The 60,948-nt window shown below is 36.7% G+C and overlaps 3 protein-coding genes and 3 long non-coding RNA genes across 6 annotated transcripts; 2 read left to right on the top strand and 4 right to left on the bottom strand.

Moving 5' to 3' along the window:
- Positions 1-2,761: 2,761 nt before the first annotated feature.
- On the bottom strand, positions 2,762-7,370 carry LOC125590320. The gene is made up of 2 exons (XR_007326633.1): positions 3,802-7,370; positions 2,762-3,515 (listed from the first exon to the last, which is right to left on the bottom strand). It is a non-coding gene; the product is annotated as an uncharacterized LOC125590320 (long non-coding RNA).
- Positions 7,371-13,431: 6,061 nt separating this feature from the next.
- Positions 13,432-14,798, bottom strand: LOC106377763 (S-alkyl-thiohydroximate lyase SUR1-like). Its single transcript, XM_022706527.2, has 4 exons — positions 14,731-14,798; positions 14,022-14,270; positions 13,864-13,957; positions 13,432-13,800 (listed from the first exon to the last, which is right to left on the bottom strand). Exons 2-4 carry the CDS (start codon positions 14,226-14,228, stop codon positions 13,643-13,645), a joined length of 459 nt encoding a protein of 152 aa, XP_022562248.1. The 5' UTR covers positions 14,229-14,270; positions 14,731-14,798; the 3' UTR covers positions 13,432-13,642.
- Positions 14,799-15,914: 1,116 nt separating this feature from the next.
- Positions 15,915-18,675, top strand: LOC125589583. The gene is made up of 2 exons (XR_007325752.1): positions 15,915-18,410; positions 18,511-18,675. It is a non-coding gene; the product is annotated as an uncharacterized LOC125589583 (long non-coding RNA).
- Positions 18,676-34,081: 15,406 nt separating this feature from the next.
- Positions 34,082-34,894, bottom strand: LOC111207926 (S-alkyl-thiohydroximate lyase SUR1-like). Its single transcript, XM_022706528.2, has 3 exons — positions 34,639-34,894; positions 34,481-34,574; positions 34,082-34,417 (listed from the first exon to the last, which is right to left on the bottom strand). Exons 1-3 carry the CDS (start codon positions 34,843-34,845, stop codon positions 34,260-34,262), a joined length of 459 nt encoding a protein of 152 aa, XP_022562249.1. The 5' UTR covers positions 34,846-34,894; the 3' UTR covers positions 34,082-34,259.
- Positions 34,895-35,586: 692 nt separating this feature from the next.
- On the top strand, positions 35,587-43,294 carry LOC125589581. Its single transcript, XR_007325751.1, has 5 exons — positions 35,587-36,091; positions 36,431-36,488; positions 37,230-41,888; positions 42,239-42,296; positions 43,038-43,294. It is a non-coding gene; the product is annotated as an uncharacterized LOC125589581 (long non-coding RNA).
- Positions 43,295-56,933: 13,639 nt separating this feature from the next.
- On the bottom strand, positions 56,934-59,316 carry LOC106380686 (S-alkyl-thiohydroximate lyase SUR1-like). The gene is made up of 7 exons (XM_013820497.3): positions 58,842-59,316; positions 58,212-58,551; positions 57,924-58,142; positions 57,787-57,846; positions 57,524-57,679; positions 57,366-57,459; positions 56,934-57,302 (listed from the first exon to the last, which is right to left on the bottom strand). Exons 1-7 carry the CDS (start codon positions 59,183-59,185, stop codon positions 57,145-57,147), a joined length of 1,371 nt encoding a protein of 456 aa, XP_013675951.2. The 5' UTR covers positions 59,186-59,316; the 3' UTR covers positions 56,934-57,144.
- Positions 59,317-60,948: the final 1,632 nt, after the last annotated feature.

Genomic DNA, 60,948 nt, shown 5'->3' with positions numbered 1-60,948 from the left:
CTATTTACAACAACCGTTGATTTCTTCAAATATTATAAAACAATCATAAGATAAAGGAGAAAAGGTAGGAGGCAGTTTGATTTTGTAGCCTTGTAGGATCTAAAGAATGGCAAAATAAAATGCGCTAGTTTTAACTAGATTTTGACACGTTCTTTAAAAGAGCAGATATATTTTTTTGTTTTTAAATTTTATTTTGTAATCTTTAGGGTTTAATTGGTGACCATAAGCGGAATATTAGGAATGAGTAGGGAAAAAAGTGCAGAAGAATAAAATTATAAGAGTGGAAAGGAAAATTATTCCTCGTCAATTTTGGAGAGAAACAAATTTGTTCTATATTCCTCTAGAATAAAAAGAATGAGAAAGAATGAAAAGGAAAAACTATTCCTTATAAATGGTAAAATAAAAAAGGGAATAATAAGAAATGCATTATTCTTTTTCATTTCTTGGTCACCATTTAGACCCTTAATGTACTCCCAAAACTATACTATATAGATTTTGGTTAGGCTGAATTTTCTGTATCTTAACTAATTTTGTTAAATACTTAAATTTATTTATTTATAATGTGTTCAGATATAAAAAATTATGGCTCCGAATGGTGACTGCGGTTTGAGCGGTGCGGGACAAGCGGTTCAACTGCGGTGCAGTTTTAACAGTTATAAAAACGTATAAATATATGATATATGTAAAGATTTTTGTTACTGTTAACTGCGGTGTGGGACAGAGCGGTTATAAACATTCGAAGCCTATATAGCCGAGGCGAGGAGTAACATACCAATCATAAAGGTTAACTAATTACTTTTAGTATAATATGTTAACTATCCGCATTTGGTATATACACCAAAAGGAAATAATAATATTTAATTTTTGTAACTGTCGAGTTGAGCGAAATAGATCCGAAACATATGGAAAAATAGAGGTTATAACATTATTTTATTAGTAAAAAACAGTTATGGTTATAGAGTTTCTGTTGTACAATGAATATATAGATGTATGGTGGTGGGTGGTCATCGTATAACAGAAGCAACAAATATTGAATTCAATGTTTCCGAAAATGTTCTAAACATTGTGCAGTCACGATGGTAATTGTTTTGAACGTTGTAAAGTCAAATGTGCTCGCCCAAACCCTCCTCATGGTCCAGGAGGACCCTCCCCCTAGTTTTACACGGTACAAAATTTTCTATTCCTTTGGTCTATAATTCTAGTTTTATTTGTTATTTGTTTCACATGGGCTGGCATCTGTGTAAGTTCGCAAAAAGAAATAACGATAAGAAAAAAATTGACAGAAGATTTGTGATAATTTCTAGCATTTTAACCTTACTTTAAATTAAATAAAAATACTGATAAAACAAATATTTATAATCTCTGTTTATACATGTGTTATAAGTCCCAAAGGTTTTAAATTAAAATTAAGAAAATGAAACAATAATACAAAACTAGTGTTTATACTATGTAAATAATCCTGGTGAAAAAATATTATGATTCCTTAAAAATATGATGAACCAGCAAATGTTGGTTGACCTGAACTAACATGTAGATATAGTCTTTCATAAAAGCAAGGAAATAAATCTTTTTTATTGTTTTTTTTTTTGCTTAAAAAATCCTTTTTTTTTTATTGTTGAAGATTTAATACTGTAAAAGCATATCAAATATGGAACGTAGAAGGAATTGACTAAAGAAAAATCATTTTAATGCTGTGGAATGACCAAACAAAACTTTGGCAAAAATCTACTCAAACTTAGAATATTGCATATAGAAGTATTATAAATAGAGGTTGATTTCTTGAAAATTTATATAACAATCACAAGATAAATTTATAAATTTAGGGAAGTTTACTAAAGTGACACAAATTTATTGGGTTATTACTAGAATAACTCATATTTTTAAAAAATTATTAGAATATTTTTCTGGTCCAAATTACCCTTCTCCATAGTTATATCAAAAAAACAGAACTACAAAAGTGCCATTAATAATTGATCGCTGGCAGATTTATTTTCAAAAAAATAAATCTGCCGGATATTAAGTCTGCTAATTAAATCGGTTTAGAAAATAAAATTTGTCAAGAGAGTGATGTCAGATTTTCTTTAAAATGGTAGATTTGTTTATACGACAGAGTTGTTTGTTCGATTTAAGTTGAAAACAGATTTTTAAGGATAAGTCTACCAAACGAGGTAGCAGATTTTTTATAAATGATAGATTTTTTTGTTAGACTTAATTTTTATGACAGATTTGCGTATCCGATTTAAATGGGATAATAGATTTATTATAAATTGTAGAGTTTTGTGTTAGACTTAAATTTCTATGTCAGATTTTTTTTATTTATGAATGGGCAGATTTTTATAAGGAAATCCGGGTTTGAATAAACCAAACTTAATATAATTTTGAATTAAATTTGGTTTTCTTTAGTGTCAAATCCGGTTTATTTCTAGTGTAACTAAAATCAGAATTATGTTTAAATTTTTGAAATTGACGTTAACTTCTGACATGCACAAGTCAATAGAAAAAAATATTGCATGCACCATTTATATAAAATCATCTTGTTACGTTACACAGAGAATGATTTACATGTATAACTTTTATAAAAAAAATACATCTTGTTACGAAGGAATGATTTTGCTTGTTGAGGTACGGAGGAAATGATTTGTTTGGGTCGGTCAAACAATACTAATGGTCAAAAGGCCAAACCGCGTTAACGTTGAAACCTAATTGTACCTATAACGTTTTGTTCTCATTCTTCAACTTGTTTACAGGTTAAAGCTGCAAATAATATCATTGTTCATGAACAACTCAATCAAACGGTTGAGAAATTTGTTCTTTATCAATTTGTCTCAGGTTTACAATTTGTCGAGAATTTAATAACCGACGAAGTATTTAATAACCGACGAAGTATTTAATAACCGACTTCCACTTTCCACCCAATACCTTAACGGTATTTCCACTTCTAAATAAACACTATACAGACTAAAGAGTACAAACATGTAGATGTCTATTTACAGAGAACAAGAAGCAAAGTTAAAGAGTATTGGGTTGAACTCAGAGAGGCCTAAGATTGTTCTTAGGAGAACTTATCCCTGGAGTGTCTGCAATGGAAAATCTCCATAAGGCATTGACATGTTAATGAGGTAATGCGTAATCCATCCCGACTCAAGTACCAACCAATGCTTTCTCCACACCATCCAGAACCTCTAATCCTCCTGTTTTCACACGTATTATTGCACAACAGATATTCTTGAGAAAGAGCAAACTCAGAAACACAAGCAAATGATTTGGTGTATTTGTTCGTCTAACCAGGAGAATACAGAGGATGATGAGACCACTCTGTTGAAAATCCAAGCGCTTGCCCGACCATAAAGAGGCACATATGAATGCAGAGTAAGTGAATATCCGCATAGTGTACAGAGCTTGATGCAAGGTATAATTGTATAAATTGATAAAGATAAGACTAGCCTCTCCTGGTCAATTTAGAAGAACGGGTTTGTAGGTAAACTGGCCACAACGCTCATGTATGGTCTCCATCCCTGCAAAACTGTCACACCCTATGAAGCCAACCAAAGATCTATATAATCATTTTCTAATGCAAACATCGAACAAGCAAAGCAGACACGAAACAAGTAGTAACTTCAAGTTCAAGATCTAGAAGACACATATTGAACTATACCACACTTGTTACCGACCAATTCAAATATGTAGTTTTACTCATTCAAAGCACGATACTTTCATTAACAGAACACAATCCCTAAAAATCGATTGAGGGTTAAAGTTCTGAAAATCGACTGAGGGTTAAAGAAAGACACGGGATTTTACCTTGAAATCACTCTTGGTTGAAAACGAGCAATTGTTTCGTCTCTTCGATTTAAAGGCGGAGACAGAGGTGAAATCGGATTCAGGGTTCCTCTTGTCTTACAGAGACGACGGCGATCCAGGTGGAGGTGACGAAATGGAAGGAGGCTCTGGCAGAGAAGAAGTTGTCGGAGGCGGAAGTGAAAGAGAGGTGTCCGATTTGGTGTTGTCGCAAACGAAGGAGACGACTTTCTCCAGTCTCGATCAAAAGGTTTTGTTTTTCTTTATAAAAAAAATAAACATTTTCCTACTAATAATTTCCTATGGCAATCTCGTGAAAAATGAAAGAGAGACTGGTTTTTTGGTATTTTCGGTTGCTCTGTGCTTTAGTCTAATAATTACAAAAGTTTATGAGTTAGTCTAGTAATTACGTGTATGATTTGAGTCATTCTAGGTAATTTTTCATTTATATTTAGGATCTGAAATGGGAAAATGGAATGTGTTGGTAGTAATGATAATGATGGTGACGACTGTTATGGTAGTCACCGTAGAATCCGACAACGCAACTGATTGGATGCGTTGTTTCCGTAGCTGTTCTGTACCTTGTGAAGATCACAATGGTAATTGTTTTGAATGTTGTAAAATCAAATGTGGTGGTCCAAACCCTCCTCATGGTCCGGGAGGACCCCCTGCTCATAGTTTCCGACGGTACAAATCTTTCTATTCCTTTCATCTACACTTCTTAATGTATGTATTATTGTTTCACACAGTAAATTCTAAACTTATATATGGTTTGTTTGCACAAACAGAAATTCATATGGGATGGCATATGTGGACGTTTGCAAAAAGAAAAAATGATAAGGGATGTTTATGGACGAATTCTGATCATTTTCTTTGTATGATGTAACGTTGAAATAAATTGACCCTATTTCGTATTAATTCAAATTTATTTTAGTAATATTATTATAATATAAATAATTATTCAGGGGAAATTCTACTTTTTCTCAAAGTTGATACCAATTTTCAAATTTAATTTTAAATGATAACTATTTTCATAAATATCTTAAATTTTTTATGAAAAAGAAAAAAACTAACCTTTTAAAATCATTTATAAATGTTTAAAAATATTTAAATAAGTTTATAAACCCAATTCCATCCTAAATACTAAACGTAAACAATAATCAATAAACCTTAAATCCAAATGTTAAATATTTTTATTTAGTGTATTTTTTAAAAATGGTATCCAATTTAGTGTATTTCAAACATTTTTTCTTTAATTAACCAGTTCTTTTAATCTGTTTTACACATGATAAATTTATTATTTGATGTAGTAATTTAATTAATCATGATATATATACATATATATTATATAAATAAAAATTTACTTAATATTTATTTATAATAATATTTAATCCTGATATATATGCAACTTTAGAAAATATATGATTTTTTTAGTTATTTTGTGTCAAATTTAATATAATGGAAATAACGAGTTCTATGTATATTATAAAATTTGAGTAGTATTTTTTTATTATAAATATCACGTATGATTGAGGTTATTTTCAAAATTGTACTTATGTTTTAGTGGTATAGATGTCTATGTCAAGCATTATTATCATTTTTCAATTAGTCATAGTGATGCGGCCATCAGATCAACAACTGAACCAGAGGTCAACCCAAAGCCCTGCTCAACCAGCCTGGACATACGTTCACTAAAAACTCCATATCTTACAAACCAGGGGGGTTTAAATGACGAGACTAATTTTTTTGGATTCTACATTCAAGAAGAAGTCCAGGCCAATTGGAATCGGGCCAAAATATTCACCGAGTAAGAAGTTATGAATTTTACAAGTCAGAGGTTTCTCAACCCATCTATCTGCGAGTACCCGACTTTAGAAGATGATTCAAGCCCAATGAAGAATTGGCCTGAAGAAAATCCCATCATAGGAGTCAAGAGAAGTTTATCATATTTCCAGAAAGCCCAAGATCAGGAGAAATGGCCACGGAATTATGAAGTTATGATTCAATCTCCAAAACCGGCCAAACCAGTTCTGCACTTGCCTCAATTGGAAGCTAGCCGGTTCAATCAGCTTCAAACCAGAAATTGGCGACCAAGAGATCAATCTATACATTCAGGAAGTCTATCCAGAGATCCATAAGAGTTCTACAAGTTCGTACCATGCACCAGCAACCATTGGATCAGGAGGATCCTCATTTACTCAAACCTGCCTTATTTGGAGCAAACCGACATTAATGTCCAACAGCTCTTTTCTCTTCAGATCAGGCACGACATCAGTAACTATCAAGCACCCAGAAAGATCCCAAGGAATCTCTCTTATCCTCTTAAACCGTCCAGGTTCAAGAAGAATCAAGTTTCTCACTTGGAGCCAAAATCCCATAAAAGGCTCCAACGGCTAGTTTCCGATTTTGTTAGTTTGCTTGATTTGTTTCCTTTCTTTTCTTCTTATGAACGTTAGACTTAGTTTCCAGAGCATTATATAAGCTCTTAGATAGTCATTGTAAAGAACACCCTCAGTCACCAAGTTAATAAAAAGTTTATTCAGTTTTTTTATCAAAGATTGTTCTTTGTATAAAATATCGGTCTTTAGGATTCAAAGAGAGATTCTTTGTTGTTCTATTGATTTCGTGAGTCTAGTTTATTTGTGCAAATCAAATAACCTCAGTACACAGATTGAGAGAGTCAATCACATCGCCCCATCATTCCATCAGATTGAGAGATTCAATCAAACCCTCATCCGCAAATCCACTTCAATCCATCATCTGATCAAGCTGAGAGTGATACACATCCATCAGCTTGATTCCGCCAATTCTATCCTTTCTTTCAGTTTATTATTCTTGTTTTATTCATATCATAATCCTCATCTCATTCATTCTTCATTTGGTTTCAGGTTATCAAGTCAGATTCTATACATATCGACCAACAGATCACATCTTTGGTTGATCCGATTTGAACCTCCAACAACCATTTGGGCGACCCAGCTTCCAGCCTGTAACATTTGGTATCTGAGCCGAAAGGTTCTTGAGTCAGGTCCATTCTATCCTTGCACCATTCATCTTCCTTGCATTTGTTTCATCAGTAAACCAAAAAGCCATAAAAACAGTTTTTGCATTGTTATTGTTCTTAAGAAAAGAAAAAAAACAAAAGAGAAGAAGTTTCTTGCATTTGATTCACGAAAATTTGAAAAAGAAATCTCATATTGTGTTTGCATTCATTCTCCAGCTCCACTTGCCATTTTTAGATTTTGTACATTCATTTAAAAAAAAAAAATATGCATTCCATATTTGTTTCTTGTTTGACTCTTGCATAAAAATAAAAAGGCCTAGCATTTTATTTTCGTGCATACCGTATTTGTTTCATAATTTTGTTATTTACATTCAAAAAAAAAATCATTCATATTGCTTGCATTTGTTTTTCCATCTTATAAACCGAAAACCCATAAAAAATTGTCTTTTGTTTCAAGTATTATTTCTGCGTTTGTTCTTGTGTTCTTGCTGTTCATACTTTTCAAAAGCCACGAACAAGAAAAGAAAAAGTTGTGTTTTATTCATTAAAAAAAATAAAAAATCCCAAAAGAAAAGTGTTTGTTTCCCTTTTTGTTTTGTTTCCATAATCGAAAATCCCATAAAAATTGTCATTTTGAATTTGTTTCCTTTGTTTGCATATCCTTCAAAAAAAAATAATAATCCTAGTTATTTTATTAGACCATTTTTAGTTGAAGTAATTTTTGCATATCATATTGCTGCATTTAAAAAAAAAAAATCATTCATCATAAGTTTGAATCATTTGTTTCTTATTGTTAGGTTTATTGCATTTCTTAAACTAAAAACTCAAAAAAAATATCCTTGTTAGTTTGTTTCCATATTTTCTTTCCATTTATTTTTCATAGCATCCCATACTGATTTATTTCGTGCTTGCATCAAGAAAAAAAAAATGATATAGAGCATAGTTCATATCATTTGTATCTTGTTAGTTTAATTGTTGCATCTTAAGAAAATTCAAAAAAAAATATCAGTATTAGTTTGCTTTCCATATTTTATTTCCATTTGTATTTATTATCATCTCATATTGTTTCATTTCGAGATTTCATTGAGAAAACCAAAAGAAAAATCATTTTTTTTAGTATAGCTATTTCATTTCGGTTCATAGTTGCCTAATTTCTCGGTTTAGGTAAAATAGTTTGCATTATTCATTTGGTTTGACTAGAACTTCCCATATCTTCACTTGATCTTTAAGATTGATCTCAGGGATAAATGGGAGAGGAAGCACACGGCCAAGCTCTAATAGTTTCTCAAAAACAACTACTGATTGCTATGCGAGAAATAGAAGATCAAATGGCCCGGTTAGAAGAAAGAAGCAATATGTCTAGGAGAAAGACACAGGCCGAGGACCACCACATGAAGAAACAAGATTTGGAGATGCACCAGAGGATGGCTATGTTGAGCCTAAGCCACCATATCCTTCATGGATCACCCCACACCATACTTCTTCAACTCATAAATACTTAACTCATTCTTATCTTGATTTTAAATCTGTTAATGAAGTTAAGATTTATTCTTTTTCAGGAAGCAGTTGGCCAGATGACTATCTCTCATGGGAAAGAACCATGTATGATTGGTTTTCATACCATGGCGTGCCAAAGAAAGAAAAGCTGAGCCATGCCATCAAACAACTCACCGGAAGTGCATACAAATGGTGGAAAGGTGTAGATGGTGCAAGATGGAAGAGTCAAAGAGAGACTATCAAAACGTGGGAAGATCTTAAATATGCCATGATCAGGAAGTATGCATCCTCACTTCCAACACCAGATATTAGAGAAAGGTACCCAAGGAGGTTTTCAAGCCATGGGTCTAAAGGGGCAAAGAGGGTTGTACCACAACAAGGCCATAGAAGCTTAATCCATCAAGACCAGATTTGGCCAAACAAGAGGCCCACGGTTTTATATGATCAATACCAGCCTTATGAGGTCCCAAAGGCCATGGAGAAAAAGAAATTTGTCAGCCAAGACACATTGGCCAGACACAAAGAAAAACCAGACAAACCGATTTTTCAAAAAAGGCCAAGGTAAGTCCTATACTTGATAAATTTGTTTATAAATCATCTCCCACTGGTATGAGTCACTTGTCTTTGTCCAAGGATGTTAAGACAGGTCCTGAGGTCCAGGAAGACACGATCTCCACATCCTTGTTGAGATCAAAAGTTGTCCATTATTTAATTCCAAGAGACAAGGAGATTTTAAACCCAAAGAAAGAAGGGCCATCAAACCAATGTAAGTCTTCTAAATCTGAGGATTTAAAATATCAGACATGTTATAGATGTCATAAGAAAGGACACTATGCTGTAGTTTGTCCTACTAAGCAAGTATTGATAGAAACATCAATAGAAAAGAAAACAGATTTATCTATGAAGAGTGATAGTTTTATTCAATCTGATTTATTGGTTCCAAATTCTTGTGTAATGCACTTGTCTTTGTCAAAAGGTGTTGTAACAGGAATTAAAGAGCATGAATTCAAAGGACAGGAGCCACCAGGCGCCACACTAGTGATGAACCAGGAGAAGGTTCAAGACACCAAGCTGTCCAAATTGCTTAAAGAAGCAAAACCGGTCATAAAAGTATCCCACCAAGGTAAGTGTCTAACACCACCTAGAGATACTAGTACTGACATGTGTTTTCTTGGTACAGGGAGTAAAAATGAAAGCTATATGCTTACTGAAGTTCCAAGGAAAGAACCAGACCATAAGCTCAGCCATGAACCACCTCCCAATTGGAAGCCTAAAATTGAACTAAGTGTTGTTCAAAAACCAAGGCTTAAGGTAAGTTTCTCTGATCTTAAAACGTCCAAGACACTTGATTATCCAGGTATAATGCACTTGTCTTTGCCAAAAAATTTTGATCCAGGAATAAGACAAGAAGTAGTTCATAACAACCATGGTCAAAAGTTGCAAAGAAGGCAGCAAACAAAAACAAGTTGTCCAAAGAAGAAAATCATTCTTCAACTTGTGGAAGCAATCAAAGTAAGTCTGGAAATTTCAAATTATTTTTATCAGCGTCCAAACACAGATATAATACACTTGCTTTTTGTCCAAAAAGTTGAGAATTTTTCAGGTTGCAAAGAAGAAACCTTCAAAGAAATCCCACCGGATAATCTTTTGTTGCTAGGAGAATCAACTCAAATGGAGACCAGAAACGTGGCCACCAAGACTTTGAAGGACCATCCACACCAGAAGAGATGCAATGGCCATAAACATAGAAGAGGCGTGATCCTTTCATATCTGTCCAAAGAAGAGCCACCAGATGCATCATGCATCACCAAACTGAAATTATATCAAGGTAAGGGTCTAAACTCTCAAAAGAGAATGAAACCTGACTTGCTCTATCTTGGTACAGGTTATCCAGTTTCGATGACGAAACTTTGTCAAGGGGGAGGGTATGATGCAGCCATAAGATCAGCAACTGAACCAGAGGTCAACCCAAAGCCCTACTCAACCAGCCAAGGCGCCAGCCAGGACATACGTTCACTAAAAACGCCATATCTTACAAACCAGGAAGGTTTAAATGACGAGGATAATTTTTATGGATTCTATATTAAAGAAGGAGTCCAGGCCAATTATAATCGGGCCAAAGTATTCACGGAGCAAGAAGTTATGAATTTTACAAGTCACAGGTTTCTCAACCCGTCCATCTGCGAGTACCCGACTTTAGAAGAAGATTCAAGACCAATGAAGAATCGGCCTGAAGCAAAGCCCATAACAGGAGTCAAGAGAAGTTTATCATATTTCCAGAAAGCCCAAGATCAGGATAAATGGCCACAGAATTATGAAATTATGATTCAATCTCCAAAACCGGCCAAACCAGTTCTGCACTTGCCTCAATTGGAAGCTAGCCGGTTCAATCAGCTTCAAACCAGAAATTGGCGACCAGGAGATCAATCTATACATTCAGGAAGTCTATACAGAGATCCAGAAGAGTTCTACAAGTTCATACCATGCACCATCAACCATTGGATCAGGAGGATCCTCATTTACTCAAACCTGCCTTATTTGGAGCAAACCGACATTAATGTCCAACAGCTCTTTTCTCTTCAGATCAGGCACGACATCAGTACCTATCAAGCACCCAGGAATATCCCAAGGAAGCTCTCTTATCCTCTCAAACCGTCCAGGTTCAAGAAGAATCAAGTTTCTCACTTTGAGCCAAAATCCCATAAAAGGCTCCAACGGCTAGTTTCCGATTTTGTTAGTTTGCTTGATTTGTTTCCTTTCTTTTCTTCTTATGAACGTTAGACTTAGTTTCCAGAGCATTATATAAGCTCTTAGATAGTCATTGTAAAGAACACCCACAGTCACCAAGTTAATAAAAAGTTTATTCAGTTTTTTATCAAAGATTATTCTTTGTATAAAATATCGGTCTTTAGGATTCAAAGAGAGATTCTTTGCTGTTCTATTGATTTCGTGAGTCTAGTTTAATTGTACAAATCAAATAAGCTCAGTACACAGATTGAGAGAGTCAATCACATCGCCCCATCATTCCATCAGAATGAGAGATTCAATCAAACTCTCATCCGCAAATCCACTTCAATCCATCATCTGATCAAGCTGAGAGTGATACACATATCCAGCAGCTTGATTCCGCCAATTCTATCCTTTCTTTCAGCTTATTATTCTTGTTTTATTCATATCATAATCCTTATCTCATTCATTCTTCATTTGGTTTCAGGTTATCAAGTCAGATTCTATACATATCGACCAATAGATCACATCTTTGGTTGATCCGATTTGAACCTCCAACAACCATTTTGGCTACCCAGCTTCCAGCCTGTAACATTTGGTATCAGAGCCGAAAGGTTCTTGAGTCAGGTCCATTCTATCCTTGCATCATTCATCTTCCTTGCATTTGTTTCATCAGTAAATCAAAAAGCCATAAAAATAGTTTTTGCATTGTTATTGTTCTTAAGAAAAGAAAAAAAACAAAAGAGAAAAAGTTTCTTGCATTTGATTCACAAAAATTTGAAAAAGAAATCTCATATTGTGTTTGCATTCATTCCCCAGTTCCACTTGCCATTTTTAGATTTTGTGCATTCATTTAAAAAAAAATCTGCATTCCATATTTGTTTCTTGTTTGACTCTTGCATAAAAATAAAAAGGCCTAGCATTTTATTTTCGTGCATACCATATTTGTTTCATAAGTTTGTTATTTGCATTAAAAAAAAAACATTCATATTGCTTGCATTTGTTTTTCCATCTTATAAACCGAAAACCCATAAAAAACTGTATTTTGTTTCAAGTATTGTTTCTGCGTTTGTTCTTGTGTTCTTGCGGTTCATACTTTTCAAAAGCCACGAACAAGAAAAGAAAAAGTTGTGTTTGATTCATTAAAAAAAATCGAAAATCTCAAAAGAAAAGTGTTTGTTTCCTTTTTGTTTTGTTTCCATAATCGAAAATCCCATAAAAATTGTCATTTTGAATTTGTTTCCTTTGTTTGCATATCCTTCAAAAAAAAATAATAATCCTAGTTATTTTATTAGACCATTTTTAGTTGAAGTAATTTTTGCATATCATATTGCTGCATTTAAAAAAAAAAAATCATTCATCATAAGTTTGAATCATTTGTTTCATATTGTTAGGTTTATTGCATTTCTTAAACTAAAAACTCAAAAAAAAATATCCTTGTTAGTTTGTTTCCATATTTTCTTTCCATTTATTTTTCATAGCATCCCATACTGATTTATTTGGTGCTTGCATCAAGAAAATTAAAAAAAATGATATAGAGCATAGTTCATATCATTTGTATCTTGTTAGTTTAATTGTTGCATCTTAAGAAAATTCAAAAAAAATATCAGTATTAGTTTGCTTTCCATATTTTATTTCCATTTGTATTTATTATCATCTCATATTGTTTTATTTCGAGATTTCATTGAGAAAACTAAAAGAAAAATCATTTTTTTAGTATAGCTATTTCATTTCGGTCATAGTTTTTTGTCTTCATGGCATGACGTGTACAGAGACCCTTAAGTCTCTCAAGTGCATCCTCGATCATATAAGCTTCTGGGAGTTAGCATCGAATCCCATATCAAGATTCTTGTTTCTTGGTTTTCTTTTGCTTTACCTGGTTAGAAACACAAGGTTTTCGTCTCTGGCGAGTATCACGCAGAAATCAACGTCTTCGTTGATGTTCTACACCAATGACAACTCCAGTTTTGTCAACGGTAAGTGAAACTCTTAATATGGGTGTATTAAATATTCATCTTTCGAGTACTCGTGAATTACAAATAAGTACTTCGGAATATTTAAGAACTATTTATCGAATAATAATTTACTATAAGTTACAAAAAAAAAATTTTTACTATAAATGAACAAGAGGATTTATTTTGTTTACTCTGCTAAGAACATATGAGTTAATATAAACGAAATATTTGTGAATATTATAAAAAAAAGAATGAATAAGAACATGAATCTCTCGATATAGCAAATATTATTTATTTTTCACAACAACATTTTTTTTTGTCTCTGAGCAGATAACGGATAATTATTTCATACTTGTTATTTATTTTGCATTTGCAAGTATTTAAATTCTATAGATTGATGCCCAATTTGACAACTACTAGTACTCGAAAAATTGGGTAAAAAGCGAATAATAACGAGTAAACAATTGTGGCCCTAGACACTGGATCCTTGATGCTATTTGAAAAGTTTACAACAGTTTTTATTTGGTTTGAAATTTAGATTAGATAATAAAACAGAAGGGAATGGGAAAGGCATTGAAATATGACAAGAACATCCCCCTGGCACATTGTACGTACATTGGGGGCGTGTACAATCCATGTAATATCCACTATACCGACACTATCACTCATTTTCAACGCTTGAAGGTGACTCAGTTTCTGTATCTGTTTTCTTGGTATGGCGTGTACAGAAACCCTTGAGTCTCTCAAGTGCATCCTCAAGCATATGAGCTTCCACTCCGATAGTTATCCTCATCCAGTTCTTCACCCCCAGAGCCTCTCCTGCAAACGAAATCTATTATTAGTATCAAATCCCATATCGAGATTCATGTTATTTTGCTTTACCTGGAAGAAACACGAGGTTTTCCTCTCTGGCCAGCTTCACGCAAAAATCAATGTCATCCTTGATGCCATCCAACAATGACAGCTCAAGCTTTGTCTGCAGTAAGTAAAACTGTTAATATCGAGAATGCTTATCTGTTAATCAGGTTCTAAAGCCGTACCAATAGATAAGTGCAAGACTCGGGTTTCTTGGGACAGACGACGCAGCGAATATCCTTGAGCCTATCACACACCAAATCGACATTATGCCGGAGGGGAGGACGTTGGGCCTCGATACAGGTGCGGAAGCAAGGATAGACGGAAGGATCTTCATGGCCGAGGGGCAAGATAGTCTTTTTAACGTCCTTCCTGCAGTTGTCGAAGAGCATGTAAATAACGCCTCTCAGCGTTACGGTCGAGGCTTTCGCGGCCTGAAAGTTTATGTCATCTGATTTTCAAGCGTGTGATGAAGACTCTAAATGGTTTAGAGGTGTAGACTCAAGCTTAGTAAACATGTGAGAGGCACGTGTGGATATTACTTCTCTCAGCCAATCAGAAGAGAGTTCTTCTTTACATTGTATCTTCTTCGTGAGAGAGAGTTCGAGAATCTACTAGAGTTGTAACAGAAAGAAGAGAGAGGTGGAGAGAGATACGATTGAGAGAGAGAGAAAGCTTGAGAGAGTTAGGTGATTGTAAAGACTTTTATTCATCACACATATCTAGTGAATTTCCGGGAATCTCCGGTCCGGTGAGTATAGCGGCTTCTCTGAGTGCGGTGAACACCGGGTAAACAATCTTGTGTGTCTCTTTCGTTTTACTTTCGTTCTTGATTGATTGTGCTTAGATCGATCTCCAAATCCGAGTAGATTCTTGATAGGAATCGCACACGGCCTTATCAGCTCCACCGAACCGCCAAACAGTACCGTGGCCATTCTGCGTTTGCGTTTTGGGCACAAAATCATGCAAATTATACACATTTAATTATATCTTATCAACGACTAAATAGATTGTCAGTGATACCAATAATACATGAAGCAGTTAAAATATTTACTTATTCAAAATTGATGAATAATTTTGTTGAACAAAAGAAAAAAAAATTAATGACATTTCGTATTATTCTGACTGTATACTTAAATATACATAATAATTATATTTAATAGGAGTAGTTTTTTGATGCGTTTTAGACACCAGTTTCAATCTAGACCTACATTGCATGGAAGCCTGTTCTCAGTCATGGGTCCTGGTTCCGAAGCGAAAACGGAGTTGAAAGCGCACGAAACCGGTCAGAATCGCAATTCCAAAAAAAAAAACAAGTTTTAGAAGCATGATGGAACCTGTGATTTATATTTGTAAGTGTTAGAATCCAAATTTGGAATCGTAAATAAACAATAGAGAGGAAACATTAAAACTTCTCGTTTTATTTCATTAACCGATCACTACTTAAAAAATGGAGCCGAAGAGACACGATGATAAATGGTTGCTATTTTATTATTGGGTTCAGTCCTAGGTTTACCAACCAATAGAATTAGGTTTACTAACTAATAGAATTTTATTATTTCAAATTCGATATCTTTTAAAAAAGAAACAAAATATTGACAAATTATATTATGTTTTTTCAAAAAAAAAGTAAAAAAAAAAATAGTTACACAAAAAAAGAATTAAAAAAAAAAAGTTAACGTCGTGAGCAAAACAATATACTCTAAATCATAATCCCTAAGCCCTAAATCCTAAACCCTAAACCTTTGGGTAAACTCTAAACCCTTGGATAAACCTTAAACCCTTGGGTAAACCCTAAACCCTTGGATAAATCCTAAACTCTAAATAAAAACACTAAACCCTATAACTCTAAACCCTAAATCCTAAACCCTTGAGTGTTTTAGTGTTTAGTGATTTTGATTTAGAGTTTAAGATTTATCTTAGAGTTTAGGGTTTACCCAAGAGTTTAGGGTTAAGGATTTATGGTTGAATGTTTTGCTGACGACGTTAAATTTTTTTTTTTTGTAATTACTAATATTTTTATTTATTTGTTTTTACTTTTTAATTTTAAAAATATAATATAATTTGTCAATATTTTGTTTTCTTTTTTTAAAAGATATCGAATATGAAATAACACAATCTTATTGGTTAGTGAACCTAAAGGTTCACCCTAGGGTGTGAAGCCAATAATAAGTCTTCTTCCTACTGGGACCTGAAGATCTAACAAAGTAATTTCTCTTTAATTTTTATTTCTTTGTTCTATTTTTGTCTTTTACAAAACATGAACCTTTTTCTTTTTTATATGGTTCAATGATTGAACGGTTGGTGTAAATTTAATTTGGATCATGAAACTTAAGTTAATGTCTCTTGTAAATATTAGTTCAATTACTTATTATCAAGACTTTGTATTTTGATTTGTGTGTGGTTTACTTAAGACACTCTTACTTTTTCAGAAGTTTATTTTGTTTGATGATTTACATTATATATATATATATATATATGAATATATACACAAATATATATATGCCTCCAACACATACCTATTTCCTTTTTTTTTTTGAAAAAATCGCTTCTACGCTTCCGCTTCCACGTATCCGCTTTTGATTCCATGTAATATTATATCTAGACTAGCGTTGTATAATAATCACAATAACCATTAATTATTTAAATAATAAAAATTAGTAAGAAAACATTTTTTTTTAATATTCATGGGTAATCGCATCAATACTGTAAAATCATATCAAATTATGAACATGGAAGGAAATGAATAGAGAAAAACCATTTAATGTTGTTGAAAGACCAAACGCAGAGTTTAGTAAAATCTTCCCAAACTAAAAATATGCATATGAAAGTACAGTAGAACCTCTATAAATTAATAATATTGGAACTTTAAAATTTTATTAATTTATAGAGATATTAATTTACAAAAGTTTCATTTTTTAGTTTTTTTTTGTATTTTTAAATATTTTTATTAATAAAATAAGAAAATATTTGATTTTACCGTATATAAATTATTTAAATTTTAGAAAATTGACTTCATATTATTTTATTATCTTATTTGGTGTATATTGTTATGTTTCATAGAATTGTTATGTGGTTTTCGATATAATTTTACTAAATATTTTTTAAAAATATATTAAAATATTAAGAAAAAAAATATTTTGATTGTGAATATAAAACTAACAATCTAATTTTTAGTTAATATATATAAAGATATATTTTTAATTTATGATTTTAATGGGACTATATATTTACATGGGAGTTTTAAAAATATTATTATCTTATTATTTTATCGATTTGTGTCATATTTTACACTGATCCAAGTTGGAACCGATAAAATTTATTAATTTTTAGAGATTATTAATTTATCGAGTATTAATTTATAAATATTTTACTGTATTATAAATAGACGTCGATTTCCTCAAAAATTATAAAACAATCATAAGAGAAAATAGAAAAGATAGGACACAGTTTGATTTTGTAGCCTTGTAGGATCTAAAGAATGGCAAAATGAAATGCGCTAGTATTATTGATGATGATTGTGGTGAATGTTATGGTGGTCATCGTATGCCAAAGCAAACAAGTATTGGATTCAATGTTTCCGAAAATGTTCTAAACATTGTGCAGTCACGATGGTAATTGTTTTGAACGTTGCAAAGTCAAATGTGGTGGCTCAAACCCTCCTCATGGTCCAGGAGGACCCTCCCCCTAGTTTTACACGGTACAAATTTTTCTATTCCTTTGGTCTATAATTCTAGTTTTATTTTGTTGTTGTTTCACATTGGCTGGCATCTGTGTAAGTTCACAGAAAGAATTAATGATAATAAAAGATTTGACTGAAGATTTGTGATCATTTATAGCATTTTAACCTTCTTTTAAAATTAAATAAAAATACTAATAAAATAAATATTTGTAATCTCTGTTTATACATGTGTTATAAGTCCCAAAGGTTTTAAAATATATTAAAATTCAGGAAATGAAACAATAATACAAAACTAGTAATTTATACTATGTAAATAATCCTAGTAAAGATGACACCTTAAAAATAAGATGAGTTGGCAAATGTTGGTTGATCTGATCCAACATGTAGATATGGTCTTTCATAAAAGCAAGGAAATAAATCCATTTTATTGTTGAACATTTAATACTGTAAAAGCATATCAAAAATTGAACGCATAAGGAATTGAATAAAGAAAAAAAATTAATGTTGTGGAAAGACCAAAAAAACCTCGACAAAAATCTACTCAAACTTAGAATGATGCATGCAGAAGTATTATAAATAGAGGTTAATTTCTTGAGAATTTATATGACAATCAAAACATAAAAATAAGAGAGAGAAAATAGAACAAAGTTTATATTTAGGATCTAAAAATGGCAAAATGGAGTGCGGTGGTAGTAGTGATAATGATGTTGGTGACTGTTATGGTGGTCACCGTAGAATCAAACAAAGCAACCGGTTGGATGCGTTGTTTCCGCAGATGTTCTGTACCTTGTGAAGATCAGGATGGTAACTGTTTTGAATGTTGTAAAATCAAATGTGGTGGTCCAAACCCTCCTCATGGTCCAGGAGGACCGCCTTCTCATAGTTTCCGACGGTAAAGATCTTTCTATTCGTTTCATATACAATTCTAAATTTATGTATTATTGTTTCACACAGTAAATTCTAACTTATATATGGTTTGTTTGCACAAATAGAACTTCATATGGGATGGCATATGTGGACGTTTGCAAAAAGAAAGAATGATAAGGGATGTTTTCCGGAAGAATTGTGATCATTTTATTATTTTTTACTATAATATAAAAAAATTAATTAGGAGAATTCTACTTTATCTCATATTTGATACTCATTTTCAAATTTAATTTTAAATGATAGCAACTTTTATAAATATCTTAAGTTTATTATAAAAAAAAAAGACAAAACTGAATCATTTATAAAATTTTAAAAATATTTATATAAGTTTATAAATTCAGTCCCACCCCTTAAATATTAAACCTAAACAATAATCACTAAACCATAAACCCAGATGTTAAAATATTTTTTATTGAGTGTATTTTTGAAAACTGGTTTCAACTTAGTGTATTTCAAACAGTTTATCTTTCAAAAATATGTTCTTTTAATCTGTTTTACGCTTGATAAATTTATTATTTGATGTTATTAGTTTAATTAATCATGATATATATATATATATATTATCTCAATAAAAAAGTAAATTAATATTTATTTATAATAATATTTAATATCAATTACGTAATAATTCAAATTTAAAAGTTTATAAAAAACTATTACATTAAAAGTATATATTTATATTTAAAAGGATATTAGCTTTTATTGAAATGCAACTTTAGAAAATATATAAGAGTATCTTTTAGTTATTTTGTGACCAAATTTAAAATAATGGAAATAACCTTAACGAGATTCCATGCATATTATAAAATATCAGTTGCATTTTATAATATATCACGTATTCTTAAGATTATTTTCAAAATTGTGCTTATGTTTTAGTGGTATAAATGTCTATATTCAACATTATTATCATTTCTCAGTTAGTCATAGCCCATCATTTTACTTGGATCCAAAAACTTGAACCGGAACTAATCCGAAACCAAATCGAAAATTTACAAGTACCTAGTTAGGTCCACGATACCTTTACCCGAAAAAACCGGAACCGCAAAAACCGACATGGATAGAACCAACTCAAATAGACCCGATTTGAATATACCTGATTTATACCTGACCATAAAACATGATATCCAATACTATGACTCTTTGTGTTCTATTTTATATATTTTAATTTATGATTTGGTTGTAATATTTTTTATTTGCAATATTTATTATTATTTTGTAACATTTTTAGGTAATATAAAATTTTAAATTTCAAACATAGATTTTAAAAATGTAATTTCAATTATTAATAATTTATTGTGGTTATTTTAAAAAAATTAGATGAATATGATGGATTTCAACTAAATTTTGATAAATTTTGAGTATTTTGAGTCTTTTTGGTATTAAATATATGAACCTGATCCGTTATGGACCCAAAATTATAGGTATTTTACATGTATTAATTATAAACTCGAACTGATCTGAACCCGAACCGAAAATTTCTAAATAGTTAGTTGAGTCCTAATGTCTATGATCTGAAAGATCCAAACCCGAAAGAAACCAATCCAAATGCGATTCAAAGACCTGGATACCCATGCCTAGTTAGTCAGTTTATGTATCTGTCTTCGTGGGATGTCAGAAAAAAAAGTTTGTCTTCATGGCATGACGTTGTTAGAATTCTTACCGGTTTATAACTATTTATAAATCAACCTATGAATTTATATGCCTAAAATCTAATGTCAATACTGAAATAAACTTAGATCTTAGAGTTTCGAATATACCTGGTTATTCTGCAGCGGAAAAATGAATAAACCAAATCGAGATGTCTAGCACTCTAAACGTCGTGCCTCTACCGGTATCCACACACACACAAACTGGATCATAACGGAATGCTAGTGCCATCGAGATCAAAATCTCAGACAAACCTTTTGTCTCTTAGTTTTTAGGGTTTCACGTGAGATCGCTTCTCAAAACAATAGTCACGTCCTCTCTTTTTTTTTTTTTTATAATCATCATTATAAACATAATTAGGTTAATATGGGCTAAGTGTAGCATCCCCATCCCGCAGTCTGAACTGGATCAGTCCAAGGTCGGACTGATCAGACGGGACCGACATGTTGGACATGTCATCTGGATAGTACTGGTCAGGTTAAGACGATACGGTATGTCCGAACATTGCAGTTGAGCTTGTCGGACTAAGCTGGACGGATTCAGACAAGGCAGCTGGACTTGTCATCCGAGATCAGTGGTTAATGTGTGGACTGACGGGAACATATACTGAGCTGAACATGAACTGATTACCCAAGAAAAATTGCGGGAACAGTTATCTGACGGTTACTGAATTTATAAACTGCTTGGCGGTTACCGAGAGCAGTTACCAAGTGGTTACCGAGAGCAGTTACCGAGTGGTTACCGAGAGCAGTTACCGAGTGGTTACCGAGAGCAGTTACCGAGTGGTTACCGAACAGTTTGGCGGGGTGGTTATTAAGCCGGTCACTGAACTGATGGAGGAGTTGGGGGAGAGCAGTTACGGAATTTATTAACTGAACCGAGAGCGGTTACTGGTTTCTGAGTAATAAGTAACTGTCCGGATAGACAGTTGAAAGGGGAAAAGGAGCGCGGGGATGGTTAGGGCGGTTGGGGGGGGGCGGTTATGTGCGTCTGAGTAACCGCCCAGCCTCTTTTAATGGGATTTCCGCGGAAAGAAAAGGGGATCTCTACGCTACACAGTGGGAGAGACAGAACAGAAGAGAGGGAGAGAGGAGAAAACTGATGGAGAGAGTCGGAGATCGCCGGAAAGGATCGTTCGGATTCTGATCCGACTATTCTAGAGCCGAGCGATGGTGTGTTCGGGGTGGTCTGAGTCGTGTCAGACGGACTGTAGATGGAACGATGGTTCGCGATATACTTACTGCAGTATACGGTGGTTACAGTCCATGAGACGGTGCGCAAGCCGCGGGAAAGGGACCGCCGGCTTAATCTGTACTGTAGATGGAACGATGGTTCGCGATATATACTGCAGTATACGGTGGTTACAGTCCATGAGACGGTGGATCTGTACGGACATTGCCGTTCACTGATGGATCGCGACGCATACTAGAGCCTGCGGTGGTTAAGATCGAGATGCAGTGGTCACGGGCCTGGAGACAGCGTATCTGTTGGGTTCGATGTTCTGATCGGATCAATCCCGATCGGTTACTGAGTACGGATTCGGGAGTTCCGAGCCTAGGAGTGATCCGATCCTGAAGAGATCCGATTGACCGAGGAGGCGATCGGTACTGGTGACGTACTGAAGAAGATCAACTGGAATCGGGATCGAGTCTCAGCGTCTGTACCGACTAAGGTATAGAGCCGAGTGTTGATGGATCGGTCATGACTGGACCGAGACTTGTACTGGATGGAGGCTTGGTGTTACTGACTGGTTATGGGGCTGTGGAGCCGAGTATGTACTGACTGATATGGATGTGATCAGGGACTTGTTCCGGGGCGCTAAGCATGGCTAACGTACTGTCTGTTCTGGATGGCTGGTTGGAGACCAAGCCGTGTCTCTTTGTTTACTTGGGTCACGTGTGGATGGTTGGCTGAGTGACTAAGTAACAAGGGGATTCGGTTAAGTATCTGATCGAGCTGGCTGGATAAGGAACGAATGGGAAAGGATGAAGACAACAAGGATGAAGCATATGGATGGACTGGCGGACAACTAGCACCGAGGCAGTGAGGTACATGTTTATTATATTGTCAGTCTTAGTAATTGCTAGGATGCTGGATAGATTTAATGAACTTGGAGAACTGAACTGAACCTCATAGAGGAAAACTGGTTAAAAATCCTAAGTTAAGAGAATAATTCGGATAGGGCCAGTCTGGTCGAGGGAAGCGAACTGAGGACGAACCGGCGGTAAGGGAAACCGGGTCGGGGCCTTTCACTAAGCCCATATCCTTATTATTAAGAGGAGTGCACACACGTTCATTAACGTGTACGTATATCATATATTTATATTATATACATTATATAATATAACATATAAAACCCAAATATATTTATAGTTACGATCTAGTTTGTTTAGGTGTGTGACTTTGTAGGATCATATAATATTAGTAATGAATTCTCAATTCATAAATTATTAGCGGTTTTTAGCAAAACATTATAACCACCTAATATTATATGATTGTCAATCTTGACACTACGACTTGAACAAGAGTAAGCACAAATGATTTTACGACATTCCCAACAATCTCCCACTTGTACTAGAATCATCTATTCTCATAATCCTTTTGTCTCTATATCTCGATCTCAGCATAAGGCAAGAACTAGTGTCATCCTTATTAAGCTAGATCACGTTTATCGAACTCTGATTTATACTGATAAAACAAACGACTGACAATCACCTCGTTTGGGCACGGCCATGCATTTTTCAGTATCAAATCTTCGATAGGCCCAGAGATATTTATCTCCCGTTATATGGGAGGGACAAATCCCATCTTCTTCCATCCCTGATCTTTAACAAACTTCATAGAGCACCTAATCAATGCCTTTATAATCACCAGTTACGGCTGTCGTTTGACAAGGTCAAAGTGAACTAATCCATAAATAAAGAATCATGATGAACTCAGTTCTAAGGACTATACTCTATAGCCGTAATGAGAAACTCTCATGACACTCATATAACAATCTTGTAGAGTTCTCATAGCAGGCCAGTCTGTTCATGTGTTCTCTGATACATATCCATGTGATTGACTTCAATACCACATATTGAATGACTCCATGAATCTTAGTCATCAATCACCTCACATACTAGCCATTCATGATCATTAATGTCCCAGTTTAACAACATTGACTAGGGACCTCAGTAATTTATAGCATCTTTCACTTATAAGGTTTCATGATCAAGTCACGTACTTGATGACCTATAAGAATGATATAAATCATTTTAGGACTTTTATTTAATTATCCAATAATAAAATAAATCTGAAACAATTTCTTTAATTTTAAAACATAACCAAATGTGTAAGACCCGATCCCGGCCGACTAGGCCGCGGTCGATGCCTTACGTCGCTCAGTGCATACCCGGACCGAACCTCTAAAAATTTTGCCCTTTATTTAAAATATCGCCCATTGGCGAGGGCTAACTCAGATCCTAGCTCAAGACTACCTTAGTCATTCCCTAGCTAGATCCTTTCAACTTATGCACAGCGGAATAGTATCTACTTAACCATTGGTCTATAACCAATATAATACTTGTCTGGTCGAATCACCTCGGCTACTGGTCAGTAAACACAACTGCCAGCTAGCTCCAAGGTCGATCCTGAACCTAGACCAAGTCATACAATCAGAGGTTCCATTCCCCTAACTATTCTATCTAGATCTATGCAACATTGCTAGATCATACCTTTGCCACATCCACGGAGCTTGTTAGCTCATCGGCCCAGCTATTCTAGCTGAATGAACTCATAAACCAGCTGATCGAGCTGTCACACTCGAACTGAGCTAGGACCGAGCTATGGCCAGCTGCCATATACTGCGTCCAGCTCCTTTACACCTGCATAAACTCTTCCCTTGGGTACTTAGTCATTCAGCCAACCATCCCCACAGACATAAGTAACCCTTGAGAAGTCTTCAAACAGCTAAGGACATGCATCTGGCCCTTACCGGCTCATGCACTGTCCCACATCCTTTTTGCCTTATCAACTTATGATACCAAGTCCAGTTCATGGACTAAAAATGCCCATCAGATCCTAAGTCAATCAACCAACCACCCCACATGACCCAGAACTGATGAGTCTTCACACATACCTAACCGGCCATGGAACCATGCCCCAACGAAGCCGATCAGTCCTGCTCTTACAACCGGTGCATCTTTTGATCAATCAGATCAGACACCTTGATTCATCATCTATGGATCAGGTCGTCCATCCTTACCCATGATCAGATCACACACGGCCTTCCTTGAATAATAACACCAAGCGTACTTATGGTCCACGCCACCAAGTACAAGCTAGAATCTTCCTTATGGCTCATAGCCAATGCTTTGCACATAGCTTACCAACCCAAGGTTGATAACTAACATTCCTTATGATCAATAATCATAAGTGACAAACATTTCACAATACACAAGCATATGATCCGGCAACCTAACACAAGGATCTATCATTGCATGGCTGGTTCCATAACTAATCGATCATTTTCTCATTAAACCCAAATCTGGCCGATTTCAAATGTGATCCAAAAACTAAATAAAATTCATGTAAATTCATGATAATTCCCAACTAAGAGAATGCCATAATTAGAATTTACAGAACCGGCCTCGATCCTAGAGATCTCGGCCACGAACAGCCAAACCGGCCAAACTGACCATCTCTAAATCAATTCGATAAAACTAAATAAAATCATGATAATTCATGATAAATCCCAACTAAGAGATTACCATAATCAGATTCCAAAGAATCAAACCAGACCATATAGATCTTGATCAAGAACAGCCCGGCCAAGGCCATGGGCACCATTCCTGAACCGGCCAAATCCATGGTTTAATGTCATCAAGTCTGATCCAACAGACTACACCATAATCATTCATAATATATATATTCCTCAAGGACGTGCCATACTTGGCCATGATCAATTCCACAGTCAACAGAATTATAATTCAAAAGGTAATCATAAAACCGGTTACCTTATACATGATCTGATTAGATCATGTGCATTCCCTTATCATGGACGGCCATGCTCCTCCAGGGCACGCCTCCATCATTGTCCTATCACATACCTCCAGTATTGATAAGATCTATTCAAGGGTCGCACCAACTTCCCATCCATGGAACTTCCATGAAACCAGTTTCTACACTGCATCCGCCTTCAAGGCTGTCTTGGCCTGTAAGAGTGGAGTCTGGCCTTCTCCCTTCTCTCCTGGTTATCTGCGTGTGTTCCCAAGACACAGAGGAAGCCCAGGATGTGATCATCCATGATCAAACATCATCACAGGGTCGTTCATCACTTCCCCCTTCAGTGCCCATGAAACTGCCTTTCTACACACATCTGCCCTTAAGGCTGTTTTGGCCTTTGGGAATGAGTTTCGGTCATCTACCTTCTTTCCTCACCATTTGCGTGTGTTCTCAGGCCCTGGAGGATGCTTTAGGTGGTAACATCACGGATCAAAGCCACCAGAAAGTCGTTCATAACTTCCCCCCTTGATCTCTCCCAAAACCGCCTCTTTATGGCCTTCACACAACCATGGGTATTGGATTGGGAATCCGACCAACTCTCTGTCTTTTCTATGTGTTTTCTTTGTGTTTCAGGGTGTAGGAGGAAGCCCTGGAGTGCCTGCAAAGGAACGGACTTGCCTGCCTTTTATAGAAGAAGGGGTGGTTACTTTTTAACCATTGCATCCCTTCGGTTTCAATCCTGGCCATTGATTTAATCAATGGTCCAGATCACACCCTTTCGCCTCTGGCAGTTACCAGACGTCCTGGAACTGTGAAACCACTCCTGTAAATGTCCAAAACAAGCCTACAAGGATTGCCCATGCTCCTGGCTCAATCCCAAGAGCCCACCAGCCCATCGGCACACACGGGTCACCCATATGGCCCGGCCACTGTCCAGACCCAGCCCAACTGCCCGAGACCTGAACACTCAGTCCAGCTGAGTTGAGCTGATCCCCAGCTGACCCAGCTGAGTGAGCTAGACAATCCAGATCAGGGAGCTGACCTACACTTCAGTGAGTTACACCGAGCTGCACTACACTTCACCTAGCTGGTCGAGCTTGCTTACTGCATCGCCCAGCTGTTATACACTACGTCTAGCTTGCTTCCTTTATATTCTTCAATCCTTATAAGTCCATTGGTCTATTTCCAGACCTAGACTTAGTTTTCCCATGATCCATTTTGATCATTCACTTCATCGAGTTTTACCCGGACCTCGTCCAGCTACCGGCTTGCTTGTCCAGCTCCTTTGAGCTTGCCTCTGCCTTATTTTGGTTAAGTTCCAGCTATCTGATTCCCTTAACCACGTTTTGGACCATGACACACTTGTCTTTAGGTCGTATGACCTAGCTGGTGCGTCTCCTCGCACCATGGTCCATCCAGACGATCCTATCCAGGATCGGGGATGCTACAAAATGTATGTAAACCTGAACATCATATCATAAAAGAAAAATCTCCCACTAGAATGAAGATCACATCTTAAGAAACTTTATGCCTATAACAGTAGTATGAATCTCATGCTTAGGTCGTGGAAGAGGTTTAGTCAATGGATCAGCAACATTTGCATCCGTTGAGACTCTGCTAATCTTCACATCTCCTCTATCGACGATATCACGAATGAGATGATATCTCCTTTGAATGTGTTTGGATTTTTGGTGGGATCTAGGTTCCTTCGCCTGTGCGATGGCTCCATTGTTGTCACAATAGAGATCCAATGGGTTAGAAATACTCGGAACCACACCCAGTTCAGCAATGAACTTTCGAATCCAAACAACTTCCTTTCCTGCTTCAGAAGCAGCGATGTATTCAGCTTCATTTGTTGAGTCTGCTACGGTGCTTTGTTTGGAACTCTTCCAACTCACTGCTCCTCCATTAAGACAAAAGATGAAACCAGATTGTGATCGGAAATCATCTTTTTCCGTCTGAAAGCTGGCATCAGTGTAACCACTCACAACAAGTTCATCACTTCCTCCATATACCAAGAACTTATCCTTAGTATTTCTCAAATACTTGAGGATAGTCTTGACTGCTGTCCAGTGACTTTCACCTGGATCAGATTGGTATCGACTCGTCATGCTCAAAGCACATGCAACATCTGGACGAGTACAGAGCATGGCATACATGATAGATCCTAGAGCAGAAGAATGTGGGATTCTACTCATGCGCTCTCGCTCCTCATGTGTCGACGGACACTAAGTCTTGCTGAGAGTTATGCCATGGGATATCGGCAAGAAGCCTATCTTGGAATCATGCATCTTGAATCTATGCAAAACCTTATCGATATAAGTATCTTGACATAATCCAATAGTCTTATTTAATCTATCTCTATAGATTATTATTCCAAGAATATATGCAGTTTCTCCCATGTCTTTCATTGAGAAACGACCTCCAAGCCAGGTCTTTACAGAATTAAGCATAGAAACGTCATTTCCAATGAGAAGTACGTCATCTACATACAACACTAAGAAAACAACTGCGCTCCCACTAGTCTTCTTGGAAACGCAAGGTTCTTCTTCATTTCTAATGAAATCAAACTCTTTGATAACCTCATCAAAACGAAGATTCCAGCTCCGAGATGCTTGCTTCAAACCATAAATGGAACGTTGAAGCTTGCATACTTTCCTAACACTTCCAGGGACTGTGAAACCTTCAGGTTGTGTCATATACACATCCTCTTCGAGATTTCCATTAAGAAAAGCTGTTTTCACATCCATTTTCCAAATCTCATAGTCATAATGAGCGGAAATTTCTAGGAGAATCCGAATGGACTTAAGCATTGCAACTGGTGAATAGGTTTCATCATTGTCAATACCATGAATTTGTTCGTAACCTTTAGCCACCAATCTAGCTTTGTATATCCGTATATTACCATCCATGTCAGTTTTCTTCTTGAAAATCCATTTTCACTCAATGGTTTTAACACCATCAGGTAAATCAACCAAAGTCCACACTTTGTTTACTGACATGGAGTCCATTTCGGATTCTGCGGCTTCTCACCATTTATCGGAGTCTGGGCCCATCATAGCTTCCTCAAAGGACGTAGGTTCATCACTCTCTATTATCAATAGATCATGATGATCTATCACTCAAACTCCATATCTAACAGGTTCGTGACGTGTCCTTTCAGACCTATGTACCTCAGGTTCCACAGGTGCAGATTTTACGACTCTTCGTAAATCTAATTGATCATCTTCCAGAGAGGATGAAACATTTTCCTGTGTTTCTCAAACTTCTTCGAGTTGTACTTTACTCCCACTGTTCTTCTTAGAAAGAAACTCTCTCTCAAGAAAAACGCCACTACGAGCAACAAACACTTTGTTCTCAGTGGAATTGTAAAAGTAATAACCTTTGGTTTCTTTGGGACAACCAATGAAGAAGCATTTATCATATTTTGGTATATCTGTAAACATACGTTTGACATAAGCATTAGAACCCCAAATTTTCAGAAAAGACAAATTTGGAACTTTTCCAGTCTAAATCTCATATGGAATCTTTTCAACTTATTTTGATGGACATCTATTCAGCGTAAACGCAGACGTTTCTAGAGTGTATCCCCAAAAACATGGTGGAAGATCTGCATGACTCATCATAGATCGAACCATATCTAATAAAGTTCAATTTCTCCTTTCGGACACACCATTCCATTGTGGTGTTCCTGGAGGAGTGAGTTGTGAAACAATTCCACATTCTCTCAGATGATCGTTAAACGCTTGACTCAAATATTCTCCACCTCGATCAGATCGAAGAGCTTTCATTTTCTTGTCAAGCTGATTTTGCACTTCATTCTGAAATTCTTCAAACTTTTCAAAAGTTTCAGACTTTTGTTTCATTAGATAAAGATAACCATATCTACTGAAGTCGTCAGTAAATGTAATGAAGTACTGATAGTTTCCTCTAGCATGTATACTCATTGGTCCACATACATCAGTATGTATAAGTTCCAACAAATCTTTGGCTCTTTCACCGTGTCCAGTAAAAGGAGCCTTAGCCATTTTACCCAATAAACAAGATTCACATTTTTCATATGATTCATAATCAAATGAGCTAAAAAGTCCATCACTATGAAGCTTTTGAATGAGTTTCTCATTTATGTGGCCCAAACGACAATGCCAAAGAAAATTTTGATTCATGTCGTTAGACTTGAATCTTATGGTACTGATATTATAGACATGCACGCTTTGGTCTAGAATATAAAGTTCATTCTCTAATGGACCGCTACCATAAAAGATATCATTATGATCAAAGGAACAACACTTATTTTTGATCGAAAACTGAAATCCTTCCAAATCCAAACAAGGAATGGAAATAATATTCCTACTTATAGCAGGTACATAGTAGCAATTCTTAAGTTCTAAAACCAAGCCTGAAGGTAAAGACAAGTAAAATGTTCCCACGACTAATGCAGTAACTCTTGCTCCATTTCCCACTCGTAGATCCACTTGACATTTCTCCAAAATTCTACTGTTGCTTAGGCCATTCATATTCGTACAATATGAGCACCACAGCCGGTAGAAATACCCATGAAGTAGAACCAGAAGCAGTAACATTTACTTATATAACATAAATACCCCTAGACGATGTTTCAAAAGTCTTTTTCTTTTCCAGATCTTCCAAGTAGGGTTTAAACTCTTGTTTGAGAACAACTCTCGGGTTTCGATACCATTGGAGGAAATTTGATCCATTCAATTTGTCCTTCTTAAGGGCATATTGGAATGAAAATGAGTTGTGAAGAGTTAACATTGCTGGAATAGAAGAATAGCGAATATTAATATGATGTTCAGGAATTAGAGAAATCTCAACAATTAAGAAAACTCATATTATATTTAAACAATTTCCTCAAATGAATATAATAATCCAAGATCCATATTTCACTAAAATTCGAGTGAGCTTTGGCTCATCACCCGAATGTTTAGCTATTTAGGTAAACAACACTTTGCTAATTATATATCAAATATAATTCTTGGTTGTCAGACGACATCTTATGTCTGATCCAACCTATGTCTCTAAGCCCAAAACTGTTTTGATAGCCTAGTCAAATAAACCAATCTTATATTCATATGGTAACCGTTATCATTTACCTCATTTATGTAATTGCAGACACCTTGCTTTGTCAAGTTCATCTTACAACAAAACAAGCCTTGATAGTTGATAAGATTTGGTAAACATCAAAAGTACTTGAAATTAATTGAGAAACAAATTTTAATTCAATTTTAACTTATATTTAAAATTTATATCTAATATAAATATAAATATAACTAATACATATCTTATATGTATTTTAAATGAATTAAATAATTTAATTAATTTAATCTAATTAAAATAATTAATTATTTATATATTTGATTTAAGAATTTAATCTAATTAAAATCTTATCAAACGACCAAAGCAATTGGACCAAACCAATTGTATTAAACAACCTAAACCAATTGTTGGTTCAATTGGTATATACACATCTCATATGTGTTTTAGGTTAATTTAGAAACACGCATTCAAGCATTACAATAATATGATTGCCTCTTGAAATTATATGTATACAACATGCAACTTCTATACAACATGAACAAGATCATCACATGACAACGCGTATATCTAGATATTCTTAATCGGTTAATTATAATAATTGGATTGATCACATCAAACAAAACTATTATGAATTAACAAATAACCATGCATCTTTCAATAAAGAGAAGCACTAGCGCTTAATGGTTGTTTTAACAACATATTGTTCTTACGCACGAATCAGATTACGCTTCTCCGAAATTGATAACTACGCCAGTTTAATTATCGTTGAAGCTATAAGATTATTTATCTATACCAAATTATAGACTAAATAAAATCTGATTTCAGTATTAAACAAGTAGGCTCTGATACCACTGTACTCATCCAATTTCTAGCCTCTCCTTCGAAACATCCTCCTCCCGCCTGGTTAATGTGGGCTAAGCCCATATCCTTGTTATTAAGAGGAGTGCACACAAGTTCATTAACGTGTACCTATATCATATATTTATATTATATACATTATATAATATAACATATAAAACCCAAATATATTTATAGTTACGATCCAGTTTGTTTAGGTGTATGACCTTGTAGGATCATATAATATTAGTAATGAATTCTCAATTCATAAATTATAAGCGGTTTCTAGTAAAACATTATAACCACCTAATATTATACGATTGTTAATCTCGACACTACGACTTGAACAAGAGTAAGCATAAATGATTTTAGGACTATAGATACCCTTAAGTCTGTTCAGGTGCATACTCGATCATATGAGCTTCCGCTCCGATAGTTATCCAGTTTCTAGCCTCTCCTTCGTAGAAACACAAGGTTTTCGTGATTTCGTCTCTGGCGAGTATCACGCAGAAATCAACGTCTTCATTGATGTTCTACACCAATGACAACTCCAGTTTTGTCAACGGTAAGTGAAACTGTTAATATGGGTGTATTAAATATTCATCTTTCGAGTACTCGTGAATTACAAATAAGTACTTCGGAATATTTAAGAACTATTTATCGAATAATAATTTACTATAAGTTACAAAAATTTTTTTTTTTACTATAAATGAACATGAGGATTTATTTTGTTTACTCTGCTAAGAACACATGAGTTAATATAAACGAAATATTTGTGAATATTATAAAAAAAAGAATGAATAAGAACATGAATCTCTGGATATAGCAAATATTATTTATTTTTCACAACAACATTTTTTTTTTGTCTCTGAGCAGATAACGGATAATTATTTCATACTTGTTATTTATTTTGCATTTGCAAGTATTTAAATTCTATAGATTGATGCCCAATTTGAACACTACTAGTACTTGAAAAATTGGGTAAAAAGCGAATAATAACGAGTAAACAATTGTGGCCCTAGACACTGGATCCTTGATGCTATTTGAAAAGTTTACAACAGTTTTTATTTGGTTTGAAATTTAGATCTCTTATATATTAATTGAGGAACATTTGAAAAATTGTAACCTCAATTTTGTATTAATTAAAAAAATAGTCCATCTTAGATGTCAATCAATTAGGATGTTAATTAAGGTGACGTGTCAGCTGCATAATCAATTGAGAAATTGGTGAGTCCATGATTAAATGCTAGAGAATATGACCATATCCATCGATATTTAAAAAAAAAAGGCTCATGTAATATAACGAAAGAAACACATAATTTAAAAACGATCAAACACTGTATAAACGAAGCGTTTCATCCCTAATAAAAAAAAATTCATACAGTAAAGTTGATACTGTCTCGTGGCCACGTCTATAGAAAGTAATCCGTATGGTTCTGAAGCTTTTATTACTCAGAATAGTTTGCTAAGAAGACGTCATGAACAATAATTAGCGTAGACCATGGAACTGTCGATAGTTGGTTGCCATGGCGTCATGTATCGTGTCTAAGTCAGACGTTGGGATTAAGTTCTCATGTATCTGGTTCTAATTAAAAATACACAATCAAATGAACAAGTTGGAAAGAAACCATAGAAGTTATGTCAATAGTGTTTTGTAAATAACAGAGTTTTGATAGCTGGTGGCCGGTTTATAATTTTAATTAGAACCGAACCATATGTGAAATAAAACAGTCGGTATGAGTATCATTTGAATTCTCGCAAACCGGGATTTTGACATGGTTTATCGTCGAAAGTTGAATAAATTTGGCATGCACACTTCTGAATTATAAGGATATGGAAAAATAAATTGAATATGGTAAAACTTAATCCCCAAGGCTTGATTAAATATAGATTGGAGCACTTACGGAAAACTAAATATGTAATAATAATGGTATGATTTTTATGGCTTTTTTACAAAAAAAATAATAATAATAATGGTATGCTTTTTACTAGAAAAGATATTTTTACTTGCTAGAGGGTTCTAAAAAAATCTATGACGGCAAGTCCCTAAGTAAAATGGAAAACTTTCTCACCAAGGTAAAACATTCCAATTTTTTTAAGGGAATTTAGTTAATGTGTATTAAGGGGGCGACTGGTTTTCCCGCTACCAGCCGCAAACGCAGCTTTTGCGGTTGGTAGCGGTTGTCGGCGGTTTGCAACAATCACTTAAATCGCTTTAAACCGCCTCAAACCGCTCCGAATCTCATAAATTCAAAAGCTGGCTCCAGCTAACGTTTGCGGTTGCGGACGGTTGCGGGAGGGTAAAATTTTTTTTTTTTTTTAAAACAATATATATGTATACAAAAGTAAAAATATTTAATAAAAAAATTAAATTGAAATTATGAAAATATTAAAATATATCTATTATATTTTAATTAATATTATAAAATTTTATAATAAAAACAATTTCAATAAATTTTCAAAAATTAAAATTATAACTTTCTAAATAGAAATTTTATATTTATTATAATTTTATGATTTTTGATATTTTTATAATTATATTAAATTTAAATATTGTTAATTTATTATTTGACTATTACCGCATTTGGTAGTTAACCAGTCATAAGTCACCCGCAAACACACCAATTTTTAACCGCAGTACCAGTCGTACAAATCTCTTAAAACCGCTAGAAACCGCAACCGTCCGCATCCACAAACTCCCGCAACCGCAACCGCAACCGCAACCGCAACCGCTACGTTTGAACCCTTCAAACCCTAAGTGCAATATTAGATTTTTTCTTAATCATCGACTCATTTAACCTAAAATATATTAATATAAAAAAAGATCGGTTTTCACCATTGGTTGAGCACATCATATTGCAACACTGCCAATAAAAACAAACAATCGATTCACAAAATATGTCATCTGTTACTTCTATTGTCGATTTGAAACCGTTCAAAACCAGCTGGACGATCAAGGTGAAGGTTATTGGATTGTGGAAACAAACAACTGGTGGTGGTGGTGAGACCATTGATATGGTTCTGTGCGATGTTAAGGTTTGGATGTTTTTTTTTTAAAACATTTCCCATATACGGTTTCTTTGGATGTTCAAAATATTGAATCATGTCCAGTTTAAAAAATCTTAACTTCATTGCCTAACCCCGCGCAAGGCGCAGATCTTATCCTAGTTAGATAATAAAACAGAAGGGAATGGGAAAGGCATGATATATGACAAGAACATCCCCCTGGCACATTGTACGTACATTGGGGGCGTGTACAATTCATGTAATATCCACTATCCCGACACTATCACTCATTTTCAACGCTTGAAGGTGACTCAGTTTCTGTATCTGTCTTCTTGGTATGGCGTGTACAGAAACCCTTGAGTCTCTCAAGTGCATCCTCAAGCATATGAGCTTCCACTCCGATAGTTATCCTCATCCAGTTCTTCACCCCCAGAGCCTCTCCTGCAAACGAAATCTATTATTAGTATCAAATCCCATATCGAGATTCATGTTATTTTGCTTTACCTGGAAGAAACACGAGGTTTTCCTCTCTGGCCAGCTTCACGCAAAAATCAATGTCATCCTTGATGCCATCCAACAATGACAGCTCAAGCTTTGTCTGCAGTAAGTAAAACTGTTAATATCGAGAATGCTTATCTGTTAATCAGGTTCTAAAGCCGTACCAATAGATAAGTGCAAGACTCGGGTTTCTTGGGACAGACGACGCAGCGAATATCCTTGAGCCTATCACACACCAAATCGACATTATGCCGGAGGGGAGGACGTTGGGCCTCGATACAGGTGCGGAAGCAAGGATAGACGGAAGGATCTTCATGGCCGAGGGGCAAGATAGTCTTTTTAACGTCCTTCCTGCAGTTGTCGAAGAGCATGTAAATAACGCCTCTCAGCGTTACGGTCGAGGCTTTCGCGGCCTGAAGGTTTATGTCATCTGATTTTCAATCGTGTGATGAAGACTCTAAATTGTTTAGAGGTTTTAGATTTTTTTCTATTTTTAAATATTTTTATTAATAAAATAAGAAAATATTTGATTTTACCGTATATAAATTATTTAAATTTTAGAAAATTGACTTTCATATTATTTCATTATCTTATTTGGTGTATATTGTTATGTTTCATAGAATTGTTATGTGCTTTTCGATATAATTTTACTAAATATTATTAAAAATATATTAAAATATTAAGGAAAAAAAAATATTTTCATTGTGATTATAAAACTAACAATATAATTTTTAATTTGTACTTATATAAAATATATATAGAGATATATTATTAATTTATGATTTTAATGGGACTATATATTTACATGGGAATTTTAAAAATATTATTATCTTATTATTTTATCGATTTGTGTCATATTTTACACCAACCCAAGTTAGAACCGGCAAAATTTATTAATTTATAGAAATTATTAATTTATCGAGTATTAATTTATAGAAGTTTTATAGACGTTGATTTCTTCAAAAATTATAAAACAATCATAAGAGAAAAGAGAAGAGAGAAAAGATAGGACACAGTTTGATTTTGTAGCCTCGTAGGATCTAAAGAATGGCAAAATAAAATGCGCTAGTATTATTGATGATGATGGTGGTGAATGTTATTGTAATGACCCTAAATGTAATGACCCCAAAAATTTGACCCAAACTATCCCCAAAGGCCATTTTGCCTTTCTTTAAAAGAGAGAGAGAGAGAGAGAGAGAGAGAGAGAGAGAGAGAGAGAGAGAGAAGAAGAGGAAGGGAGAAAGCTCACCTGAGCTCGTCGCCGGAGCAACCGTGTGCCGTGACCACGTTGAGCTCGTCACCACCGTTCGCTGCAGCTTAGAATCGCCGGAAACCGCCATGCAGTTAAGCTTAGTTTCGTCTGTTTAGTAATTCGCCGATAACTCTCTAACCGTTGCGAATCTCGTGCATCCAACACCATCATCGTGTTCCTCTCGTCAAGACGAAGCCGTAGACACCAACCACGCCTCAATTGGAGCCCGGACGAAGCCGCACGCGCCTCCCGAAGATTCGCCTTGGCGCGCGTGAAACACACGCGCCGCCGCCGTCCGCCGCAACTCCGCCGCCGGACCACCGTCCTCCGCCGCAGCTCTGCCGTCGCCGCCGGCCAACTTTCCGGTAAGCCACCGCCGGATTTCCGCCGTTGCCGCCGGTGACCGCCACCGGTGACTCGCCAACTCGGCCGAGTCGACCCGGTGAGTCAACTCGGTTGACTCGGTTAACCGGTTGGTTAGCCGGTTTAAATTGATTTCAATTCGGTTAGGTTAAACCGGTTGGTTAAAATCAATTGGAAATCGGTTAGGATAAACCGGATTAATTAATTAATTAATTAATTAAATAATTAATTAAATAATTAATTAAATAATTGATCTTTGACCAGCGGGTTGACTTTTCCGTAAATACCCGTTTTAAACCGTTCGAAAGGCGTTCTGACTCGAAATTTCGATCTGATTTCAGATTTGGAGTCCATTTGAGCAGCTGGAGTTCATATATACCACTTCTCTTCATTGCTAAGGTGAGGGCTACTCCGTTAAATCCCGAGCTAGTTTAGTACTACCATTATGGAAAGTTTAGTTTCGAAACATGGATCCGTCTCTTTGAATCGAGTCTGTTTGAGAGTCTTGGTTGTTCGTTATTGATATTGATTGTTAAACCAGAAATAGGATAATAGAGGATTCAACGGTTGATTGAAATGATTGCTGCTAAAAACTGTTAATTATATATATGTATATATGTTAGTCCATGTGTTGAGATTGCGGGGTGCATAGGTATCTGCACTAGGCCGCGGAATTTGCGGGGTACAGAGACGTTTGTACTAGGCCGTGTGATTGCGGGGGCACATGACATCTGTGCTAGCTACGCCTTGTTTGAGAGATCGCGGGGTACGGAGATATCTGTACTAGGCCGTGTGTTTAGCGGGGTACAGAGACGTATGTACTAGGCCGCTTGTTTGTGGAGATTGCGGGGGTACAGAGTGGACTACTGTACTTACGACGCTGTAGAGTTATATATATACATATTTATATCCTTATGAGGAAATGCGGTATGTTATTATCGCATTGGTTGTAGCGTGTCTAGTCCACTAGACATATGTGATTGTTCTGTGTGGTGTAATAGACACCGTGTTTGCTTCACGCTAGAGCTAGGCCTACATAGTTGTAGTGCTATGAACTGAGTCAGTGGTTTGCGGTTTAGCATTCCATACCTTACTGAGCGATTCCCCTGTCGCTCACCCCTCCTTCTTTCCCCCTTTCAGGTGAGACCGACGAGCAGGAGTGATTATACCGGACCGGTGCTTTTGGGCTTTTACTACTATTGGGCTTTTGGGCTTCTATCGTTTTATCGCTTTTATCGTTATCGGGCCTCTAGGCCTTTGGGCTTTTATCGTTTATGTTATTTCGTATTTCGGACTCTCGGTTTATGTCGTACTTTATGTTTCAGATTTTATTTTATATTATGGAATTCAAGCGTAGATGTTGACTTTCAAATATTTATATATGGATATTTCAGATATTTGTACTTATCGAATTATTTTTACTATTTCGAAAGTGACGGGTGTCACATTTTGGTATCAGAGCGGGTCCCGTCCCGGCTCCGACCCGGGATGGCGATTTTGGAGACCTTGGTTTATTCGGTTTAAACGATTTTAGACGATTTCAAAATATTTTCGGGGATTTGGGAACTTTGAAAATAAAAATAAATGGCACCTTCCGGTTCAGTAACTTCTAATCAAATTTTCTTTTTATTGACGATGAGTTACTCATCGTCATCCGTTCTCTAGCTAACATGATTTCTGCCAGATGTTCGACATATGAATGATGATGTCACAGTTGAACGGATTGCTCAGGTGTGTATCAGTTTTCGTCAGCCGTATTCGGAGATTGTTCGCATGTGGATGTGTGACGTTGTTGCCACCACCCAAACTTCAAGTCATCGCTCAACGAGTTTTGTTACTGGAGATTATGTGGTATGAGTTGCGAGCCATGAGTTGGCATGTGTTATTCGTGTGTATGATATATAGACTGCCTTGGAGGCATGGTTAGTTTGTAAACTCGTGGGGATCACTTTTAGATTTGGCGGCAGCTTGCGTTGTGTGATCGTGGAGTTATGCTTGGTATGTTTGCCAGTTTTTGACATTGTTGATCGTTTCAGAGATGTGTCAGTTCGGACAGCTGACATAGGATGTTGAGAGCTATTTATATTCAATGCGGCGTACCAGTTATTCTTGGAGGAGTCGAGTTATTCGGATATTCATCAGAGATGGAGCTACGTTTTTACGATGTTATCCTTGGGATGGATTGACTGTCACGGCATCAAGTAGTGTTGGATTGCCTGAGGGCAAGAGTTCCGATTGCTGGAGCAGATGGAAGTTGTTAGTGCATGCATGCTACATACTGAGGAGTTATGGGGTACAAGGATATAGAGATTTTTGACTACCATCTCGATGGTTAAGGATGATGGACAACATGAGCTGCAGGATCTTCCGGTTATTGCAGAGTATGAGGATATATTTGTGACCTTTGGAAAGGCCACCACAAGACACATGAGACGCTCTTGCAATTTTATTTTATTTTGGAGCAAACAGTACTGGTTTCGCGAGTTTCTTATCGTCTATCACCAGCATGGATGACTGAGTTGAGAAAGCGATTGGAGGAACTCTTTGATAAGGGATTTATCAGATCGAGTTCTTCCCCATGGGGAGCATCATTGTTGTTGTAAATAAGAAAGGTGGGAGTTTCAGATTTTGTATCGACTACATAGACTTGAACATGGTAACCATCGTATTGACGAGTTGTTAGAAGAGCTTAATGGAGGTTCTTCGTTCTCGAAGTTTGTCTTGGCATCAAGATACCATCAGATTTCTATAGCTGAGGAGTATGTACGGAATGCAGATTTCCGTTATGGACATTACGAGTTCGTAGTGATACCATTTGGGTCGACAAAGGCACTGTTGCATTCATGAAGATATGAATGACGTTTTCGTGAACATTTGGATAGGTGTGCGATTGTATTCACCAACGGCATCCTGATTATTTTGGAATAGAAAGGAGATTTGTGAGCATTTAGCGGATTGCGTTGGATAAGCCTGGAGAGCATCAGTTGTTCGTTAAGTTAAGGAAGTGTAGCTTCTGGCAGAGGAATGTTGTATTTTTGGGTAACATGGTTTTGGAAGCAGAATTTTGATGGATCCAAAGAAGATTAATACCGTTTCGGGAAGGTCGGAACCTAAAAGCGCTACAAAGATCTGCCGTTCTTTTTGGGTTAATAGTGTACTACTGGAAGTTCATCAAGGGTTTCACCGGTATAGTAATGTTAAAGACGCGGTCTACATGTAAAGACGTTAAGTGTGGTTGGATAGATTTTTGTTCGAGGAGTTTCACTGAATTGAAGCACAACTAATGAAGACACCAGTTTTGGGTTCTACTGAGGCTGAGGCTTACTATGATGTGTCAGATACTGGATTGGATTTAAATTAAGGTATGAGGATTAAGTCATTCATATGCATCACGCCAGAGAGGCTGTAGTGGTATTTGCGTTATCGTTTTGGAGATCGTAATTGTACGGGAAGGAAGTTCAGACTCTCTGGGATTATTAGAATGTGAAATTTATCTTCATTTATTAAAAACTTGTACTTGGACAGTGCAGTTGGATTGAGTTTGTAGCAGGCTATAGTCTGGATATCGCATACTATCTGGTAAGGACAACCAGGTGATAAATGCCTTGGGTAGGCGTATGAGCTGTATCTCAGGAACCAAGAAGGTTCATGAGTTGGAGATTTGCTAGTCTCAGGTTGGGTGCCATTACTATCAATGGAGAGACAGATGTCCTTGGGACTTTGGAGCAAGCAGTTTTGCTATGGAGGATACACAAGCACAAGTTAGCATTATGGATTTGGTTGAACAGATCGAGATTGGGAGTATTGGATATCATACAGCTTCGAATGGGATGTTCATGTATCGGAACCGGGTTTGTGTGCCTAATGATGAGTTGTTAAAAAAGGAAATCTTGCAGCAGGCACACCACTCGCGTTTCTCTATTCATCCAGGAAACACCAAGATGTACAAGGATCTCAAGCGTTATTATCATTGGCCTGGCATGAAGAGGGATGTTGCTTCATTTATATCGCAGTGTCAGACGTGTCAGATGGTCAAGGCCGAGCATCAGGTGCCTAGCGGGTTATTGCAGAACCTGCCAATGCCAGAGTGGAAATGGGACATGGTAACTATGGATTTTGTGACGGGGTTGCCAACCACCTTAGGTGGAAAGAATGCCATTTGGGTAATCGTGGATAGACTTACCAAGTCAGCCCATTTTCTAGCTATTAAGAAGACGGACAGAGCTGATCAGTTAACACAGACTTACATCAGCGAGATTGTGAGATTGCATGGAGTTCCTGTCAGCATTGTATCAGATCGAGATACAAAGTTTACGTCCGAATTTTAGAGAGCCTTTCAGAAGGCGCTTGGGACGAAAGTGCATATGAGTATGGCTTATCACCCGCAGACAGACGGTCAGTCAGAGAGGACGATTCAGACTTTGGAGGATATGCTTAGAGCTTGTGTTTTGGATTGGGAAGGGAGTTGGGCAAAGTACCTACCCCTAGCGGAGTTTGCCTACAATAATAGTTATCACTCGAGCATTAAGATGGCGCCATATGAGGCCCTTTATGGTAGGCCTTGTCGCACACCGCTTTGTTGGACCGAAGTGGGGGAGCGACGTGAGATAGAACCTGCAATGGTTCAAGAGACAGTTGAGAAGGTTGAGATGCTTAAGATACGGCTTAGGGAAGCCCATGACCGTCAGAAGAGTTATGCAGATAAGCGGCGTAAATATTTGGAGTTCCAGGTTGGCGACCTGGTATACCTGAAAATGAGGACATTTCAGGGAGGATCTAAGACTCGAAAGCTGAAGAAGCTTAAACCGAGATATATGGGACCATATCCCATTTTGGAGCGAATTGGAGCAGTTGCTTACCGATTGGATTTATCCGAAGAGTTATCAGATTTCCATGACGTGTTTCATGTTTCTGTTTTGAGGAAAGTCGTGAGAGAACCGGAGCTCATTTTGCAGTAGCCGCGCAGTGACCTTGGTAGGAATTTGCGTGCGCCGTGTCAGCCAGTAGAGCTATTGGATCGCCAAGTGAGAGCAGATGATGGTATGATGACTATGCTGGTCAAAGTTCGTTGGGAGAGAGATGGTATTCAGGAGGAGACTTGGGAGTGCAAGCCCCAGATGAGGATTGATTATCCGGAGCTTTTCCGGGTTGACATTGGGCATGACAGCTTATGAATTGAATTCGGGGACGAATTCCTTGTAAGTAGGGGAGAATTGTAATGACCCTAAATGTAATGACCCCAAAAATTTGACCCAAACTATCCCCAAAGGCCATTTTGCCTTTCTTTAGAGAGAGAGAGAGAGAGAGAGAGAGAGAGAGAGAGAGAGAGAGAGAGAGAGAGAGAGAGAGAGAGAGAGAGAGAGAGAGAGAGAGAGAGAGAGAAGGGAGAAAGCTCACCTGAGCTCGTCGCCGGAGCAACCGTGTGCCGTGACTACGTTGAGCTCGTCACCACCGTTCGCTGCAGCTTAGAATCGCCGGAAACCGCCATGCAGTTAAGCTTAGTTTCGTCCATTTAGTAATTCGCCGATAACTCTCTAACCGTTGCGAATCTCGTGCATCCAACATCATCATCGTGTTCCTCTCGTCAAGACGAAGCCGTAGACACCAACCACGCCTCAATTGGAGCCCGGACGAAGCCGCACGCGCCTCCCGAAGATTCGCCTCGGCGCGCGCGTGAAACACACGCGCCGCCGCCGTCCGCCGCAACTCCGCCGCCTGACCACCGTTCTCCGCCGCAACTCCGCCGCCGGACCACCGTCCTCCGCCGCAGCTCCGCCGTCGCCGCCGGCCAACTTTCCGGTAAGCCACCGCCGGATCTCCGCCGTTGCCGCCTGTGACCGCCACCGGTGACTCGCCGGAGACTCGCCAACTCGGCCGAGTCGACCCGGTGAGTCAACTCGGTTGACTCGGTTAACCGGTTGGTTAGCCGGTTTAAATTGATTTCAATTCGGTTAGGTTAAACCGGTCGGTTAAAATCAATTGGAAATCGGTTAGGATAAACCGGATTAATTAATTAATTAATTAATTAAATAATTAATTAAATAATTAATTAAATAATTGATCTTTGACCAGCGGGTTGACTTTTCCGTAAATACCCGTTTTAAACCGTTCGAAAGGCGTTCTGACTCGAAATTTCGATCTGATTTCAGATTTGGAGTCCATTTGAGCAGCTGGAGTTCATATATACCACTTCTCTTCATTGCTAAGGTGAGGGCTACTCCGTTAAATCCCGAGCTAGTTTAGTACTACCATTATGGAAAGTTTAGTTTCGAAACATGGATCCGTCTCTTTGAATCGAGTCTGTTTGAGAGTCTTGGTTGTTCGTTATTGATATTGATTGTTAAACCGGAAATAGGATAATAGAGGATTCAACGGTTGATTGAAATGATTGCTGCTAAAAACTGTTAATTATATATATGTATATATGTTAGTCCATGTGTTGAGATTGCGGGGTGCATAGGTATCTGCACTAGGCCGCGGAATTTGCGGGGTACAGAGACGTTTGTACTAGGCCGTGTGATTGCGGGGGCACATGACGTCTGTGCTAGCTACGCCTTGTTTGAGAGATCGCGGGGTACGGAGATATCTGTACTAGGCCGTGTGTTTAGCGGGGTACAGAGACGTATGTACTAGGCCACTTGTTTGTGGAGATTGCGGGGGTACAGAGTGGACTACTGTACTTACGACGCTGTAGAGTTATATATATACATATTTATATCCTTATGAGGAAATGCGGTATGTTATTATCGCATTGGTTGTAGCGTGTCTAGTCCACTAGACATATGTGATTGTTCTGTGTGGTGTAATAGACACCGTGTTTGCTTCATGCTAGAGCTAGGCCTACATAGTTGTAGTGCTATGAACTGAGTCAGTGGTTTGCTGTTTAGCATTCCATACCTCACTGAGCGATTCCCCTGTCGCTCACCCCTCCTTCTTTCCCCCTTTCAGGTGAGACCGACGAGCAGGAGTGATTATACCGGACCGGTGCTTTTGGGCTTTTACTACTATTGGGCTTTTGGGCTTCTATCGTTTTATCGCTTTTATCGTTATCGGGCCTCTAGGCCTTTGGGCTTTTATCGTTTATGTTATTTCGTATTTCGGACTCTCGGTTTATGTCGTACTTTATGTTTCAGATTTTATTTTATATTATGGAATTCAAGCGTAGATGTTGACTTTCAAATATTTATATATGGATATTTCAGATATTTGTACTTATCGAATTATTTTTACTATTTCGAAAGTGACGGGTGTCACAGTTATGGTGGTCATCGTATAGCCAAAGCAAACAAGTAATGGATTCAATGTTTCCGAAAATGTTCTAAACATTGTGCAGTCACGATGGTAATTGTTTTGAACGTTGCAAAGTCAAATGTGGTGGCTCAAACCCTCCTCCCCTAGTTTTACACGGTACAAATTTTTCTGTTCCTTTGGTCTATAATTCTAGTTTTATTTTGTTGTTGTTTCACATTGGCTGGCATCTGTGTAAGTTCACAGAAAGAATTAATGATAGTAAAAGATTTGACTGAAGATTTGTGATCATTTATAGCATTTTAACCTTATTTTAAAATTAAATAAAAATACTAATAAAATAAATATTTGTAATCTCTGTTTATACATGTATTATAAGTCCCAAAGGTTTTAAAATATATTAAAATTCAGGAAATGAAACAATAATACAAAACTAGTGATTTATACTATGTAAATAATCCTAGTAAAGATGATACCTTAAAAATAAGATGAGTTGGCAAATGTTGGTTGACCTGACCCAACATGTAAATATGGTCTTTCATAAAAGCAATGAAATAAATCCTTTTTATTGTTGAACATTTAATACTGTAAAATCATATCAAAAATTGAACGCATAAGGAATTGAATAAAGAAAAAAAATTAATGTTGTGGAAAGACCAAAAAAAATCTCGGCAAAAATCTACTCAAAATTAGAATGATGCATGCAGAAGTATTATAATAGAGGTTAATTTCTTGAGAATTTATATAACAATCAAAAGATAAAAATAAGAGATAAAAAATTGGACAAAGTTTATATTTAGGATCTAAAAATGGAAAATGGAGTGCGGTGGTAGTAGTGATAATGATGTTGGTGATTGTTATGGTGGTCACCGTTGAATCAAACAAAGCAACTGGTTGGATGCGTTGTTTCCGCAAATGTTCTGTACCTTGTGAAGATCAGGATGGTAACTGTTTTGAATGTTGTAAAATCAAATGTGGTGGTCCAAACCCTCCTCATGGTCCAGGAGGACCGCCTTCTCATAGTTTCCGACGGTAAAGATCTTTCTATTCCTTTCATATAGAATTCTAAATTTATGTATTATTGTTTCACACGGTAAATTCTATCTTATATATGGTTTGTTTGCACAAATAGACCTTCATATGGGATGGCATATGTGGACGTTTGCAAAAAGAAAGAATGATAAGGGATGTTTTCCGGAAGAATTGTGATCATTTTATTATTATTACTATAATATAAAAAAAAATTAATTAGGAGAATTCTACTTTATCTCATATTTGATACGCATTATCAAATTTAATTTTAAATGATAGCAACTTTTATAAATATCTTAAGTTTATTATAAAAAAAGACAAAACTAACCCTTCTGAATCATTTATAAATTTTTAAAAATATTTATATAAGTTTATAAATTCAATCCCACCCCTTAAATACTAAACCTAAACAATAATCACTAAACCATAAACCCAAATGTTAAAATATTTTTTATTGAGTGTATTTTTGAAAACTGGTATTCAACTTAGTGTATTTCAAACAGTTTATCTTTAATTAATATGTTCTTTTAATCTGTTTTACACTTGATAAATTTATTATTTGATGTTAGTAGTTTAATTAATCATGATATATATATATATATATATATATATATATATATATAAAATAGTAAAATTAATATTTATTTATAATAATATTTAATATCAATTACGTAATAATTCAAATTTAAAAGTTTATAAAAACCTATTACATTAAAAGTATATATTTATATTTAAAAGGATATTAGCTTTTATTGAAATGCAACTTTAGAAAATATATAAGAGTATCTTTTAGTTATTTTCTGACCAAATTTAAAATAATGGAAATAACCTTAATGAGATTCTATGCATATTATAAAATTTCAGTTGCATATTATAATATATCACGTATTATTAAGATTATTTTCAAAATTGTGCTTATGTTTTAGTGGTATAAATGTCTATATCCAACATTATTATCATTTCTCAGTTAGTCATAGGCCCAACATTTTACATGGATCCAAAAACTTGAACCGGGACTAATCCGAAACCAAATAGAAAATTTGCAAGTACCTAGTTAGGTACACAATACCTTTACCTGAAAGAACCAGAACCGCAAAAACCGACATGGATAGAACCAAATCAAATAGACCCGATTTGAATATACCTGATTTCACTACAAGAAAACACATGCTTAACGACGAAAATTAACGAGGAAAAACAATCCACGTAAATTTGCGTCGAGTTTACGACGAATTTACGTGAAAAACTAAAGTCATCGTTATTTCCTCGTAACGTAACGACAAAACTGTTTCGTCGTAAAGTGGATGTAACTTTACGAGTATTTTACGAGGAAAAACTATTTCCTCGTAAATACGACGTAAACTTTGCGTGGTATTTACGAGGGAATAGTTTACGTGTATTTAGCGAGGAAATTTTTGAATCCACCAACTTTATAGGTGTTACACGTTTTTTTTGCCCACCTAATTAATTTTCGTCGTAAATTCATAGCAAAATTACAACTACCAGATTCGAATTTTCCTATAAATATGGATGTTTAAACATCATTTTAAACACACCAACAACAAAAAACGTGAAAGAAAAAAAAATGGCTGGCTCCGGGAATATTTACGAGTTGCGGAAGTGGATGTATATGCATAGAGATGCTAACGGGAGAGTGACGAAAGAATACCTTGCGGGTCTGGAGACATTTATGCATCAAGCAGATTCAACACCGCTCGCCCAAGAAAGTGGTAAGATGTTCTGTCCTTGTCGGAAATGCAACAATTCGAAACTGGCAAACCGTGAAAATGTTTGGAAGCATTTAATAAATAGAGGTTTCACGGCAAATTACTATATCTGGTTTCAACATGGAGAAGGTTTTAATTATGATCAGAATGAAGCTAGTAGTAGTAATAGCAATTTTCAGGAAAAAGAACCGGTTGATCATCATTTGCATAATGAACATAGTTACCAGCAGGAGGAGATGGTAGATTATGATAGGGTTCATGATATGGTAGCTGATGCATTCGTAGCTCATGATGGAGATGAAGAACCTAATATAGATGCAAAAAAGTTTTACGAAATGTTAAGCGCGGCGAATCAACCACTTTACAGTGGTTGTAGAGAAGGTCTCTCTAAATTGTCGTTAGCTGCTAGAATGATGAATATTAAAACTGATCACAATCTACCTGAAAGTTGCATGAACGAATGGGCGGACTTGTTTAAAGAGTATTTGCCGGAAGACAATGTGTCTGCTGATTCTTATTATGAGATTCAGAAACTGGTTTATAGTCTTGGGTTGCCTTCGGAGATGATAGATGTTTGCATCGACAACTGCATGATCTATTGGGGAGATGATGAGAAGCTAGAAGAATGTCGATTCTGCAAGAAGCCACGATTCAAGCCGCAAGGACGGGGACGTAATAGGGTACCGTACCAAAGGATGTGGTACCTACCAATTACAGACAGATTGAAAAGATTGTATCAATCAGAGCAGACTGCTGGAAAGATGAGATGGCATGCCGAGCATACTCAGACGGATGGTGAGATGACTCATCCATCAGATGCAAGAGCCTGGAAACATTTCAACAAAGTACATCCAGATTTCGCTAGCAATATCCGGAATGTGTATCTCGGATTATGCACAGATGGATTTAGTCCGTTCGGAATGTCAGGGAGACAATATTCATTGTGGCCAGTCTTTCTTACTCCATACAACCTGCCACCGGAGATGTGCATGCAACGGGAGTTACTATTCTTGACCATATTAATACCTGGTCCGAACCATCCAAAAAGGTCCCTGGATGTTTTCCTACAACCACTGATAAAAGAGTTGAAGGATTTGTGGTCAACAGGGGTGAGGACGTATGACTGTTCAACGAAGACGAATTTTACGATGCGAGCGATGCTTTTGTGGACCATAAGTGATTTCCCTGCCTATGGGATGTTGTCTGGATGGACTACACATGGGAGATTAGCTTGTCCATATTGTAATGGAACGACAGATGCGTTTCAACTGAAGAATGGTAGGAAGACAAGTTGGTTTGATTGTCACCGTCGATTTCTTCCCATTGGCCATCCTTACCGAAGAAACAAGAATTTGTTTAGGCACAAAAGGGTTGTGAGAGACACTCCTCCTCCATATCTAACTGGAGAACAAATTGAAGCGCAAATCGACTACTACGGAGCTAACGAAACAGTTCGTTGGGGTGGTAATTGGCATGTCCCTCGTAATATGCCAGATTCTTACGGTGTTCATCACAACTGGCACAAGAAGAGTATATTTTGGGAGTTGCCATATTGGAAGGATCTTCTTCTGCGCCACAACCTCGATGTGATGCATATAGAGAAGAATTTCTTTGAGAACATCATGAATACAATATTGAATGTCCCAGGGAAGACAAAAGACAACATAAAATCGAGGTTGGACTTGCCGGATATTTGCTCAAGAAGCGAGTTACATATTAAAAGCAATGGACAAGTTCCCGTTCCGATATTCAGATTATCTTCAGAAAAAAAGTCGGTGTTGTTCAACTGGGTGGCATCAGAAGTGAAGTTCCCCGATGGGTATGTTTCGAATCTCTCTAGATGTGTTGAAAAGGGTCAAAAGTTCTCCGGGATGAAGAGTCATGATTGTCATGTATTTATGCAACGACTACTGCCCTTTGCATTTGCGGAGCTACTTCCAACAAACGTACATGAAGCACTTGCAGGTACGTAGTGTATTATATCACAATAATTTACAAAATAATATATGACTAACAATGTGTTTAATTTTTTTTTGAATATAAAAGGCATTGGAGCATTTTTCAGGGATCTGAGCACACGCACTCTTAAAGAAGAAGTTGTGGAACAGCTTCAGGAGAACATTCCCATCTTATTGTGCAACTTGGAGAAGATATTTCCTCCCGGATTTTTTGACGTCATGGAGCATCTAGCTGTCCACCTCCCATATGAGGCATTGCTTCGTGGACCTGTACATTACGGATGGATGTATCAGTATGAGCGAGCCATGAAATATTTGAAGGGAAAAGCAAAGAACCTCGCCAAAGTTGAAGGTTCTATAATTGCTGGAAGTTTGACGGAAGAAGTTTCTCACTTCACATCGTACTACTTTGCGTCAAAAGTACGTACACGGAGAAGAGCTCCAAGAAGATATGATGATGGTGGTGTTGCGCCAACATATGCAGTTGCTGGTGTTCCAGACATCTTTAGCCAGATTGGGCGACTCGGTGGGAAGTGTAAAGAGGTTTGGTGGTCGAGTGAAGAAGACGCTCATAGTGCACACACCTATATTCTACTCAATTGCGAAGATCCATTGATGCGTTATTTTGAAAGGTAACATATATTGACACTTCGAAACACATATAACTATAATTAATTGTATAATTGCGAGAGATTCATTCCTATAAAATGTGATTTTACAGCCTATTTGTTTCTCAAGTCGAAGAAACATTTCCTGGTATATCCACAAGTGACGTAGACAAAAGGAAAGATCAACACTTCATTAAGTGGTTGCGGAATCAGGTATTAACTAAAACTTTTTTTTCATACATTATCTGTATTTCATTAACATTCTCTTTATTTTTGCAGGTTGATTATGACGACGACGATGCAGATTATCCTAAGTGGTTACACGAAGTAATTCAATCTCCACTTGTAAAGGTCACCACATCACAGATGTATTTCACACGAGGCTATACTTTTCATACATATGACTATGGTAGACAGCGGGCGACCAGTAACTATGGAATATGTGTGAAAGGGGAAACAGATTTCTACGGGATCTTGACGGAGATTATTGAAGTCGAATTTCCAGGGATACTGAAGCTGAAATGCGTCCTCTTCAAATGTGAATGGTTCGACCCCGTCGTCAACAGAGGTGTTCGGTCTAACAAATTCGGTGTAGTTGATGTCAACGGTGGACGAAGGTACAACAAATTCGAGCCTTTCATCTTAGCTTCACAAGCAGACCAAGTTAGCTTCCTTCCATACCCTCGGATGAGAGATTCAGGTATAAATTGGTTAGCAGTGATCAAAGTTACACCTCGAGGACGAATCATCAGTGGAGAAGAACCACCATTGCAAGAAGAACAGATAAATGAAGTCGAGGAACCTGAACAAGAAATTGATGACATCCTTCTCATTGATCCGCATAATCACGAGTACGAAGATCTTACCGATGATGCCACAGACGAAGCTGTTGAAGACGAGTTTAATGAAAATGATGATGTTTCTAGTGATGACGAGAATGTCGATGTATCCGATTGATGTATTTGTTTTATGAATAAGATGAGGGAGTTTGTTTTATGAATAAGATAATGTGGGGTTTGTTTTATGAATAAGGTAATGCTGGGAGTTTGTTTTATGAATAAGCAAATGTGGGATATTGTGGTTTGGAATGGAAATAAAGATGGAGTTTGGAATATATGAAGTAGAAAATAAGGAATATGGGGTTTCGGGTTTTTGGTTTCGGGTTTCGGGTTTTGGGTTTTGGGTTTCGGGTTTGGGCTTTCGGGTTTCGGGGTTTGGGGTTCTAGGGATATATGAAGTAGAAAATTAAAGATGGGGGTTTGGAATATATGAAGTAGAAAATTAAAGATGGGGGTTTGGGTTTCGGGTTTCGGGTTTCGGGTTTGGGGTTTCGGGTTTGGGGTTTCGGGTTTCGGGTTTGGGGTTTCGGGTTTAGGGTATGGGGTTTGGGGGTTGGGGTTTCGGGTTTCGGGTTTCTGATTCTAGGGATTTAAACATAACACTCGTTAATTCCACGTAAGCACAAATCGTCGTAAAGTCCACGCAGGATGAAATCGTCGTAAAGTCCACGCAGGATGAAATCGTCGTAAAGTCCACGTAGGATGAAATCGTCGTAAAGTCCACGCATGATGAAATCGTCGTAAAGTCCACGTAGGATGAAATCATCGTAAAGTCCACGCAGGATGAAATCGTCGTAAAGTCCACGTAGGATGAAATCGTCGTAAAGTCCACGCATGATGAAATCGTCGTAAAGTCCACGTAGGATGAAATCGTCGTAAAGTCCACGCAGGATGAAATCGTCGTAAAAACCACGTAAGACAACGAGGAAATAACGACGAAACCTAAAATTAAATATGAGGTTTGGAATATATGAAGTAGAAAATTAAAGATGGGGGTTTGGAATATATGAAGTAGAAAATAAGGAATATGGGGTTTGGGGTTTCGGGTTTCGGGTTTCGGGTTTCAGGTTTCGGGTTTGGGGTTTCGGGTTTCAGGTTTCGGGTTTGGGGTTCTAGGGATATATGAAGTAGAAAATTAAAGATGGGGGTTTGGAATATATGAAGTAGAAAATTAAAGATGGGGGTTTGGGTTTCGGGTTTCGGGTTTGGGGTTTCGGGTTTGGGGTTTTGGGTTTCGGGTTTGAGGTTTCGGGTTTCGGGGTTGGGGTTTCGGGTTTGGGGTTTCGAGTTTCGGGTTTCGGGTTTGGGGTTTGGGGTTTTGGGTTTCGGGTTTCGGGGTTGGGGTTTCGGGATTTGGGTTTGGGGTTTCGGGTTTCGGGTTTGGGGTTTGGAATATATGAAGTAGAAAATTAAAGATGGGGGTTTGGAATATATGAAGTAGAAAATAAGGAATATGGGGTTTGGGGTTTCAGGTTTCGGGTTTGGGGTTTGGGGTTTCGGGTTTGGGGTTTGGAATATACGAAGTAGAAAATTAAAGATGGGGGTTTGGAATATATGAAGTAGAAAATAAGGAATATAGGGTTTGGGGTTTCGGGTTTGGGGTTTTGGGTTTCGGGTTTGGGTTTCGGGTTTGGGGTTTCGGGTTTCGGGTTTCGGGTTTCGGGGTTGGGGTTTCGGGTTTCGGGTTTCGGGTTTGGGGTTTGGGGTTTGGGGTTTGGGGTTTGGGGTTTGGGGTTTGGGGTTTGGGGTTTGGGGTTTCGGGTTTCGGGTTTCGGGTTCTAGGGATTTAAACATAAGACTCGTTAATTCCACGTAGGATGAAATCGTCGTAAAGACCACGTAAAAAGATTTAAACATAAATCACGTTAATTCCACGTAAGCAAAATCGTCGTAAAGTCCGCGTAAAGAAAAACACGGGCCTTTGTGATTCCTCGCCATTTCCTCGTAAAAAAAAACACCGGCCTTTGTAACTGCTCGCTATTTCGTCGTAAATTTACGACGAATTTGCGACGATATGTAATCTTATATATACACCCGACCGCTCACTCTTTCTTTCCTCTCTACTTCCTCTCTACTTCCTCTCCATTTCGTAGCAATGGTAAGCCTGATTCCTCTCTAATTTGGTTAGTTTAGGATAGATTAGGTGGTTAGTATAGGGAATTTAGATAGGTTTGGATTTTATGTTATTTAGTGTTGATTAGGTGGATAATGTTGGAAAATATATTGTTGATGTTAATTTTAAAAATTTCATTTTTTTTCCAGGTTCGAAAAGGAAGACTTACTGCCCATTACAGAGAGATCTTCGGTGAGCCGGGTAGTCGTTTAGACCCGGCCTCTTCTTCCGCTCCCAGTTCTTCGGGCCAGGAGACTGTCCCCGAGACTCAGTACACTCAGAGAGTCTCTGGGTCTACTTCTTCTAGTGCACCATCGGCTCCTCATGTGCCTCCTCCGATGCCTCCTCCTGTGCCTCCTCCGATGGCACCTCCGATGGTCGCTGATATTCATCCTGATCTGATGGTGCCTCCGAGTGCTCCTTACTCGCAGTACACGGTAGAGGACATTCTCAGTCTGCCAGGCAGAGAAGGTTTACCAGTCATCGACCCAGACCGACCGGACGGAACGTTGTGGTATGTTGCATTAATTTTTTTAATTCGTTTAAATATCTTTTATAACATTAAAAAATAATTTATATTTTAAATTTGTATTTTCCAGGTGGGGGGTTGACGGATGTCTTGCATCGGACGTAACCGACACGATCAAGGGTTACTTCTCCATGGCACATCCAAACTGGAGTAAGACGCCTCACTACGTCAGAAAGACGTGGTTCAAAATTTACGCTGTAAGTTTCTATTAATTAATTATATATATTTTAATTTTTTCATGATTTATATATATACTTTCTAAAAAACTAATTGTTAATTTATTTTTTCCAACAGCAAAAATATAATTGGGCTTTGGGGATCACTGAGAGGGTGAGGAAGAAGTTTAACGCGAAAGCGAAAGTTCGCTTGTTGGACACGGTCTCCAACTGGAAGGGTGACTGGATCGTGAAGGGGTATGAGCGTGGCAAACCCGCTGAGCTCACCACGGACGTGTGGGATGGCCTCATCCGTTATTGGCGCCTTCCTGATTCGATTAGAATCGCCCAGGCTTGCTCTAACTCCCGTAACACGGTCGATGAGCACGGGAACGGGCCGATGCTTCACACTACGGGCCAAAAACCCCACGCCGGTGTCCGTTTGGAAATGGTAATTAAATATTTTATTAAATAATTTTTTTAATAATTATATTAATTTATTCTAACTTTCTTAACTGTTTTTTAGGCCAAAGAGACGGGACATCTCCCGTCTCTTATGGAACTTTACGAGAGGACCCACAAGAACAAGGCGGGCGTATTTGTAGATGGCAAGTCCGAGCAAATCTACAACGACGTAGTTGCTCGGGTTGAAGACCGCCAGACTCAGCTGACCCAGCAGTCTACCGACGGATTACCCGTCACCTTATCCACACTTGAAGTGGATAAGATTTACGAGGAGGTAAATTTTCAAAAAAATTAATTTTTAATTATTCATTTAATTTAACTTTAAATATTTACTTACAATATTTATTTTTTGTTTTTAAGGTTGTCCCTAAAAAAAAGGGACGGACGTTGGGTATTGGTTCCGTCAACGATGTTCCGAGAGCGACATCGTCTTATGGTCAGCGACGGGATGATGAAGTCACGGAGCTGCGTAGAGAGTCCGCTCAGCTGCGTAACGAGTTGACCGCGACAAAATCTCGTATGGGTGGAGTCGAGGGCTTCTTGGACGTTATTGCGGCCACAAATCCGGAATGGGAGTCCATGTTGAGGAACATGCGACAACAACATCCCATTCATGGCGAGTCATCCGACGACGTACATAACGAGGCGGATGTTACGAGGAGGAGTGATGAATTCTACCGGGCGATGAACGACCCTTAGTTTTTTTTTGTTGTTGTATTATATAAATTCAAAACTTATTTATTTATAAAATATTTTCATATGAATTTATTTTTATTTTGAATTTTAATTTATTATTAAATTAAATAATTTTAATTATTTTTCAATTATATTTTAAAATTCTGTAAAATAATAAAAACGAAGTAAATTCGTAGCTAAAGTACGACCTCTTTACGTGGAAATCTTACGAGGAAATGACGAGAAACAGTTTACGAGTATTTTACGAGGAATTATTTACGAGGAAATAACGAGAAAATGTTTACGACCATTTTACGAGGAAATCATTTCGTGGTTGTTACGTGTATTTTGCGAGGAAAATCTTTCAAGGTATTTACGTGTAGATTACGAGGAACTGTTTTCGAGTTATTTACGAGGAATTGTAGCGACGTCCTTACGAGGAATTGTAGCGACGTCTTTACGACGAATCGTTCTACTTCGTCTTTACGACGAAATATATTCCTCGCTAAGTTACGACGAATTAGCGAGGAAATATGTGTTACGACGGACGTGTAACGAGCAAACGCGTTTCCTCGCTAATTCGTCGTAAAGCCTCTTTTACGACGAAATAACGAGGAAAACCGCCCTCGTTAAGATTATGTTTTCTTGTAGTGTTTATACCCGACCATAAAACATGATATCCAATACTATGACTCTTTGTGTTCTATTTTTTATATATTTTAATTTATGATTTGGTTGTAATATTTTTTGTTTGAAATATTTATTATTATTTTGTAACATTTTTAGGTAATACAAAATTTTAAATTTTAAACATAGAGTTTAAAAATGTTTAATTTCAATTATTAATAATTTATTGTGGTCATTTTAAAAAAAATTAGATGAATATGATGGATTTCAACTAAATTTTGATAAATTTTGAGTATTTTGAGTCTTTTTGGTATTAAATATATGAACCTGACCCGTTATGGACCCAAAATTATAGGTATTTTACAGGTATTGATTATAAACTTGAACCGATCTAAACCCGAACCGAAAATTTCTAAATATTTAGTTGGGTCCTAATGTCTATGATCCGAAAGATCTAAACCCGAAAGAAACCAATCCGAATGCGATCCAAAGACCTGGATACCCATGCCTAGTTAGTCAGTTTATGTATCTGTCTTCGTGGGATGTCAGAAAAGAAAGTTTTTCTTCATGGCATGACGTGTACAGACTACAGATACCCTTAAGTCTGTCTGGTGCATCCTCGTTCATATGAGCTTCCACTCCGATAGTTATCCTCGTCCAGTTTCTAGCCTCTCCTTCAAAACATCCTCCCCCCACCCCCCCAAAAAATGAAATCCATTGAATCGCATAGAAACACAAGGTTCTTGTTTCTTGGTTTTCTTTTGCTTCACCTGGTAGAAACACAAGGTTTTCGTCTCTGGCGAGTATCACACAGAAATCAATGCCTTCACTGATGTTCTCCACCAATGACAGCTCCAGTTTTGTTAACAGAATGTGAAACTGTTAATATGGGTGTATTAACTATTCATATTTCGAGTACTTGTGAATTACATATAAGTACTTCCGGATATTTAAGAACTATTTATTAAATAATATTTTACTAGAAAAGAACATGAGAGTTTATTTTGTTTACTCTACTAAGAACACAAGAGTTAAGATAAACGAAATATTTGTGCATATTATATAAAAAAAGAACGAATGAAAAGATGAATCTCTCGATATAGCGATATTATTTCTTTTTCACAACAACAAATTTTTTTTTTGTCTCTGAGCAAATAACGCATAATATAAAACCGAGTAGCTAATTATTTTTCATACTTGTTATTTATTTTGTACTAGAGTGACACGTTTCCATCCATCAAACCGTTGTGTTTCATTAATAGAAATAAAATATAAAGTAATTCTAAAACCAATTAAATTAATTATAATATTGTTTTTCTGTAAGAGAAATCTTTGTAATGATTAAGGTTTACGTTGTTAAACTATTTTAAATCTCACAGATCTTCTAAAAATATATACTGAAATTTTTGATTATCCAACCATTTGAAACTAAAATTAAAATTTTAATTATTATTCAAAAATTATAACAATGTAAACATAATATATATTTTTTCATATAATATAATTACCCGCAAAATTGCGGACAAACACCTAGTATAATTTTAAGTGAGTTACCATATAATAATTTTAATTCATATGCCTATATTAATATAGATGAATTAAATAACATTTCTTGATTAATATAATTTTAAATGACTCATCATATATTTTCTATGTTATAAAATATAAAAATATTTTAATCATTTCTAAAAGTGATAACTTATCTATGATATGACATTGTCATTGGAAAATGATGAAAATTTTAAAATTATAGATTTGACTGTTTTGCATTCATTTGAAACATTTTAGAATATATATAGAGTGAATGAGTGAGTTTAATTAATATTATTGGGTTTACATTAATTAGTTTTCTGGAATCTATATGATTTATTACATTCACTAATAATATAAATATATCAAAAACCGTTTTTATAATTGTTTATGTAGTATCATATGTATTTAAATGTATATTATCAATTTATATAATGTAATCTATGATATTTAATTGTTTCTATAAATAAATTATATTAATTCATCTATATTTAAGATGTTTAATTGTATGTTTGGAAACATTTATTAGATTAGGTAATTCTAGGGTTGGTTTCCTTTTAAAAACTTTAATTAAATAAATAAAAAATAAAAAACTAACGACCAATCAAATTATAACAATTAATTGGAAAGCTCTCTTATGAGCAACACATCTGCACAAATCACTTAAATGACTTCTCAATTAATATACAGTAAAACTTTTATAAATTAATACTCGATAAATTAATAATCTCTATAAATTAATAAATTTCGCGAGTCTCAACTTGGGCCGGTTCAAAATTTGACACAAATCGATAAAATAATAAGATAATATTTTTTAGAAAATTCTTTGTCAATATATGGTCACATTAAAATTATAAATTAATAATCTATATGTATACATAGTTTATATAAGTAAAAATATATTTTTATATTATTTGTTTTATATTCACAATGAAATTATCTTTATATTTTCTTAACACTTAATATATTTTGGATGAGATTTAGTAATATTATATCTAAAACCACATTTAAATTCTAAGGAATATATATTATATACACTAAACAATATAATAAAATTAATATAAATGTCAAATTAAAAAAAAAATAACAATTAATGTCTATAAACTAAAATTAAATATTTTTCTTATCTTATAATAAATATATCTTAAAATAAAAAATATAAATAAAGAAATTTTTGTAAACTAATCTCTATAAATTAATAAAATTTTAAAATCCCAACAATATTAATTTTTATACAGGTTTTACTGTATAGGAGGATTTGGAAGTATTTAAATTCTATAGATTGATGCCCAATTTGACAACTACTAGTACTTGAAAAATTGGGTAAAGAGCGAATAATAACGAGTAAACAATTGTGGCCCTAGACACTGGATCCTTGATGCTATTTGAAAAGTTTACAACAGTTTTTATTTGGTTTGAAATTTAGATTAGATAATAAAACAGAAGGGAATGGGAAAGGCATTGAAATATGACAAGAACATCCCCCTGGCACATTGTACGTACATTGGGGGCGTGTACAATCCATGTAATATCCACTATACCGACACTATCACTCATTTTCAACGCTTGAAGGTGACTCAGTTTCTGTATCTGTTTTCTTGGTATGGCGTGTACAGAAACCCTTGAGTCTCTCAAGTGCATCCTCAAGCATATGAGCTTCCACTCCGATAGTTATCCTCATCCAGTTCTTCACCCCCAGAGCCTCTCCTGCAAACGAAATCTATTATTAGTATCAAATCCCATATCGAGATTCATGTTATTTTGCTTTACCTGGAAGAAACACGAGGTTTTCCTCTCTGGCCAGCTTCACGCAAAAATCAATGTCATCCTTGATGCCATCCAACAATGACAGCTCAAGCTTTGTCTGCAGTAAGTAAAACTGTTAATATCGAGAATGCTTATCTGTTAATCAGGTTCTAAAGCCGTACCAATAGATAAGTGCAAGACTCGGGTTTCTTGGGACAGACGACGCAGGGAATATCCTTGAGCCTATCACACACCAAATCGACATTATGTTTGAGTATCTTGTTCTTCTTTGCAAAGAAGTTTTTATCCACTTTCTCCAGGATCTCAGGAAGTGCAGCCTGTCAAAAAGAAAAACATATTCATGAATTCAAGGACGACTAGTTAACTTAACAACCAAGCCAAGCCAAGCCATCCCATTATTATTCTATAGTAGCAAGACACAAACCTGAATGATAGTGGAAGGGTCAGGTGTTATGTCTAGACTCTGCTTGATGGATTGAACCACCTGTCAGAAGAATAACTATACATACTAAGATTACTTGGTTACAAAGCAGCAAAGAGAAGAAAGAAGTAAAGAGAGACCTTGGTGGACTCGAAAACGCCCTCGGGATCATTCAAGGCGATCCAGCCAATCTTCCATCCAGGGACAACCCAACCTTTGGATATGCCTCCCAGCGTCAACACAGGGACGATCGATGCGAACTTGGCCATCGGAACGAAAGGGTTGTCTCCGAATATAGTCTGGTCGTACACTTCGTCTGTGATCACCATTATCCCCAGCTTCCGAGCCGTCTCTGCCACCTATAAATAAAATGTTCGAGCTTTTAGCTGCGTTACGAATCGGAAAGGACTCAAAGATTCAAGCTTTACCTTGTGGAGATGGTCGTGAGAGTAGACGTTTCCACATGGGTTGTTTGGGTTGATCACAACAATGGCCACAGTGTTCTCGTCTGCAACGGCTTCGACGCCTTCGAGATCGATCTCCCATTCTCTGTCGGGAAGAAGATCGAACTTGCGGATCTCTAGACCACTGTAAACAGCACGAGCGTCGTAGTGAGGGAAACCGGGACGTGGGAGCAATATGTTTGCGTTTGGTCGAGCCAACGATTCGAACACCAGCTCTATCCCTTGGTTGCATCCAGCGGTCAGGAAGATGTCGTCCGGCGTTAGTTTGTTCGGAAGATCTCGGTTCAGATAATCGGCGACGGCTCTGTTCCCAAAAAAAAATATAGTCCACTAAATGAGGATCGATCTAATGCAAAGCTATGGGGTCTATTTATAAGAAAACTAAAACTATATAGGGTCTGAAAAGTCAATTTCAAAATTATACACGACAGTGTTGTTGTTGTTGTTGTGTTCTGTCTGAGTGATAGTACAGTAGATAACCTGAAGCTCGAATCGGATCAAAATTGATTCAAAAGACTGCGATTACTTCGCATGCATATAAAAAAAAATCACTGATTAAAATGGAAGATCGAGAATAATAATATAATTAAATACCTTCTGGCCGGGAGAATTCCAGCTCCGGGACAGTAAGAATTGCTTTTGCCGGAGCGGAGGACGTTGACGACGGCGTCTTCGGCCTCGATACAGGTGCGGAAGCAAGGATAGACGGAAGGATCTCCATGGCCGAGGGGCAAGATAGTCTTTTTAACGTCCTTGCTGCAGTTGTCGAAGAGCATGTAAATAACGCCTCTCAGCGTTACGGTCGAGGCTTTCGCGGCCTTATCAGCTCCACCGAACCGCCAAACTGTACCGTGGCCATTCTGCGTTTGCGTTTTGGGCACTTTCTCAGTTCGAAACGCGGGAACCGCAAGGTTGGCGTGAGCTTGTTCTTCGCTCATCTTCTCTCCTTTGTGCTTGCGTTTGGTTGGTTTGTGCCTCTATAAGAAGACCCAAAAATAAAATAAAATAAAATATGTGGAAGAAAAACTGTCACTGATGAAATTTCAAAGGGCTGGGAATGTTGAATAAGGACTTATATCAAAGGTTGAACTGTGGAACGTGTTTATAAAATCTTGGTGAGACCTAACAGCCTAACCCAAACAAAAAACCACGTGCCTAAAGGCTAAAACTAATAAATCAATCGGCAATCGATATTCTAGAGTTTGTATTTGGGCCTGGCCTTGTTGGTAAGTTAAACCAAACCGAGTAATGAACCGGGAATTTGACGGGTTCAGTTCATTTTCAAATGCGTTTTGACACCAATTTGGAACCAAAATTTCCACGAGTTAGGGTTCAACAACTGACTTTAAAATGTGTTTTGATATCATAAGAGAAAAAAAATATGACGCTCAAGCCTCAAGATGAAGCTAATTATCTATTCATGTTGAAATACTAAACTGTATTCTGTTTTGGCAACTAAAAATCCTAAAATATGATTCCATCAGATGTTTATAACTGCAATTTGTGTTGTCTAAGGTCATCTCCAATTCAACTCTAAAACATTATTTTAGTGTGATTTTCACACTATTTTGTTAGTGTAAAGATGACACTGCAATAAGGTAATGCAGAAGATAAACCAAGATGTTATGACGGATGTGAGAAGATAGAGATTAACAGATGGATAAATAATAAATAAATACACAGAGATTTAACGTGGTTCACCCCTAACAGCTACGTCCACGGGCAAAGAGAGATTTTATTGATGGAGGAATTACAGAGATCTGTCTACAAGAAGATCAGATCTAGTTTCTATACAGCTGCTAACTAGGTTTAGAGGAGGCACAAAATATATATAGTTATGTCCCTGAAAACCCTAGCACTAGTGGGCCTCAAAAGACTAAGGCCCAAAAGATTCAAGGCATTATTCAACAAATCTCCACCTTGACTTGAATCCTGCATAATCAGATGTACCAGAATGCACTTCTTCGTGCTCAGAATACAGATGTACCAGACTCTCTCTTTGCTCAGATGTTCCGTCGAACTCAGATTTCAGATGTCCCGTCGGACCAGGTGCTCATCAGAGCCAGATGCCCTCACTTGGGCCAGATGCTCTCTTCGAGCCAGATGCCCCTCAGGGCCAAACGCCCATCAGGGCTAGATTTAACAGCTTGAGATGTTTAGCAAATCAAGACAATGCTTGAACTTGCTATGAGGAACCGACTTAGTGAACATATCCGCAGGATTATCAGCTGTTCCTACCTTCTTCACTTCAATCCTCTTCTCATCTCTCAGAAAATGGTATCTTACATCGATATGCTTGGTTCTCTCATGATGAACCTGATCCTTGGCTAAGCAGATAGCACTTAAGCCATCACAGAACACATTTGCCTGATCATGATGAAGACAAAGATCACTGACCAATCCTCTCAACCATATTGCCTCCTTAGCAGCTTCTGTCAATGCCATATACTCTGCCTCAGTTGTAGACAAAGTCACTGTCGACTGCAAAGTCACTTTCCAGCTCACAACAGAACCACCCAAAGTAAATACGTAACCAGTCATAGATCTCCTGCTGTCCACATCTCCTGCATAATCCGAATCAGAATACCCAGTAACCAGTCTCGGATCCTTGTCTCCATAGACAAGACCAATATCAGATGTACCCTTAAGGTACCAGAAAATCCTCTTCACAGCGATCCAGTGCTCCTTTCGCGGCTGAACC

The sequence above is a fragment of the Brassica napus genome, chromosome C7 (assembly GCF_020379485.1).
Source record: "Brassica napus cultivar Da-Ae chromosome C7, Da-Ae, whole genome shotgun sequence".
NCBI classification, from domain to species: domain Eukaryota; kingdom Viridiplantae; phylum Streptophyta; class Magnoliopsida; order Brassicales; family Brassicaceae; genus Brassica; species Brassica napus.
This window is presented reverse-complemented; position numbering and strand designations above follow the sequence as displayed.

What these genes read in the sequence shown, in the direction of transcription:
- LOC106377763 (XM_022706527.2), bottom strand. Translation starts at nt 14,228, where the DNA reads ATGCTCTTCGACAACTGCAGGAAGGACGTTAAAAAGACTATCTTGCCC. An exon ending in AGTCTTGCACTTATCTATTG is followed by an intron (nt 13,958 to 14,021) that starts GTACGGCTTTAG and finishes TACTTACTGCAG; the next exon opens with ACAAAGCTTGAGCTGTCATT. An exon ending in AAACCTCGTGTTTCTTCCAG is followed by an intron (nt 13,801 to 13,863) that starts GTAAAGCAAAAT and finishes TTTCGTTTGCAG; the next exon opens with GAGAGGCTCTGGGGGTGAAG.
- LOC111207926 (XM_022706528.2), bottom strand. Translation starts at nt 34,845, where the DNA reads ATGCTCTTCGACAACTGCAGGAAGGACGTTAAAAAGACTATCTTGCCC. An exon ending in AGTCTTGCACTTATCTATTG is followed by an intron (nt 34,575 to 34,638) that starts GTACGGCTTTAG and finishes TACTTACTGCAG; the next exon opens with ACAAAGCTTGAGCTGTCATT. An exon ending in AAACCTCGTGTTTCTTCCAG is followed by an intron (nt 34,418 to 34,480) that starts GTAAAGCAAAAT and finishes TTTCGTTTGCAG; the next exon opens with GAGAGGCTCTGGGGGTGAAG.
- LOC106380686 (XM_013820497.3), bottom strand. Translation starts at nt 59,185, where the DNA reads ATGAGCGAAGAACAAGCTCACGCCAACCTTGCGGTTCCCGCGTTTCGA. An exon ending in GCGTTTTCGAGTCCACCAAG is followed by an intron (nt 57,847 to 57,923) that starts GTCTCTCTTTAC and finishes TTCTTCTGACAG; the next exon opens with GTGGTTCAATCCATCAAGCA. An exon ending in AGTCTTGCACTTATCTATTG is followed by an intron (nt 57,460 to 57,523) that starts GTACGGCTTTAG and finishes TACTTACTGCAG; the next exon opens with ACAAAGCTTGAGCTGTCATT.